Below are 60,948 nucleotides of genomic sequence, written 5' to 3'. Positions count from 1 at the left end.
ACAGGGGGGGAAATGGAACTATGGGGAGAACAGAGGACATCTAAACCACAATAACATAACTGTACATCACTAAAGCTTTTCTTAATATTCACACAACAGTTATCCCTTAATTGTGAGAGCCAATCAGCTCATTATCCATCTAGGACAGTCAGGTTTGTACAAGGCTCGCCTGGTGGAGCAGGGCACTGACCCAAACCCTCCATTCTGGGTTCTGAACCTCACTGGTGACTTCAGCATCCAACTGCCCTGAGAGCTGTGGGCCAGCTCTGCTGCCAGGACATTCATGGGTCTGGGGCAGCCCCAGCCCTGAGCTGGCAGCTGGAGCAACATCCAGGACCTCAAACTGTTCACAGCAACACACAACACCTCAACGTGCTCACCGTAACATCCAGGACGTCGAGGTGCTCCCACAACACCCAGCATCTCCACCTGCTCACAGCAGCACCCAGGCAGGAGCTGCAGGGCTCAGGGCAGCAGCCCAGCACAGCTGTGGGCCAGAAAGGGCTCTGCAGGCACACAGAGCTCAGCACCCAGCTGAGGGAGGGCATCCTGCTCTGCCCAGGTGAGACCCCACCTGCAGAGCTGCCCCCAGCTCGGGGCTCTCAGCACAGGGAGGAGCTGGAGCTACTGGAGAAGCCCAGAGGATCATCCCAACAGGATGACCAGAGGGATGGAGCAGCTCTGCTGGAAGGAAAGGCTGAGAAAATTGTGGAGCAGCTTCAGTTTGACCCAGCTGTGGCCTTTCAGTACATAATGGGGCTGACGAGAGAGATGGGGAGAGACTTTTCACAAGTGTCTGGGGTGACAGGACAAGGGAGAATGTCTTCAAACTGAGAAACAGTAGATTTAGGTTAGATATATGGAAGAAATTCTTCCCTGTGAGGGTGGGCAGGCCCTGGCACAGGGTGCCCAGAGCAGCTGGGGCTGCCCCTGAAAGTGTCCCAGACTGGGCAAGGCTTGGAGCAGCCTGGGACAGTGGAAGGTGTCCCTGTCCATGGCAGGGGTGGCACTGGGTGAGCTTTAAGGTCCCTTTCACCCAAACCATTCTGGGATTCTCTCTGTGTCACACAGGGTCACCTGCCTGTGTTTGTGCAGCAGAGAACTGACACTGGACACCAGCACAAAACACGTGGGCCCTGACTTTGGGGACAATCACTGCACACCCCTGTAGCCCCACATTTCTCTTCACAGAGAAAAGCAAGGCACAATTCTTCCCAAGAACATTTCTGCGTTTCCCATTCTCCGGACATCGGAGAAAGAAAACACAATTCTTATCTCATTTGCTGCTCCTGTGCTGTGCCAGAGTAGAATGCAAGGTGGAGATTGTTTACCCACAGTGATGGGGTTTTGTTTCCTTGGCCTGTCAGGGCCAGGTGTGTGTGTGTGTCAGGACTGTTGGGTGACAGTCACAAGATTCAGTGCAGTTGTGTGCAGAGTGCTTGGCACATTCAGTTTTAGATGTACAGAATAATATAGTATAATAAAGTAATTAATTGGCCTTCTGAGATCAATGGAGTTCTCCTCGCCATTCTCTCCCCTTGTCGGGGCCATCAGAGCATAGCAATACACAAACAAACCCAACAAACAGCTCAACCCTTCAGAGTGATCTCAGGGAGTTCATTTGGTCTTCTTTAAAAGGTGTGGCTGGGAATGAGTCATGAGGCACAGGGGATTAAAGGAAGGGGGAGTAAGAGGTTAATTGGATTCTGTTTGGAGAGGGATTTAGGTTGGCTGAGTTTTTTCAGTCAGCAGCGCATAGTGGAACATGTCACTTGTAATTGAGCTAATGAAACACCTCTGGAGATAAAAACCCACCAGCTAAATTCAGACTTGGCTGCAGAGACTTGGGGTTCATTCACCATGAGGTTATGCAGAGATGGAACTGCTTTGTTTGAGCATGGGGAGGTAAGAACAGGGCTGGGTTTGCTTTGCAAAATCTGCTTTTTGTCACTCAGGGCTGCTGGACCTCGGGCTGATTAAGCAGCCTGTTGTGTTGTGGACACTCTTCCAGGCCAGGAACCCACTCTGCCAACATGCTAATGCAATTTTCTGAGTCCAGCCTCTCTCCTGCGCTGTGCTATTCTATTTGTTTTCTATAAATAGGCATTTTGCTCCGTGGTTATTGCTGGGAACTCCACATGGCTGAGCTGAAAGGGGGCTGCCAGTACCTGCCCTTTTCCATGAACCTTTTGGTGACTCTCAGTGCAGTCCTTTTGGTTTTCTCAAGGGTAATTAAGGGTTTGTTTTTCAGCCCTCAAAACCGTGACAAAAGCACCTCTGTCCCAAAGCCAAACTGCCAAACATGACTTGAATGCAAGAAGGGCAGAGTTGCCTTCCTGAGCCTGCCCAAAGGCCAAGCCAGAGTCCTCTTTGTGAGAGATTTTAATGATCTGAAATTACCTTCCAAGACAAGAAGAAAACCTGTCAGAGGTTATGCCTTTCAGAGCAAGGTACAGCATGTTAAAAAATAAAAGAGAGACATTTTCCTGCTCAAAATAAATTTTTACAAAACCACCACCTCCATCTTTTCAGAATGAACCTGAATGAAAGTCACTTTCTAAATTAAAAAAGTTGCAGTGAAAATTAGTTTCCAATTTTGCAGGTTTCATATTCTTGCTTTGGGGATAATTAAATAATCCAGTAATTTCCTTTCCAAGACACTTTCAGAAAACTAAAACTCTCCACTTCTCCCTTCCCTCTGTCTCCCTTCAGGAATTTAAAGTTTTAATGAGCAAAGCGATTGTGCTTGACACCCCTGATAAAAGAAACCAAAACCAACACAGTAATGAATTTTATGCAGTTGTATAAAGAATATCAGGGGCACGAGGACCTCAGTTCCTCCTCCTGTGTGCCAATTTCAGAACACAGGAAACCCTGGAGTGATGTGGCTGCACTCTGTCAGAGAAAACCAGAACAGCACAAGGCAGGAAAAGGAGGAAACCCAGATTTAAACCCTGCACAGATCTAGAGGGCAGGGACAGGATGGGGCTGGGGTTATATCCACTTGTCCAGCAGGAATTGCCTCTTTCCCTTGGGTTTCTCCTGCCGTGGTTTGATTCTTCCTGCAGAGGTTTGGTGCCTCCCTCTCTGGCTTTAGGCAAGAAGGAAAGCAGCTGCCTGAGCTACCAGCAGTGCCTGGAAAATGGAATGGCTCAGGTAAATTAAGGGATCAAAACATCCAGGGTGCTGCAGGAGAGGAGAATGTGCCCTGGTCAGTGCTGCTGCAGCCTTTGTCCCTCCCGACACAGCACACACAGAGAGATTTGCTCAGAACAGGGTCCTGCAAAGCCACTCTGGGATGGGAATTCAGGGGCTCTGGCACCATCTCAGCAACAAAGACAAAATCCCTTCGTGCCAGTTACGCTCTGCAGCTGATCCAGGGAATTTGCACAAACAGCAGCTGATGGGGAAAGGCCCCATTGGCACCTGAGCTCAGCTCTGCAGGGAAAGGGATCCCATTCCCTCCCCCAGAGCTCCCACAGTGCTGAGACAAAGAGGGCCAAAGCAGTGGCCAAAAGCTCCTTAAGACATGGCAGAGAGGGCCAAGGACCATCTCCATGGAATGGTTTTATTGCAGCAAGGCTCCCCAGCCTCCCTTGATGAGAGCCATCCTTCAAAGGCAATCTGGCCTGGATTATAAACTCAGATATCTGAGGAGCCAAGAGCTTGAAGTTTCCCATTAAGTGGTATTAATTGCCCTGGTTATCGTGCTCTGCAGTTTGACCTAACCTGCTGATTCCCCTTCCTCTCCTGCTGCAGAGCATCCATCACTTTTTAAAGGGTTCCATAAAGCTCCAGGGAAGGCTCTGGTTTGTGTTAGCCTGATTGCTCTGGACTGTGACAAAGCACCCATCACAGCTGCCCAGCCACACCATAGATCAAGCTGCTCTAACCTTGCCATGTCCCAGAGGGGAAGGGCAGCAAAACCATCAGATTTAACCTCCAGGCCTTTATTTCTGGCTGGAGGATGTCAAAGGCCATGCAAGCTTTCACTTTTTCCATGTTCCCTTAGAACCCACAGCAACAGACAGGAGGAGGAAAGCAGCAAAGGCAAGGGAGAATATTGGTTTCTCTGGGTCTGGATTGAAGGCACTTGAGACAGTAATTCATGTTCAGACCCAGGTGTTTATTATTTCTTATCAGTAAAAGCCTCACAACCATGAGTTCTGCAGCCTTTCATCAGAAGGCACAAAATGGCCAACAATCTCTTGTTACAAGGTCTTTTAAGACTAAACTATCCAATTAAGAGCTGATACCTAGATTATTTTCCCTTTTAACCCAGTAATTAATCCCTTGAAGCATGCAATGTGGACTTTTCTGCCCGATTACAAAATGCCACCCAAACCCATGAAGAAGAAGGAAGAAGGTGAAGAGGAAGGAAGAAGAAGGTAAAGAAGAACAACCTGCCTCCACCCTAAAACCTCCATCTTCTTCATATTTATTTCTATATTCTAAAATCCCAAACTCTAAGTTTTCTACTCTGTGATATTGCACACCTCTAACCAACTCCACACCCACAATCCCAGTGCTATCACTCAATTTTGGAAGCCTTCTCCACAGCCTCAGGTCAAATGCAGTGTTCTCTTGTGGGTCTGTGCCTTTAGGCGCAGAAAGTTTAAAATTCTCAGGGGTTCCAGCAGGAAAACAACAGAAAGTGGACTTTTGATGCCACTGAGCAGCCAAGGCCACATCAGTGCTCAGTTTTCTGGCCCACACAAACACAGGTGGGAACAAGTGGCCTCTGGGAACTCAGCAGCCAAGGCTTTCCTGGAGATCAGCTTTTCTCCTGAGCAATGAGGCTGCTGGGGATGAAGCCACATGTCCAACACCTGCCTGTGGCAAGGCTGATGGGGAATCAGCACAAAAGTTCCTGGCATGGGTGGGTGGGTGGGTGGGTGGATGGATGGATGGATGGATGGATGGATGGATGGATGGATGGATGGATGGATGGATGGATGGCCAGTGTTTTCCATCTGGCAGTGTTTTCATCCTGACTGAACCCTGTGAATTCCCAGGGTGACTCACACTAACCAGCACATGGCAGTGGATGTGCAGCAAACCCATCCCCTGTAAGCTCCTCCAAAATCTGCTCCTCCTCTCCCTCTGGAAGCAAAAAGCTCTGGGCTCTTCTGCCTCCTCTCCTCAGGGTGAAGAAGGTGAGGAGGAGCAAAGAAACAATGGGTTTAATTCCTATTCCCCATGTCTCCTCTGGTGCTTTATTCCCTGAATCAACAGGAGAAATTCACAGAATCACAGAGTGTTTGGGTTGGAAGAGACCTTTGAGATCATCTGGTTCCAACACTCTGCACTGGGCAGGGAACCTTGCCCTGGACCAGTTCTGGAGAAACAGAAAATCCTCAGTGTTTCTTCAGCAAGAGACCCACCCTGGCATGGTTTGATACACCTGCCTGTGAATGGGAAATGAATTCCAGGGGTTTGGCTCATGTCTGCTGTCCTGGATTGCCAAGCACATTGTATTCTATTATCATCTGTATGGCAGTTGCCTTCTGTTCAGTGGGCAGTTCTCCTTATCTCTTCCACAGCTGGGGGGACATCTGCTGATAACAGCCATTGAATGTCCCTGCATGGCTGATAAGAACTACAGCATCCCATGGGGAGATGTGAACCCAGAGGGAGGAGCCAAGCATTCCTACCTGGATATAATCTGGAGATTCTGGAACACCAGCCAAGCATTCCTACCTGGATATAATCTGGAGATTCTGGAACACCAGCCAAGCATTCCTACCTGGATATAATCTGGAGATTCTGGAACACCAGCACAGCTTCTCCACTGGATTCCCAGAGGAACAGCAGCTGCCTCTCCTTTCACTGGATCTTCAGAGGCAGAGACTGCACCTTTCTCCAGGATCCCTGCTCCAGCAGAACCAGCCCTGACACTGCAGGAGGGCTGAGCCACAATTCCAATGGCACTGCCACCAACACCCTGACCCACAGGGTGTCAGGGTGGGTTCTGACTCTGTCAGTGTTGTTCTAGTGTACTGCATTGTTTATTTTATTTTTTATTTTCTTCCCTATTCAAGAACTGTTACTTCCCTGCTCCCATATTTATAGCAATTTGGAGCGGGGGGGTTTGCATTTTCCATTTCAGGGGAGGCTCCTGCCTTCCTCAGCAGACACCTGGCTTTTGAAACCAAGACATCTGCACAAACCATTGCTGCATGAGCAGTAAGTGCACCCTGCCTCAGCAGAGACATCACAGGGAAGGAGGCAGGAACAGCTCCTGTCAATGCAGGCCGGGCTCTGACTCAGGATTTTTGCAGTTAGACTCAGGATTTTCCCAGATTTTCTTTCCATGAATCCAAGCCCTCTCAAACAGTGTTCACCCACAGGATTCATTCCTGCCTGGGATGCCAGATGCTGCCTCCAGCTCCACTCCAAGATGCAGATGGAGAGTGGAGGGGATGATGTGGGTGCACACGTGAGCGTGGGCTTCTCCTCCAGTGAATCAGCCACAATCACAACAGCCAGGGATGCTCTGCTCAATGCTTTTAGAAAAGGACACTTAAAGGAACATGAGCAAAATTAAAATACTGAACTAGTCAGATTAAAAACCCATGAGCTGTAAACCTTAGAAGAGAAACACAATTTTGCCTCTAACACACACAAAGAGAATTTTTAAGAGCAATTCACTCTGTGTGTTCTTCAAGGAGCTTTTTCAGCCTGAGCTTATGCTCACTTTTTCAAAAGAGGCTGACCTGAACATTTTTTTATTTCTTTCAAGCACAACAATCCAACCCAAAGCCATTTCTTTTTGTCTGGCTCTGTATTAATTTCAATTCCATCAACGAGGCAGTTGCATAACTCTTGTTTGTAATTGCTGTCACGTCAACCCTGCAACTGATCACTGCAACACTGAAGTTATATAAAAGGTTTTGTTAGGATTTTTGTTATTTTTCTCGTTTAAATTGTGGGAAGATGAAGTCCTACCCTGGAGAGATGTTTTGGTTTTCTAAGCTCTGTTGTCTATTAGTCTTGTGTCTTTTCTCTCCAGTTTTGTTTTACACAGGGTCTGTTTATGCACAGAAACTCTCCAAAAAGTTCTGGGCACCCCACTAATACACAGGCTATAAAATAAACTCTGCTGAGTCAGAGAAGCCACTGGCAAAAGCAAAGTTCACAAAATGGGTTTGCTCTTAAGGAGCAATTTCAATTTCTGGCAAGGCAGACTATTTAAATGCTCCAGTGGCTGGAATTGTAATTTACCTTGTTCTTCCAGAACCAGTGGGCTGTTTCCATGCAATGATGGAGTATCAGACCCCATGGGATCCTTTCTCCTTGTGTCTCTTCACCCAAACACAAAAAATTGCTCCTGGAATTCAGAGTCAGCTCCTCCAAACTCCTCTTGGTGTCCTGCCCCTCCTGAGCACTCCTGATCATCCCCTTTGACCAGGGCTGTGCTCACCTGGCAGGGAGGCTTCTCCTGCCCCCAGAGAATTTAAATGATCCATTTTACCTCTCATTTTCTGTCCTGCTGGAGGCACAAATGCCAGGGCCATGCTCACAGATCAGATCCCCTAGGCCCAAGGTGTTCTGAAAGGCATTCAGCACTGCAGAAATGCTTCAAGCCACCAAATAATGAAGGACTTTATTTTGACATCAGTGAATTCTACCCAGTACTTACTCCACTTATGTTCCTTCATACTTAAAAGCAATCTGTTTGGAGCTGACATTGTTTTTTTTCTTTAAAATAGTCTAGACAATGTCAGATTCTGCAAGGGGAAAAAATGAAAAATACCAAAAATACCAAAGTACCACTATAATGAAGTATCAATGCTCCCTCCTAAAAAAAAAAAAAAAAAAAAAAAAAAAAAAAAAAGAAAAGAAAACCCTTCAAGACCAGAAAACATAAAATATATCTGCTTCTTACAGTATCTTGTCTGTAAGTCCTGCCTCCCTGGGGAGGAGAAGCTTGTTTAGAGATGGGCATGGGATGGCAGGAAAACACATCTCATTCCCAGTCCAAAATCAAGAGAAGCTTGTAAGGGCTAAACCAGAGCAAAGCAAGGTTCTTGCTGGAGGTCTGGGCTTTGAACCCATTTATTTCATCATTTCCCAGGAGCCAGCAGTACCAGCTGCTCCTGAGGGAAGCAGCAAGGAAGGAGTTGGTCAACTGCTGTTTTCACATGGTCATTGTTCAAAATTCCTTCTGGATTGTGTGTGCACCTTCAGGGGAGCAGGCAGCACTCTGTGAAGAAAAACTGTCACCTTCTGAGTGCTGGAGCTTTGCAAACCACAGATTTGGAGCACCTAGGGAGGCACGGGGAGCCTGGGAATGCAGTTTAGCCAGCTGCAGTGCATGCATTCCTGAAGACACTCCCACAGGAATCCAGTGGTGTTTGAAATGAGAGGGGTGTGTGGCAAAGCCAGGGCACAGCCACTCAACACTCAGTCACATTTAATTCATTAATTTCATAATTTGGATAGAAGAGATCAAACTTCAACAGGGAGGTAAAGGTTCAAGTGAGATACACAAATAGATGCCCTGTGAGTTCTTCTCTTATCTTCACCTGAGACCTTGTGAGTGAGACAAAGGCAGCTCATGCTCAAAGGCAATTAACTCAAGCCCTCAGAGTGGTTTTCAAACACACAGATCTCACTCGGGGTGTTTGTGGCCTATTTCTCAAGGATTTGTGAAAGGCAGCTAAGGAAATCAGGGCTCCTGGCAGTGACTCTGCTGTTCAAGCATGTTGGTGTGCCCTGAAAAGCTGCCAACAGACCCCAAACTCCACAGGACTGCACCCCAACCTCGGGGCTGTAAGAAAGGCTCTGCCACGGGCACACCTCCCTGCTCTGCATGCTCAGGGTCTCACAGAAACCTCAGCTCCCACAGGGGTGATGTTACCTCACTCCTCTGGAGATGCAGCTTGAGGAAAGCTAAGAAGAAATAAGAAAATGCATCCCAGAATTCAAAACCCTCTGATAACGTACTGAAAGAAATGGATGTTTTAGGTTTAATCCCAAGTGTAGTTTAAGGCAAGTTTTTTCTATTTTAGTTATCTCTCTTGCTCTGTTTGGAATCCAAGCACATGAGCAACAGAAATTGTTTTATGTTCTGTGTTTTTACATCTCTCTTGTGAAGAACACCAGCATTTCAAAGAACTGAACACTTCCAACAAGTTAGAGAGGAGAAATAAAAAGGTGTTTGGATTGAAACTGTATTCATGCACAACCCCAGCCAGGTTTCTCTCAGCAGCTTCATTTTCCTGGGGATATCACTGGGTAGGAATGGAGCAATCAGCCCTGGGAGAACTCTCATCCCTGCTCTGCCACATTCTCAGTAGCTGAGTTTGGTCTTAGCTCAGACACTCTCCTCTAAGCAAAAGAAATAATCCTTTATTACTGTCAGGAATAAAATGCTGAATGCTCTAAGGAAGCCACACAAAAAGCTTCAATAGTGTGCACTTGCTTTGTTAAGGGTGCCTAAAAGGTGTTTCACACAAAATATATGGTTGTGCTTTGGAAAATCCTGCTCCAGTCACCAGCCCAGGCCTTGCCATCCATCCAGGGGTGCCTGTCCAGCTCTGGGTGCTGTGAATTCACAGCTCCACCATCCACTCATGTCTGTAAAATTCTTTCTCCTGCCCAGCCGAGGTCTGCTCAGCAGGACAGCCCGAGGCATTCTGCCTGCCCCCAGGGCAGTGTCATCTTTTTATACTAAAAACTGCGTGTACAATGTTTACAATGACTTCCCAATACCTATCACCTATGTTAGACAGTGAGCTTCTACTCTAAACCAATCTCAAAGTGCCACCATCACAGCAGAAGATGGAGGCCAAGAAGAAGAAGAAGGAGAAAGGCTGGACGTGCCCAGATCCCTCCATCTTGCCCCCTGAACCTCCATTCTAAAAAACTCCCAAATCTACTTTTTCACCTCATGATAATTTCACTCTCATTCTACTTAATTTGTTTGTGGCTTGCAGATCTTCATCTGAGGTTGATAACTTGCTCCATGGGTCAGTCATAATCAAACCCACAGGGGCATTTTGGGCTCTGTGCCAGGGTCTCTGAGACCCCTGGTAGGGGTCTGGGCTGTTCAGGACAGCCAGAGGGATGTCCTGGGTCCTGCCCAGCTCTGGGGGCTGTGTCTGAATTTACAGCTCTACCATCCACACCCAGGGGTGACCTGCCCACCTCTGGGTGCTCTGTGTGAATTAACAACCAGCCAGAATTTACTGCAGACTCCAAATGTGACCTGGCTTCAACGAAATAAATTTCTGCTTTCATGGGAGACCCAAGCCTCTGTCACACTGCATCTCTCCAGGGCCCTCACCAGATGAACTCCCCTCTTCCAGTTATGCTCAGGTTCAGACCCCTGTCCCAATTCATGTTCCTCAAAGGAGAACTTGGGATTTAAAACTATCCAGCCCTACCCATGTTCATCATGGCTCCAGCTGCTCTGCACCAGGGAGAGCTTTTCCATTTTGTGCCTCACTCCTGTGTCAGACACTGAGCACAGTTTGGCAGCTGGTGTATAAATCACCCCAGCCTGCTTGTATTGAGCTCCTCAGCCAAGCACTTCCTGCCATTTTCCAAGTCATGTGTGGATCCAGGATTGCAGCTCACTCACAGGTGGGGCTGTAGAGGAAAGGGATTTTAATTGCCATGGTTGTAGAACAGCAGAGATGGATTTTGAGTCCCACACTCTGGGCTGTTTCAGGACTCCTCTGAAGCTCACAGCTGCCACTGCAGTGACTGCCTACTGTACTTTAAACCCCTTCTGCTTTGGCTGATTTGATGAGGCTCCCCCTTGGCTTTCCATCAACATCACCCCAAGGAAAGCTGGCCCCAGCACTTTTGCAGAATGAGGTCTAAAGAGAACGTGAACAGAAGGCAATCTAACAGACAAAGGAAAATGAAACAGAAATGTGTGCTGTATTCTTAATACTCTTCATGTAACTTCTCCATCCATCTATTAATGTTAATTTTGTTTTAAACTACCTTTCTCCCAGGGACAGCTTCAGCACCAGTGAGTTCTCCTCATATCAGCTCTTTTGGGACTGGTTAAAAGCAAAGCTTTGAGAGAATGTGGCTCAAGGGACAGGGCTGCACCTTCTCACTGAAGGTCCAGGTTACTCTGCTGCACTGCAAGGCAAACACTGCCAGAGTTAAATAACCACACAAAGCAAAGATATACTCCATAAAACATTAATATTTTAATGAAAAATCTTAGCTTCATATTTCTATCCAAAGACACTCAAAACTAGTTTTTCTCCCCCCTTAATTTTGACCTATAATGGGACCAGTTTGGAGATTTTTTTTTTTTTGTATTTTGGAACTTTTTTTTTAAAGATTAAACAACCAGGCTAGCAAAAAGGTACCCAATACATACTTTTCTTATATCAAACAAGCTAGTATTTCAATACAATGTAACTATACAGAATATATACATTACACATATGATCACAAAGCAAACACTACAGGCTCAGAACAGAGTTGAAAAAACATGATATTCACATTGATTACAATAACTCTAAAAATGATTGTAACGTTGAAACGGCACTTAGTTTACAAAAAAAGTCACAAAAATATATATAGCCACCAAGAACTATGGTTCCTGAAAAATACTAATAGCCAGATAGTATTATATAAAATGTGAAGTGTATTTAAACATCGTATACATTAAAAAACAAAACCAAAACCCAAAACCAATTCTGTTAGGTCAATAAACATGCCAAGTAATCTAGCTGTGGCCAGCATCAACAAGAGAAGCTGTACTGAGGATGAGATGATGACTGATATACGGCTGGTGACTGGAGACTGGCACAGTTAAGGGGGTTTCACTGTTACTAAAATGCACAAAGAAGCCCAACAATAATTTAATTCACATTTTTTTTTCCCTCTAGCTTCCACTTTTCCCTCTTTGGGGTTTCACCATGGGCAGCACCTCGAGTGAAGGCACTGCAGAACAGAGCAAGGAAGCTGTCCAAGGACTCGGTGTAGCCAGGGTTACAGGTCAGAATATCAAAAGCATGCACAGCTAAATGAATGGTGAAACAAAATCACTCTTCTGGGGACTTCAGCAACCCTCAGGAAGACTGTAGGTACAGTTGCCACACAGGCTGGCAGCACCAGATTCCATTTTTTTTTTTTTAGTGCAACCAGATTTGTAGCTGAGAGCTGTGGGACACGGAGTTACTGTGCTAGCACACGGAGTGAACGAAAATCCAGAGCAGTAAGTACTGTTGCACTAAAATAATTCACATTTGTTTCTTTTATGGTACATTTCCTCAAATACTTGGAACCCACTCTATTTACCAGGTACCTCTGGTGTGGTGAAGTACTGTCTTGAACCCTCTTACCTGCCATCATCACGATGCTATGGGATTTATTATGTCTACAGTTGGAGATGAGAACCCTCCAAAACAGGATTTCACCTTGTGAGCAAAACTGGAACGTGAGCGGCCTGAATGAAAATCAGCTGTTTGCCATTTTCTGATGGTGTGGAAGTTGCAATGGATGTGGGAGCAGCAGGTGCTCCTCCATCTGAATTCTCTCATCCCTGCAGGGTGCACAATGCTCCTGCTGGATTTGCATATAAAATGCTTCCTGGTTTGTCTCTGAGAGAGACCAGCACTCACCTCAGCCCTCCCACCCCAGGGCTGCACGGTGGAACCAGCGACCAAGAAGTGCCTGAAGCCCTCATATAAAACCTTAAACCATAGCTTAAAAACAATAAAACTCCATCCCACAGGGGACATATAGGGATCATAGTCTTATAAAATATATCTGACTGCATTGGCAGCTATTACTTTTTTAAAAAGTTTAAATTCACATCTTTTCGACTCAGAATCCATGTGAAGCCAGAACCATTTCCAATACCCGAGTCTACTGATCTCTCAGTATGAGAGACTTGGCCGTGGTCTCTGCGAGCCTGACAACTGAACTCCAGCTGTGGGGACACCACTTGGGCTCACTCTGCTTGCAGCAGGAGGGCTGAACCACATCAGCCCTGACCCTTGTCTAGCAGACACAGAAATGAATGCTAAATAATGGATTTTTTTGGGAGGGAGGGAAAAAAAGTGAAGAAGAAATAAGAAAATGCATCCCAGAATTCAAAACCCTCTGATAATGTGCTGAAAGAAATGGATACTTTAGGTTTAATCCCAAGTGTAGTTTAAGGCAAGTTTTTTTCTGTTTTAGTTCTCTCTCTTGCTCTGTTTGGAATCCAAGCACATGAGCAACAGAAATTGTTTTATGTCCTGTGTTTTTACATCTCTCTTGTGAAGAACACCAGCATTTCAAAGAACTGAACACTTCCAACAAGCTTTAGAGAGGAGGAATAAAAAGGTGTTTGCATTTAAACCGTATTCATTTCTATGGAGAAAAGAGATATTAACAAGAAACAATTACAGACAGGAAAATCAACAAGTAAACTCAACCCTAAAGCAACCAAACAAAATCCTGCAAGAACTCTATTCTTCCTCCAGTTGAACCAGATTGAAAAGTGAGAACTAAATTAAGATGTTACCCAGAAATTAGGAAGCTGAAAAGATAATGTGTAACACACAGTGCAATGAACAATGAACCCCAGGCCTTGCCTTGTACCTCGGTGTTAATGATCCTTATTTCTTTTCAAGGAAGAACAGATCAGAGTTGTAAAGTCTTTGTAACTTTCCCCTTTCTCTTTGGTATTCTGAAAGCAATTTGCCTTCTGACTCAAAATTTTAAGTCTTAAAATCCAATATCCAGGTATGTCTGTGGTGTATTTGTACCTTCTCACCAATGAACTCTTTAGTAAAATACTTCAGGGAGGGAAATGATCAGATTTTAATGATCAGATTATGTCTTCCAGCTCATCCCTGACCACCTTGGATTATTACATCTCTGCAGTCAGGAAATGTGGTTTGGGTGAAGCACTGTTCAGAGCATGACTCACAAAGGACTCTCATTTACCTGTGGAACATGTCAGGAAAAAGAGAAAACGCTGGGTTTGAGCTCAGTGTTGCAGCCCTCTAGGTCAGAACAAAGCTCAGCAAAAGGCTTTGTCTTGTCTCACTGGCTTCTCAAGTGGAAGGGAAATGGTCTCTAAATCCAGCTCATCAGCAGGCACTGGGCTATTTCACAGCCCAGAAAAAGCATTTCTCCTTCAAGCCCTTTTAAGAAGCCTCACAAAGGTAGATATAATCAAGACTGAATTGCAGCACAGAAGTTCTTTGCAGCATGTTTCTAAAACACCCTTTGGATCTGGTGGAGAAACCTCATTCCAGCAACCTGGAAAGTACTTAAATCCCAACTGTTTTCACTCTATTTAACTAAAATATGTGGGTTTAACCTAAAAAGAGAAAAATTGCTGAAGTCACTGAAACCCTTTAAACACTTTCCAAAGGTCAATAAACTTTTTTCCTTACAAAAGCTGGCTATTAATAGAAAGAACTCAGTCTCAGAGAGTATCAGAGCTGCCTAGGCTGACTGAATACAAATTGATGTGCAATATAATACGACTTTTGTGTCTTCTGTTTCTTCAGGAGCAACCTTTCTCTATTGGTTTCATTTCCTCCTCATGTTTGCATAAAACAAATCCGGAAAATAACAGAAAATAGCAATTTACACAAACAAGACTCAAAACTAAGGGAGTAAATCATGCCTTTGGAATACTGAGATCAAGGAATACCTACTCACTCAGCACATCATCTGTAGGCCGTGGGCATTTGGCATCAAACACTGAGTTAACTTCAGAAGCTGTAAGAAAAATCACAAATCTCCTAATGTACTTCCTAATTTAGGTTTCAAAGCAGTACTTGAGCCCAAACAGGCTCGACCAAACAAGACTCACTGCTCTGAAAATCCCACACCCTCCATTTGTAGCTTTTTCTAAATATGGAAAAATGAAATTGCAAATATTTCAGTTTATTGCTTGCTTGAGCTGTGTGTGTAGCTGGAGTAATGGCCTTTAATAAACCGAGTTGGCAAGGATTTAAAGTGTTTTGAAACAGGAACAATTCATCATTGCTCTATAGGCTTTTTGTAAACAGCCCCCTGTTGGTTAGAAAGTTGTCCTTAGAGAGAATAAATTGCTTGTTTTATCCAAAACAGGCTAGTAAAAATCTCTGAAACTATACATACATATGTATAAACAAAAAAAAAAAAGTGCAATAACGCACAAAAGAGCTTATTTTTTCCAATCTGTAAACTCCCTCTAGCTAAATCTCAGATTAGTAAAAACACAGTGTGTATGTGAGGGGGCAATGATCAGAACTGCAAATAATCTGGCCACGGTTTAAGAATTTCAGTTTGGGAAAACCTTCATTTTCCTTTGTGGCTCCCCATCTACAGACAGGTACAGTCAGGAGATATTTGTCAGGCTTGCATGGCTGAACACTTCTCCATCATTCCCAATTCCTGGTGCACCTTTAGACTTTCCATGCCCAGCCTCAGCAGAGCTGATGTGTTTAGGCTATTTGATCAAGCAGTTTCTAAAAGGACTGGAACAGAAGAAGTAGGAATACCTGGCATTCATCTGGGCTGGACAGGGATGTGTGTTTTGAAGAAGTGTGTGACTGTTCCTTTCAAAACCGCTCACCATTTCCAAGCACAGGGCACAGTAAGGGCTTTGAAAAACAGCAGGCACATATAGGAAGTGTCACTTCTTTATGCAGAAGATTAAAGCATCCACTCAAAACTAGTCAAAACTGTTCAATCATGGTTTCCAATGCATCCTTTTGTTTATCATTTGAAAAAGGTTTCCTCTGATTTCTTTCCCTTAACCAGAGGGCCTGCAGAAGCAAGAGAAACTTAATGAGCTGCTCTAACTGTGGAAGAAGGAATAGTTAAAGTGATCTGAATCAGTTGTTCTTCTTTAGAAGTATATCACAGCTTCCATGATGTTCTGAAAAGATCTTTTTTTGTGCAATCAGTCTTAAATATTTTCACAGAAGTGATCATTCAGTCATGAAAAATAACGTAACATCTGTCGCAGTTTTCAGTTTAAAGCGTAGCTTACAAAGTAAAAAGGGGAAAATCTCCCCACTTTTCGTTTAAAAAAATTAAATTAAAATGTACAGGACCAAACACAGGCACTTTCCAAAGAACAAAAATGAAACCAAACCATGAATTATTCGATAGTAATAGATGACAGCTCCGGTTTGGGAGGGTCACCCGCGGCTGCCTCAGCAGTGGTGTTAGTCTTTGGCTGCTCTGGCACATCTTCTTCCTTCTCTGCCAACCCACCCAGAGACCCCAAGGGGAAAGTGCTTTCACAATTCTGAGTAGATGACACCTGTGAAATGACAGGCATTTGGACAGAAGAGTTGCTCTCAAAGCCATGCTCCCCTAGCTCATACTGCCCGAGGGTCTCCTCTTGTTCCTGGTTTAAGTAGTCCGGTACTAGGAAGTCACTGCAGGAGGGGTAAAGGACAGAAGAGAAATGTCATTTCTCACACCATGGTAGCAGCTCCATCACACAAGCATTGACAGAGAACAAAGGAACTCATTTCACATTGGCCAAGATCATGGCACTGACATACCCCACTAAGCACCATCACCTGCTTCTCATTTCCACACACACAGAATTTATTCAGTGGCATCTATTTCACATCTGTATTTCCTACACAGCAACTTCTTATGATTAGATTGTATCACCTTGATGAGAATGAAAGTTAATGTCTGGAACACATTTGGCACTGCAAACCTCATTGAAAAAAAAAGGGAGCACTCAGGCTTTAAAAATAGAAACAAAAATGAGTTCAGCACTGGCAAAATGTGGCCCTTTCTATGTCTGAGGTACAACATCCCCCAGAGCAGCAGCAGGACTTCCCTGTGAGTGGGCAGGCTGGAACCAGGGGCACAGGTGGGGCAGCTGAAGGCAGAGGGAGCTGCCAGCTGCACTGGGGGTGTGATCCTGACACGTATCACACTCCTGAGAAAAGTATGGACTTGAATTTCCTTCCCCTTTTAATCCTTCCTGGACAACTCTTGTGCTATGCACTCTTAACAGCTGAGGGCTGAGTGGATCCAAAGAAAACCTATCAAATGCTCCAGTTGTACTTTCAGAGCATGAGGACATAATGGAAATAAATTTCTTTGCAAGTTTTCAGCACCACACATGAAGTTTGTCGTGAGACAAGTATATACATGTATTACATATATGCACATTTGTATGCTTGGGTTCACCTGGCAATGCCTCAGTTAAAAGAAATCCTTAAAGGACAGAAGCATTCACTGCTCCAACCCCAACTCTGCTAAACCTCATGATTGTCAAATCAGACTGAAGGAAGGGCTACAGGCAACTTAAATCACACCCTTTAGTGTGACTTTAATTTGCTGACAACAATGCAGTGCTTACCACAACCAGGGCATCACCCTCAGAGTGTTTGCTCCAGTTTTGGCACAAGAGCCAAGAACAAGAACTGTGTAAGCCCTCAGATATGAAGCACTTGTACTTTTAAACAATATTCTGCTGAAAGAACAGCAACTGGCTTTCCTGCTTTGTTTTTCAATCTTTTTCATCCTACATCACTTCTGAGTTAATCAAATAGAACAAAATACTCAAATGTTTTTATGGGAAGAAGAATAATGTCTGGAAATCAGGAGGGGTGGGATTGTGATGCTGTAACATTCAGAACATTGCATTTTTTGCATTGCTGAAGGCAGATGACGTACACACAGTAAGCTGCACTCTCTCTATGGATTTCTGGGCTGGAAGATCTTCCTGTCTTCAATTTCTCTCATCCAACTTTTGTATTTTCTATCTCAAATTCCAACAATTATATTTTTATCAATGAGAGAACACAGTGCTCGTCTGATACCTCAGAACTCTTTTAATAGTCTTTAGCAGTGCATTTGTGAGATATGCCAAGTCTTTGGTGCCCTGATAAAAAATATCCAAGTGGCCCTTACTATTTCCAAACCTATTAGTCTAACCATTTAGTAATGTTATCTAGAAAATGAGAAAGGAGAAGGTCTGGAGTCATGCAATCTTTCCACAGAAGTTGGAAGTCTGTGTCCTATGAAAGTGAACAGGCTACATACAAGATTTTGAAAAGCAAATCAATATAAAATCACCAATACTGTAGGACAGAACACTGTGGCTTCACACCATTGGCCTGGCCATAGGTACTAGTGAAAAGAGAAATTAAATAACCCAGAACCAGCCTCTGCATATCACTGGATTCTTCAGTAGCCTCCTATATAGCTCCCATGCTGCAAGACAGATCAGATACAACAGAGAGTGGAGCAGGAATCAATCTGACTGGAATTAGCTGGCAGCCTGATGAGAGGCACAGCAGGCTGCCCTGAAAGCAGGAAATGATGATCTAAGGAAAAAAAAAAAAAAAGGAAAAAAAAAAAGAAAAAAAAGAAAAAAGCAAGTTTCCCTGTTAGGTTTTTGCTGTGCACCTCACCTGCTCTGGAAGTAGTTTGCTAGCTCTGACGCTTCATGGTTCAAGCTCCTCAGGTGAACGATTAAATTTCCAGAGTTGGTGAACATGGCGCCGCATGTTTTGCACTCGTAAATCCGAGGCTTGCGGATAATGTGCCGGGAAACCCGCATGTGGTGTTTATATTCCCCGAAGGAAGTGAAAGTGGCACTACATATCTGGCACCGGAAACAGCGTTTACCTTCGTGCTTCAGGCGATGCATCTTGAGCGAGTAAGCGCGGGTGAACTTTTTCCCACAGCGGTCACACTGAAAGGGTTTAATGCCTGTGGGAGAGAGCACAAACACGTTCACCTGGGGAGCACAGGGCACAATCCTCCCCAGACAGCAGCTCTAGGTGCTCACAGCAAAGCCCTGCTTGAGGAAGAGATTCTCTGTTAACAATTAGAGCAGAGCTGTATTCCCTCAGAAACCATCTCCAGGAAATCTCAGGTGTAAGAGCCGAAATGGGGGATGTGGGACTTCAGGCAGCTCTCCAAAATGCAGTTTATTGTATCCAAAATGCAGTTTATTCCATCCAAAACGTTACAGCAGTCCAGGGTCGTGGGTGACAGAGCTGTGCCTACAGCTGTCAGCTCCAGCTGCAGGCAGGCCTGGAAACCTGCATCCCTCATTCAGGCTCTTACTAATGGTGCCCCACATTGGGCGCCACTGTAAGAGCTGAAATGAGAGATGTGGGACTTCAGGGGCTCTCCAAAATGCAGTTTATTGTATCCAAAATGCAGTTTATTGTATACAAAATCCAGTTTATTCCATCCAAAACGTTACAGCAGTCCAGGGTCGTGGGTGACAGAGCTGTGCCTACAGCTGTCAGCTCCAGCTGCAGGCAGGCCTGGAAACCTGCATCCCTCATTCAGGCTCTTACTGATGGTGCCCCACGTTGGGCGCCACTAAGAGCCGAAATGAGAGATGTGGGACTTCAGGAGCTCTCCAAAATGCAGTTTATTGTATCCTAAATGCAAATTATTGTATCCAAAATGCAGCTTATTGTATCCAAAATCCAGTTTATTCCATCCAAGACGTTACAGCAGTCCAGGGCCATGGGTGACAGAGCTGTGCCCACAGCTGTCAGCTCCAGCTGCAGGCAGGCCTGGAGACCCTTTGGTTTTGGTTACAATGCATTCTATACTTTTCTTTTGGTTACATTGCATTCTATACTTTTCTTTGCTGAGCATCTTAATACAGCAGAACCAATCTATACCTTAACTATTATCTATAGCCTATCATAACTACTGTAATTACCATATTCATGTTACTTGTCTCCAATCACTAAAAGTTAGTACATTACAGTTTAAGCTGGAAGTTGTATTTCAGTTTTCTTGCAGTGGAAAATTCTGAGACCTTTTTTCTACTTGCCACATTTGCTGACTTGTTTGTCTGTTCTATCTTTCTGCTTGGTAAAAACATCTTCTTGTTTGGGGTGGGTTTATCCTTTGCTCTAAGCCATAAAAACCCCTTCTAACCAACACACCCTTTGGCTCCTTGGTTATCCAGTAAGACTGGCTCAGCAATTCTTTTCTTCTATATCAAAACTTGCTTCCATCTCTATTCCTTCATTTTAAAATCTTTCTGTCAAGCACACATATCTGTGAGACTTTCTTGTCAAACTTTCATCCTTCCCATCACTCATGGCTGTGACCTGTCCTGAGCTCTTTCCCCACAGTTTAAATGAGCTCAAGCCCCCGTGGATTGGATTAAACGTCCCCAGGTGTGGGAATTCATAAAATCAAGGGTTTTGGGAAAGCTGCAAAAGGCAGGCTTCAGAGACAGCAGAACTGAGATTAGAGCTGATAGCATCTTCCCATTGCCATAACCCTGTAATGAAACTGATACTAAAAAATAAACCAGCCCAGAGCACGTTCCTCCTCAGTCCTGTCCCATTTGTGATTTGTACAGAGCCTCCAACCAGCAACACCCAGGCACAGCCACAAGGCCCTGATGCTGCAGCCATCTCCTGTGCCTTTGAACTCCTTTGATCTCGGCAGTTTCTTGTGCCAGACTGGTTCCCAACAATGCAATTATCAGCCTACCCTTAATTGCAATGTTTTTTTCTGGCTGCCTTTGGCCTCAGAGAAGTGTTCTGGCAAGGGGACTGTGCACAGGGACGCCCCTGTAATGCAGCAGGAATGGTGATAAAAGGGGCACTAGGAGCCTTTATATTGCGTGGGAACCTTGCTGCACAAGGATTTTCGGCAACTTTGCATGACAGACAGCTCTCTAAGACAGCAGAGCTTCATGCCTCTCATTTTTTCCTTGTATTAATTTAGAATTTTTTTTCTTGTATTAATTCTAGAAATTCAATTCCTAGTTAATTTTTCATTTCTTACCCTAAAACATGCGAGCTCTGCAACATGTTGGAGTGGCTGAGTGTTTAATCACACAAACAGTACTATTACAAGATAAAAGTCTGAGTCACCAAAACCTTAGGATTTAATAAAAAGTGTGAACTGCAGAAAGTGGGAAAATCCAAACATGAGGTTAAGAATCTGGAATATGGAGCTCTATTCATAATAGGGCTGTCAAGGAATAAAAAAGATTTTCTCAAAAGGCTGAATGTGCATCAGCCCTGGCTGTTAATTCCCCCAGTCTTTCACTCTGCTTTCCTTACTTTCAAAGCAGGAGGTGAACTTTTAATTGAGGGCTTTTAGACAGAGAAAGCTGTAGTTAAGGTTACACTGCAATGCCCTGTTAAGCATGTGAAAACAAGTTAATAAACTGGAATATGGTCTGATGGAGCTCAAACTTTTCATGCTTTCCTTGTGTCCAAGGGCACCTATTTCCTCTGGTAGCTTGAGGGAAATCTCTTTAGCCATTTTACTCATGTGAAAACACTTTCAACATTTACAAGCTTTGAGAGTTCTTTTGCATGTTAATTATTCTAAACCAGCTATTCAAAGCTCTCCCAGCTTTACCCACGGGTTGTCAGGTGGACCAGAGATGCTTTGCTGTCAGATTTTAACAACAGGCTTGGGATCATTTTGCACCTGATATGCCCACAGAATTTGCTTTTTCAAATATTAAACACATATCTGGCTATTTTGCTTGAAAGGATTTGACAAATAATTATTGACAGGGGAAAAATTACACTTTGTCAGTTGTCTGCCCTGTCCCAGAATGGTTCAGCCTCTGTGTACAGTAAGAGTCAGACTCAAACCAGGAGATGCTAAATCATGAGACTTAGTGGCCAAGTGCAAAACCCTTCAATATTCCCTTTATTCCCTCAAATGTCAATGTTATTGCCACATAATGCTGACAAGTCTTGAAAACACCAATAGCAAAGACATTGGGGAGTTCATGCTTGGTTAGAAATCAAAATTAATTTGGGGACCCAGGTCCAGAGGAGGCATTCCCATAAACCTTTGGCTGCCTGTGCTACCTGCAGGAGCTAAATTGATAATCAAACCAATTCAGTTGTCCTGCAATCCTTCCAAAAAGTCTGAGATCCAAAGGCATACAACCTCCTAAAATGCAAGGACACAGATAGATAATATTTTCTTATGCAGAAAGGAGACTTTATGCAAGTCTGCTCTGAAACACAGCAGGGAATTGCAATATGGCAGAGGAAGAATTTCAATCTATTTCTTTAGTGCAATACAAGGGCCAAGTATATTTTATTTCATCTCAGATCTTTTTCAGGAAAATTACTTATCCTGATGAGTTGCAGGCAATCAGGTTTTTTTCAGTCCACACAAATGCTGATTATCCACGAGCACAACTATCAGTCAGACTCCAGGGATCAAAACAACCATTCAACGACAACCTCTACCCAATCTTTCTGAAATCAACTCTCAAGCACTTGGCAGGTGAGTGAAAAAGCTGCATTATTACAAGGCTGTGAGTCAGGAATTGGGGGAGCAGGGCTGTTTCTCACCTGAGTGGATGAGCATGTGTTGTTTCAGGTTCTGGATGCGGGTGAAGCGCACCCCGCACGTGGGACACTGGAAGGGTCTGTCGGGACCGTTGGGGCTGGGCCTCTCTGTGCTGCTGGTGGAAGGAGCAATGTAGAGTTGGTAGGGGTACTGAACGTTCTCCAGACTACAAAGAAAAAAGGCATTCATTTATAAAACCAGCCAAGAAGCCTCCTCTGCAAAAATCGGAACCTTGAGGGCTTTTGTGGGAGAAGGAAGAGATTGGCACGTCACATTTCTGCTGAAATCTCATTTATTCTGGAAATCTCTGGGTCTGTAGCAATGTGTCTGATCTGCACCTGAAATCTTACAGTCACTGACTCTGCACATCTGAGCACACCCAGGGAATAAGCTCAGAATTCTGTTTCTCTGGGCCTGAGCACAACTGCAAGCTGAACTGAATGTTATTTTCCAGGCGTGGGCATTTTCTCCAGCACATCGATGACTTGCAATCACTAAACAGTCCCTGAGGAAGAGTTTATAGAGCTGAGCAAATGAAAAGCAAAGGAGTATTTTGCAGCTTCAGTGATATTTACAAATGAAATTAAAGCCAATTAATTTTTCATTTCAATCCAAGCTCCATCAACAAATACTAGCATCTACAATTGCATATTTCTTAGTTTAAAATATTAATCTAATGAAGCAATACTTGCTCCTTGTCTGATTCAAAGAGCTCCAGTGCTGTGTTTAAAGAACAGCACATGAACTGCAATGAGGAACAATTTAACTTTCAAAGTAATTTATTTAAAACTGACTAATTGCTCCTCCATAGCCTCCAGCTGCAAACTGTTTAAGGGAACTATAGTGCTCTAATCCAAGTCCTCTGGCAAGGAGCTTGCTAAAGGGCACAGTGAAATAGGAACAGATCTGCTGGTACAAACAGGGTTTGTATTACCTGGGGTTTCCCTTCCCTGAGCATTAAAATCTGTATTTTTGGTGAAATTGCCATTTCAGCTGCTCCCAGCCTGCTGAAAGATCAGCCATCAGTGGCAGCAGGGAACTGCTCTGACCCTGGTTGTTCACAACACATTGCAACCTGAGCTTTGCTAAAGTGAAATGTCTGAAATGCCCTGAGAAAAGAAAAGATGCAATGGTGCCTCCTCACAGTCAGAAAGTTTTCCTAACTGAGGAAATCCTTCTGCTGCTCTGCCTCCCCCTCAGGCCTAGAGGGCTGGGATCAGGGTAATGCTGGATTTGGGGGTTTCTAACACTCACACAAAATGAAACATGCACTTTGCACAAAGACATTTTCCTAGGCATCATACAAAAATTCACAAAGCAGCTCAGCACAGGAGGGGAAGAACCAGGATCATCTCTTTAAAATCAACACTTAAACTGTCTTTACTGTGGAAAAGGATGGAACTACAACTGTGAGGACAGGGGGGATCTGAATTCTGAGTGCAGAATTCTCAGCAGCCAAAGTTCCAGTTGTAAAATTTATCTGGAGAGAGAGCACCAGGTATCTCTTGATACACACAGGATTAAAGGGTTTCCTGTAGAGTTTAGTATCACTCAGTCTGTAAAACCCTAAGGATTTCTGACCTCACATGGCACTGGAGGAAGATTTGCACTAAAGAAGACATTTTCTTGTCCTTGACTTTTTATACACAGTAGGGTCCCAGAGCTGTGGAAAACAGAGATGTGACGGACTGGTGATCTGTGATAAAGGGAATATTTGCAAGAGCAAAGTCACTAGCTCCTGTCCTGGGCCTGGCAGAATGGAGTTCTCTGCCATTTTGGGGTCTAAAAAACATCAACTGAAGCTTTTTGAAATAAATGAGAGCATTTTAAACACAGGTTCTGATTTTTCTAACCAAATTCCTGACCAAGCCTGGCACTCTGCTTCCTTTTTTATACATGAAGTGCGCTCAAATAAGAATAACATTTGGGTTTTGTGACAACAAAGAATTTCATCTTCTGACAAGTTCCTTAGGTGCTGCCTCCCTCAGTGCTGTGGTAGGGGACTGTGAGGAGGCACAGGCACCTTGTGCTGCTGGAGCTTTCTCAGGAGACACCCAAAGTAGGGCAGCAGAGCTCTCCTTTTGTTTCCAGCTCAGGAGCCAGAGCTGAGCTCTCCTTTTGTTTCCAGCTCTCTTGGGCTCACTCACCCTCCATGCCTGTGCTGGTGCCACCTCATGCCCTGGAGAAGTGTTATGGGCACAGCTCCACAGAAGAAATTGAAATTAAAGCCTGGTTTTGTAATTCATCCATCTTTCATGGTGAGGAGGGCTGATTAAAGCAGATGCAGTGGGAATCAGAGGCTCCCCAGCTATCAGTGCCTGGCTTGTCTTTTCCCATGCTCACACTGCCAGCAGGGTGAAATACCTATTTGGTGACATAACTTAGCACCATGAAGAGATTCTATTTGAAACATTATTAGATTTTCTCTCCCCTGCTTCTTTTTCCCCTCACATTTACTTAATTTTTTTGCAATTTGTGATCAATATGGCATTTAACAGCTGAGATTTGTCTGACATCTCCAAGAACTTCTGCACATAGAGAGAGAGGTTTCAAGTGTTGTCACTGAAATATCCTACTTGCACTTTTTCTTTTCATCCTGAGATTATTTACATATTTAACTACGCAGAACTGAACTCTGACAAACATGAATTCCAGGTTCACTGGCATTTTGGTAATGTCCATTATTTGCAAATAACTGTTATTTTAGAGAAATGGAGATTCTCATTCTGTTGGATCAGAGAGACTTTTTATAACTTTTATAAATGAGCAATTCCTTTTGAAGTGCAGCCACAAACTGATACAGACACCAAGATTAGAAAAGTGTGTAACAATCCAAATGTGAAATACCAGAGAAGGAATAGATGAGACTTCACTGAACAATAATTTTAATACTTAACAGACTCCTGTGTGCCTATTAAGCTGACAACAATTACATGTGACCTACTGTTTATGAAACACTGATTATGCAGGAGGCCAAATTAATGATGTTAATTATTTAAGACAGAAACTCAAGAGATAAGACATCTTAGTTTTTGAAATGTTTATGATTCTTCCACAGTGACATGGATGAAATATTGAGAGGCTTTTAGAGGGACTGGGCTTTTGCTTTGTTTTAGAAATAGAAATGTAATATATTACATTTATTAATATAATAAATGCTTATTACAACATACATTTTTCAATATTAGTTTGCATTGGGCACACACAACTGATTTTGACATTTTGAGAATTTCTAGTGGTAAAGAAATGTACAACCTGGAGTTAAAGGTGCATGAAACATTCAGTTTGGGAAGGAAATTTTCTCCATCTGTACAATGTATTGATTGGGTTTTTCTAATTCAGCTAGAGAAACGTGTTTTACTTTACTCAGAATTTTTATGCACCCAAAACTCTGTGCCCAAATTGCTGCACAGTGGACAACAATCCATATTTATTGGCTGCTGTGTCCATCCCATGCTTGAAATGGGAATTTCAGTCATGCTTGAAGGGCTGTCCCAGTGTATTTGAAAGCACTGACAAGACAAATACAAACCCCTGAAAGGAAACTGCTCAGGTCTTGGAAGCACCATTTTAAACTTTTAGCTGGTTCTTGGAATCAGAACATTCTTGACACTTTCATTTGAATTTATAAAATAAATCACTTGGTAGAAAATTTTAGTTCTGGAGTCTGAAATCCCCTTGACTCTCAGTTCACTTGTAGCTATTGAAACAAGGTGCAAACTCTACTTCATTTTCCTGATACTTCTGTCACTCTGAGACTAATTATTCTCAAACTGGAGCATAAACTGTGGTAAATATTCTTTCCTTCTCTGCATGTAGGAGATATTTTAGTGGGAATTTTCAGTGTGTTTAAAGAATTTTTTATCTTTTGAGTTTTCTATGCAATTTGTGCTGAAGCTCTGCAGTTTTATAGGAAATTTCTGAAATAATCCACTGCTGAAAATATGTGTGCCACTTGACATCAGAATTACAGGTTTCAAAGCCTGGATTAGTTCAAGTGCAACATGTGTTCCTACTATTAATTCAACCCTTAAGTGCTGGGTGTTATTTTTATACTCAGGTTTGTTAGCAGATAGATAAAATCTTCCATGTCATCCAAAAAGTCTTATCTAAGCAGTTATTTTCCCTTTTTAAGGGAAGTGGGACAGATTTGAGATGGAAATGGCAGGAAATATTTTATGAGCTATGAAAATGCAGCTTTTGGTTATTATCCCTATAGGGAGCTTCTCTTGACACAATTTCTGCAACAACTTCCAAAGGTTCACACTTCTTCCTCAGATTTACTTGTCTTACAAACCCCAGTTTGGAAAAATGTGCTGAGAGAGGGGAGAGCTCAGCACTGGAAGTCAGAGGAGCTGAGAGCAGCCCTGTGTGCCATGCTGGGTACCTCACTTGGCTCTAACAGACAGAACCATGATGTCTCTTTGACCAAACAGACCCAGTTCAGTTTGGGTTTCTCTGCCAACCTTCCCTTATAAGGGATTCCCTTAATAAATCACTCAGCTCAGCACAGCAAAAGCCTGCTAAATATTTACAGCAAGTGCCACACAGCATCTTGGTAAGAACTACAGGCAGAAAGTTTGGGGGAAGAGATTTAAGGCTGCTCTGCCTCTCTTGTGGCTTGCAGTAGTGAGGTCTGTTGAAGTCAGGCCTTGTTTTCAGTTGTTTCACATAGAGGTTTAATTAAAATTTATTAACACAGAGCAATGATGACGAAACAGCAAGAACAGGAACATCTTTCTTCACCAGTGCTGCCTGGAAATAAACAGGAACCAAAAAGCAACGAGTAAGCAGATTGTGACTTTCATCACCTACATTCTCCTAAAGCATCTGCCCCTCCAGGCACTGATTGTACTTTGATCAACACACAGAACTCGATGTAGGAACAACTCAACATTGTGGGATTAAGGCTGGGGAGGTTCATTACAGCACCCACTGGGTGCAGAACACTTTGCACACCAGGTTGGTACATACCGATCATCATCGTCTGCGTGAGCGTTGGTGCCAGAGGTGCTCTGGAGTGTGGGCAGTCCCTCTGTAACCCCCTCATCTATGGAGCCTAGGCAAAGAAAAAAGGGCAATTTAATGTAAATAACTGCTCAGAAAGGGTTGGGGAGGCAGGTAAATACACATCAAGGTTGCTTTCTCAAATCTCTGATAGACACTGATAGCTGGGTGATAAGATAATAGAAGTGCCTTGGGAAAGTAATTTACAACACCCAGAAACAACTTGTTCCAAATCAGCTGCTCTCTGCACAGATTACCCAATAAATTGACAATTCAATAAGGGCACATATTTGGTACACCTAGAAAATGGAAATGTTAAATACAGCCAGTTTTCAAAACACATCCAGTACTAGCACTGAAAAGCAGAAATGTTATTCACCTAAAGGGACGATTTTGTCAATTTTTCAAGACTTCCTGAGCAATAAAGAGTTCAAACCTGCCACACTAAATGGCTTTTGTGGTCCAAATCATCCATAAATATATTAACTGATAATGTCTTCATTTATTGATAAGCAGCTGAGACAGGAAGAGCCCTCTGGGAAATCAGAAATGCAACACAAAAAAGACAAACCAGCTGTTTGTTAGAGAAATGTACAAACAAAACCACTCCAGAGCTCTGGGGCAAATGTGGCTCAAGGGGCCTGGGGAACAGAATCCAAGGAAACAGAGCACTAAAACAAACCCACACCTTCATTCACTGATGGCTCATCTGTCATCAGCTCCAGAGTTTGGTCAAGCAGCCCCTGGATGTCCCCACTAAATCCATGGGACATGAGGAAGGGAAGGAGATTTCTCCCCCTACATCGCCATCTCAAGGACAAGCAAAGTGCAGGACAGTGCCAAAAGCTGCTCTGGCTGCTGGGGTGAAATAATTCTGCTTTCTAAGAGAGGAGCAACCTGAATTTGGGGACCCTAAAGGGCACCAGAAACATCAAGTAGAATTAGGTGTACGCTGGCAAGTGTCAGAGAAAATGGAAAACCAAAGAGAAGGAACAAAGATGGGGAAGGTGAAGCAGAAAATGTGCATATTCTGTCAAAAAGAATGAGAGATCTTTCCCAAAGTGAGAGATTCCTGTCTTAATGTGATGCCATGTTATGGGGCCAGTGACAAGAGGAAAATTGCATCTCTGGCAGCTTCCCAATTAGTAAAATAAAATTATTTGATTTTGTTAAGAAGTGACAAACTATACTTGGGAAATTCATCAGCTAAGCAATCTATAAAGTACAAAAGTTAATCCCATTTTGATTTATCCTTCTTTCTCATGAAATACTTAAGTGACAGTCCACTAAAAATAAGCCCAACTGCTCTTAGGTTGAATTTCATGCCTCCACCTCTCAAATGCCAAAAGTGCTAATGAGTTATGAGAGTGTCTTCTCAGACACAGCTGTTTTGTAACAATAATGATTTATTTACCAAGTCCCTGCTCCATGTCTCCTTCCAAATATAATAAATTGCAAATGAACAATTCTTAAATTTCCCAAAGAGTGAATAAGAGCTTTTTGCAATATCAGAGAGAGGCAAGAATGCTTTTGTAAATGCACTATAAAACACTGAGATAAATATATGCAATTATATGTGGAAAATACATTCAGGGGAGAAAAAGCTGTACTTTAACATATCTTGCTGCCTCCATTTACTATTCTTACATTACTGCATAAAGTAATGCATTTTTGGGAGGTAAAAACTGCTTTCTAGCTACAAAGTGTGCTGTATCATAACTGGGCTAAAAAGCAAGAACACTGTTTCCCTTTATAGCAAAACATGAATAAAAACCATTCTGAGAATGGTTATTATGCCAAAACCACTAAATATTAATTCAAACACATTCAAAGACAAAGAGCAGATTTGTACTTTAAAGATTTTGCCCTGGCACATTTTTCTTCTCTCTGCAGCTGTTTTAAGGCAGGACATGCTGTACTAACAGCAATGACAGATATTTATTAAGTTTAAAAATTATAATCACTAAAGCCTGAGATTGTCTACCCCATGCACACAAAACTGCTCATCTGGGGCCTGGAGTTTACACCCAGTTTGTTCTTTAAGCTGCCTTGGTGTGATATTCATTTATATATTTATGATATATATCACTTGATATGCTATTTTTAACATTCCCTAATCATTACTGTTCCTTGTTCTATTTGTCTGTGATGATATAATTACTTTGATGAAATAATTTGCATCTCTTATCACATGGCCCTGGCAAAGTCTTTCAATTCTGACTGCAATGAGTTAAAACTGAATCAAACAAAACCTGCTTTTGAACAAGGACCTCTATTTCTGGTCACTCCCCAGCAAACAAATAGTTTCTTTTAGTTTTTAATTTGTGCAATATTTTGGCAAACTGCATTTAAAGGTTGAGAGTTAAACTAGAAGACATTAAGTCTGTTCCTCAGCAAAGGCAAACATCCTTGTCTCCAACAAAGAAAACATTTTCATTTGGAAAAAGCATTACAATCTAAAATATCAACAAGTGGAGAACAATCCAACAGCACAGGATGGCATAGATGGGAAATATTTTCATTTCTTTTTATGAATAGTTTGGCATTGAGTATGTGTCGCGGTTCTGCAGGGTCAGCCTGATCTCACTTTCTCCAGGGATGTCACAGTGTTGCACTGACCAAAGCAAACAAATAATGCAGATTACAAAGCTACAAATCTTCACTGTGCTGTAGTTTATTTAATTCCTTAATGGGGGCAGCCTTTCACATCCACATTATTTGAATGAAGCAGAGCAGTGCATTTGCCATTCTTCCAGCCTTCAAACAGAACAGGAGTTATTAAAAATGTTTCAGTAAACAAACTCTGCTGAGCACAGCTCAAGCCATTTGAGAGTGAAGGAGCTGACTTGGGCAAAATTTTGATAATTAAATTAGAAATATTGCAAAAGCTCTAGCTTCTGATTTACTAAAAGCCATTCAATGCATTCTGTGCAGAGGAAAAAAGGGATTGTTCCAGTAACCTTTAAGTATTAGCTCTTAATAAAGAACAGCCTGCTATAAGATCCCAAAACTGGTTTCAAATTGTCTTTCACGGAAAAAAGATTTCTCTCAGCAACCAAGCAGCATTTGAAGAAGCAACTTGAGAATCAAATCCCACAGAAATGGAAAGATTCTCAATATTATGACTGTGTGGTTTTATTTTTGTCTGGGGCATTAAGATGACAGTGTTTCACCACTTATTTTGCAAATCCTCTTACAAAGGCTCTCTGTCACGATTATATGAGATTTGATGTCTGATGCAAAGCACTATTCTAACCCTTTGTGGCTGCAGGCAGAAGCTTTGCAAATCTGATGCTGCAGCTCAGCTGAGATCGTGCCTTTTGGCACTCATGAAAGCAGAATTAAGTTTCCCCAGTCAGGCAACTAGAGGTAAAAAGGAGTTATCAACCCCTGCTGAATAAAGAGGGTTACCACAGGCTCACCATTCTCAGCTGCCTTCTGCAAAGTTAGTTAAAGAACTCCAAGATTATGTGCAATATTTCAAAAATCAGGAGGGGAAAAAAGGGACTTTCACAAGAGTAAAGCATGAAAACCCACAAGGCAGATTTCCTCCAATGAAATCCCCATGCTCCAATGAAATCCCCATGCTATATCTATAGGTGAAGACTGAGAGCTTCCTTCTGCAAAATTAATTAAAGAACTCCAAATTTATGTGCAATATTTCAAAAATCAGGGGAAAAAAGGGGAGTTTCACCAAAGTAAAGCATGAACACCCACGAGGTAGATTTCCTCCAATGAAATCTCCAGTGCTCAGATGCCAGGTGGGATATGGAACTGCAGAAATCCTACATAGGTGGGATATGTAACTGCAGAAATGGCTATATCTATAGGTGAAGACTGAGAGCTGCCTTCTGCAAAGTTATTTAAAAACTCCAAGTTTATGTGTAATATTTCAAAAACCAGGAGGAAAAAAGGGAGTTTCACCAAAGTAAAGCATGAAAACCCATGAGGCAGATTTCCTCCAATGAAATATCCAGGTGGGATATGTAACTGCAGATATGGCCATACCTGTAGATGAAGACTGAGGGCTGCCTTCTGCAAAGTTATTTTAAGAACTCCAAGATTATGTGTAATATTTCAAAAATCAGGGGGAAAAAGGGGAGTTTCACCAAAGTAAAGCATGAACACCCACGAGGTAGATTTCCTCCAATGAAATCCCCAGTGCTCAGATGCCAGGTGGGATATGGAACTGCAGAAATGGCTATATCTATAGGTGAAGACTGAGAGCTGCCTTCTGCAAAGTTATTTTAAGAACTCCAAGTTTATGTGTAATATTTCAAAAACCAGGGGGAAAAAGGGGAGTTTCAACAAAGTAAAGCATGAAAACCCATGAGGCAGATTTCCTCCAATGAAATATCCAGGTGGGACATGTAACTGCAGAAATGGCCATACCTATAGGTGAAGACTGAGGGCTGCCTTCTGCAAAGTTATTTTAAGAACTCCAAGTTTACGTGCAATATTTCAAAAATCAAGGGGGAAAAAGGGGAGTTTCACAAAAGTAAAGCATGAAAACCCACAAGGCGGATTTTCTCCAATGAAATCCCCAGTGCTCAGGTGCCATTTGGATGTGTAGCTGCAGAAATGGCCATACCTATAGGTGAAGACTGAGGGCTGTCTCCTGCAAAGTTATTTTAAGAACTCCAAGTTTACGTGCAATATTTCAAAAATCAAGGGGGAAAAAGGGGAGTTTCACAAAAGTAAAGCATGAAAACCCACAAGGCGGATTTTCTCCAATGAAATCCCCAGTGCTCAGGTGCCAGTTGGGATGTGTAGCTGCAGAAATGGCCATACCTATAGATGAAGACTGAGGGCTGATCAGGAGATCCTCCTGCACTTGCTCACTCCCTGGGACCATCTGCTGGTCGCTCAGGGAGCTCTGGGATGCGCTCACAGGCTGTGACACCTCCTCGTGAACCTCCTCGTCACTGAGCCTTTCCACCTTGACTCGCACGTCCTCCTCGATCACCAGGGGAGAGCTGCCCTTGGTGCTCTCACAAGTCACATAATCTGCCATCCTCCTGCTGGACTCGGAGGGCCCAGGCATTTCCAAAGTCCTAGAGTTCTCCGCCTGCTTCACCTTTTCTGACTGAAGCCTTCGATCAATTCCGAAAGGAAAAGTCCAGGGAAAGGCTAGGGACGAGTCCACGGGCTGATTTCTGGACTCTGGGTAGGAAGTGGAAGGATTGAGCACTTGGGGGGAGCTGGTTTGTGTGTTGCACTTGAGGGGGCTCTCAGGAGACATGACGATGTAGCTTTTGCGCTTCCTCCGCGACTCCCGGCACACGGGGATGGTTCTTTCCACCACGCTGCACTCGGAGGACACCGGGGACAGGCTGCCGTCCCGCGAGGTGAAATTGCAGTTTGCACCGCTCTCCTGTCCTGCATCCAGCACCTTCTCCTGCTGGCTGTTGGGTGTGTTCCACAAAATGCTGGATTTCATGAACTCCGAGCAGGTGCTGGCCACGCTGAACATCTGCATGTAGCTGGCGGCGGCCAGCACGTCGATGATGTTCTCGGTGTTGATGGACAGCGTGGCCGTGTACGCGTACTCCAGCAGGGGGATGAAGCCCGTCACCGTCACGTGGTGCAGGTCCAACACGCTCTTGCCCTCGTCCTCTGCTTGGCCAACGAGTTTGGAGCGGAAGAAGTCGCTGCAGGCTGCCAGAACCACCTTGTGTGCCCTGAAGATCTTGTCCTGCACGCGGATGGTGATGTCGCAGAAGTGGCCGTCGTTGCGGAGCATGTTGAGCTTCCCCAGCATCTCCTGACTGTGAGCAGGGGAGTTATGAGTGAATGTTTTAACACCCATTTTTAGATGGCTCTCTTAGCGTTCTTCCCACATATGACAGATCAAAGGTATCCTGAAATAAAGAGGAAAACTGTCATTTCCATCTCTGAAAGCAAAAGCCAAGTGCATTCGTGATTGTAAGACTCTGTACGAAGAAAATTCATCTGAATCCTTTAGGATCCAGACTGTGCAAGGGACTAACTCCACAGAAATGCAATTACTTGTAATTTTCATAATCACAGATTAAATTATTTGCAGTCTATCCCTACCATCTTCCATACATCTATGTATCTATATCTCCCTATGCCTACAGGGGTATCTCTCCCTCTCTCTCTCCACACTCCTGTTATTCCCACTCAAACCCAAATTCCCAACACAGTTCAAAAAAATGTTTGTGTAATACCAAAACCAAAGCATTTTAAAAACTGTGTAGAAACCTGTATTTTTATTTTCTGGGCCCAGAAAACCACTGTTCATAGTTGTTAAACTGACAGACTATTGAAGGTTTCTTTTAAACAAAAAAGTCAGGCTGAGTTAACAACAAGGGTGCAGGAGTAAGCAAATCTCCCAGGGAAGGTATTTAATACCAGAAAAGCTTGAGAGAAACTACAGCATGAATTTTCAGAGGCCAGAGTTCAAACAAATAAACATAAAACAACAGTTGCCAATAGCTCTGATTTCCTGCTGTAGTGCAGGTATTGATTACCTAAAGCTGCTTTTAATAGCTGTAAACTAGGCTCAGAGGTTATTGAAAATTCCTTCATAAACACAATGCAATATAAACCTCAAAGGAAAGTTTAAGTTTAAATCAAATAGACATAAACTGATTTTATGTATGTGATAAATAAAACAAGGAGGGCAACTTCTTTCTCCTGAAAAACACAAACTTGCCTTCTTGGGACCAGATCTCTCCACGTGGGAGCAAATGCATGTGTTTAGTGCAATGTCTGGATGAGAATGTTTGACCCCTGGATTTCCCCAAGAATTTCAGGAACATTTCACTGTGAAGGGAACATAAACCACAGTTTTTCACCTGCTTAAGCCCCTTCCAAGCCTCCATGGAAGCTTTTCTGTGCTGCACATGGCTGATACAATTAACACGAGACAGAATTATCTCACTGGTTAAACATCAACAGCATTATTGTGCTTGATTCATTCCTGGAGTCAGCCAGCTTCTGCACATCATCCTTCTTTCCCTTCCACACAAAAAAAACATTCCATGCTTGCAAATGGCTCACGTGGAGCTGCACAGAGCAACTGCAAGCGTGGAACAACTTACCCCAAATGTGACACATGGAAACAGCAGCTGTCACAGCCCACCTGGTTCTACAGACATTGACATTTGGCTGCTTCTTGTTCCTGGGTTTTCACTTTTGATACTCAAACCCTTGCAGACAGAGGAACTCTAACTGTTCAAGAGAACAGATTAACTAACACCTGATAATATATATAAAGTCTGGTGGAAACTCCAAGGGCCATTTGGGTTTAAAATGAAATTTCACACTGGTGCAGAGGAAGAAGTAAAGCACAAGCAAAACATTCCCTTCACTGAAAGAAAACAGATCGACCTCAAGAGGCATCTGAATATCCAGACTCTTTGTTCTCCAGCATGAATCAAATGAAAAACATATTTCATTGATCTCAGACCAACACACTACAGCAAAATCTTGTAACAGCATATTTAGAAATGGCCTTTGGATCCCCTTCCTTCTGAAATGCTGCTTGCTGCAGCTGTTCCTTGGCACATCACAAGTTCACAAGTACTTCTGTTCAGAATACAAGAACAACACATTCACAAGGACTAGCCATGGAATAATTTGGGATTTAGAAATAGTACCAATATATTGTTATGAAAAAGGAGAAAGATCTCAGAGCAACCCTCCCAGCTCCTACAGGCCCAAAAGACAAAGCCATTTTCCTCTCTGTGCTTCTAAACAGGGAATGCTCAGCCCTCCAGCCCCAGAGTGAGAGCTCAGTTCTGCTGCCCTGCTCTAAACCATTCTTGTCCTGCTGCCTCTCCCCTCTCCTGGCTTCCTTTCCCCTTCTCCTTTCATCTTTTTGCTTCCTTGACCTTGATCTGGTTACAGAATTGAAAATAAAATAGCGGAAGTCAGTGATGTGCAATAAATTGATTTAAATTTATTACAGGAGCAGTGTTCCTGCCACAACTGTGGGATATTGCTCTGTTAAATCATTTCTGGAAAATGACTTTCACCCTCACTGCTCTGACACCTCCACTCAAACAAGTGGCTCCCACCCAGGCCTCAGTGTGAACAAGGAGCACGCACAAATGCTATTTTCAGAAAAATCCAAAGGGCCAGGCTGAGGAGGGGGGAAAAAATATCAGTTCCTTACAGTTAATGATGTAGTAAAAACATCAAATATTTTTAGAAGGTAATTTAAACAGTATGAAAGCATTTTCCACATGAAAAGATGAGCGTGCTAAAGCACAGCCAGGTCACCCAATGTTTTTTAGGCAGGTTTTCCAGTCTTTCAGTGGCACAAGGCACTTTTATAGCTGCACTCAATTCCCAGTGACCTGAGAGGGTAAAGGGCTGCAACATCACAGCTTCAGCCCAAGTCCATCATCTGTGTATTATCACCGTTTGAAAATAGCACTTTGGCAGGTCTGATTTGCCAGTGCGAGTCCCTGACTGCAGCTCTTGGGTGCCACATCCAAGAACTAAATATACCCACGCCCTTGGGAGGGCTGGGGTGGGGACAGCAAGGTGCACACCTCAGCTGAGTGCTCAGTGGGCTGGAGCTGGAAAAGCTGTTAATTTTGGAGCCACAAACCATTCTCCAGGCAGGGAGCAGGGAGGGTATCACAGAGAGTGGGGCTCCTCCTCCCATTCCCCAGGCACACACTCACACCCTGGCCCACAACACATTTCCAGCCTCCAGAGAAACACAGAGAAATTCAAGGCACTTTCACAGGTTTTAAAAATATTCACAGTGGGACACTTCAGTCCATATTTAACTTTGACACAGACATTTACAGTTGGAGAGAATGGTTTTTCCAGCATGCATTTCTGCCCTGGAAACATGTGAGGAATCACCATCACAGCATTCATCCCTGAACAAGGTGAGAATTCAAATGTGAGCACTTCAGGGCTCCCAGAGCAAGGACAATTTTATCCACTGTTAGCCAAAAGCAGTCTGAAGGGAAGTGCTACTGTACCAAAGGATTTGTACAATTCATTTGAAAATTAGTTGGTTTTTTTTTTAACACCTAGGGGCACAAATGAAGACCTGACCTTTAAGTAGTTTGGAGTAACTCAGCTCATTCTCACTTTTCAAGGCTACTGAAATGCAAGTTTTAGCAACAGCTACCACAGCACATCCACTGCTCTGGGATTCAGCAGGTGTCAAGTTTCCGAGCTTAGAAACAGCAAAGATGAAACTGTACACTGTTAGTGTAATGTTATAATGTAATGAAACTGTGAATGGAAAAGAAACTATATTGGAATTCAAAAATATTGTTTATGTGACCTATTTACTTCCATGTGCACAAAATTTAGCTCCTTATTCACCTGCTGCCCAATGTGATTGGGTTTGAAACATGGTATCGACAAAAATATTTTAGAAGTTAGTGAAGCAAACTCAGGGAGCTGTCTGCATTCAGTTTCTCACTTAGTCACATCATTTCAAAACAAAAGTCATTTTTAGCACCACAAAACCACCACCCTACCTTTAACCTCCCTATCCTGATCCGTGGCAATTCACAGCATGAAAACAGCAGCTTTTCCTGAACACTGAAACCAACACACTTTATATCACTTTATAGCAATTAGCTCCTCAAAAGAAATAAGAAATTCCCACCCTGGTGCTCACCAAGCCCTCAGATACATTCATCAAACTGTGATGTGAGCCCATGGTGTAAATCAGATCTTAGGTTGTTTTTTTACATTATTATTTATTTTGAATACTGATCACTCCTTGGGCAGTGGTTAGAGCAGCATTCCATCAGCAGCAGTCCAGACACAGACAAATCTTCCACAGGGATAAACATGAGACCTGGAGCATTTTATCTCTGTCATCTCACTGCAGTACACAGGTACCAGCACCCCTCACTCCCTCAAATTAACTGGTTACTATAATTAAGTATAATTAAGTTCATAATTGAGTCAGAACAACTGCTTCAATCAGAATGAACTACAAGTCTGCTATTTCTATCTCCATCCAAACCCACATCTGTTTCCCCAACAGCAGCTGGCCTAATAAAAGGTGCTATCTCCATTATAAATCTTGTCCTGGTTCACTTCACAAAACTGCAGGCCAGAGCTCCCACACCATCCTAGTTTCAAATCAATCAACAGCACTTTTTAAACTTTATTTTAAATTGTATTTTAACTCAGGTCAGTGAACCTAGTTTGACCTCAAGCCAGCACTGCCAAACCTGAGAGAATTCATGTAAAAGAGGCAAACAGAGGTTTCTGTGCTCAAAATGACATCAGTGTGGAGCCTTCACTCTGGAGCTCTGGAATCCCTGGAATGCAAACCTGTAACCTTTGGCTGCAGTGGATGAGTGGAGCAGGGAAATGACCCATTCTGGGAAGTATTCTGGGCTTGAGAAGTTCAATTTCCTCCAGGACAGCAGATTGCTAACTGTGAGTGCACAAAGGAGCCAGTGTTCAGGAGCTGCTGCATAAACCCCGTTGTGCTCAACCTGAGAGATGCCAAGCTCCAGCCTGTGCTGAGTGAGGTGATGGCACAGCCTGCAAACAACTCAGGCAGCACTCAGTGCTGGGCCTGGCTCAGTCCTTGCTCTCTCAGACTCTGACTGTCCCTATGTCACTGAAATATCCCAGGACACTGCCCCTGTGTCCCTCTCCTCCCAGTTTTGGACAATGCTCAGGCACTTTCTGTTTGAAGGAGTTTGGAGGTGTTTTGTTCTTGGCCAGGGCTCCAGCTGCACACTGAACACTCACCTCCCTGGGAGGATCTGTCTGCCCACCAAGAGTGGCTGATGGCAGGTAAGGAACTCAGAGAGCTCCACTTGGGAGCTGGAATGGAAGAGCAATTTCACCTAAAAGCTGAAATACTACAACCCTTATTCATTGTGAGCAGCTAATACTCCCATCCACAGCAGAAGGCATCTCAAGAGTGTGTTGTGCTTTCCCAATGTACTCCAAAAACACTGCACTTCACAAGAGCACACATTCTGTAAAGATTGGGGATTTGGCAAACCACTATTGCCAAGTTCATGTGCCAGAGCTGCTGAGGCCACTGACTTCATGACCATTAGTGCTGCTCACAGAGAGCATTTGTTGGGTGCTCTGTACTCACCCCCAGCCTCTTCCTTTGTTTGACACTTAATTTTTCTTTTTTTTTTTTTTTTTTTTTTTTAATTTCCAAGGGTGGTAAATTGGTTCATAAGCAGTCACCTCTTCCTCTGGAAAACTTGCAATGAGACTTTCCGAATTCTAGAATTTAGATCTTCCTACATTTTAGGTACAGCCCAGCAGAAGCTGCTGCTGAAGAGTGGCAGGCAGCACTCCAGAACCAGCTCCATGGAAGGAGACTAAAACATTGTGAGGAAGCAGCCATGGTTCAAACTGATCCTGGTCAATATAAATAACCTATAAATAACAATTATCAGAGGCTCTGAATGTTTATCTCTTCCATAAGCTACTACTCACATTTCCCAATTTTAAATGGATTTGTAAACATTTAGGTAAGTTTCTCCTGAGGTTTACAAAGTCAACACAGCAAGGTTGCAGCTCTTCACAAAGAATTGCTGAGAAGATTTGCACATCTGGAAATGCTGAGCTGTGACAGGGCCCACCACCATTTTTGGTAGCAACCAAGGTAAACCTCTTCAGGGCAGGAAAGAGATAAAGGCAAAAGCACAGAATATTTCTTTATTCTAAGTCATCCAACAGACCAGGAACAGTGTTTATCTGCAAACAGCTGAAAAGAATCCAATGGCTCCTCTTCCAAAATAATTTTCCAACTCAGGAAAAAGGCAGGGTGTCCATAAAATACATGTTTTTCGTACTCCTAACAGATCTCTGCAGTTTCCCCCAAATTAAACCCTGCAATAACAGAAAACAAAAGCTTGGCCTGTACCATGGCACAAGGAGAAAGCAGATGTGTGCAGCCATGGCAGAGCCCCAGCTCACAGCTCCAGCTCTGACTCACACTGTCACTGCTATCAAAAACATTAATCTTTCATGGGGATAGGAAAAAACTGACTCAGATCATGGAAAAATGCATTTGCATGATGCAAATCTAGTAGGTGCATTTTAATTCTCAGGGCTGCTGAAGGCATTGAGACAAGTAGTGGGGTGCCAAACCCATCAATTTGCTCTACAAAATGGTTTTATTGTGAAGTGGAGATGGGATGTCAGCTGCAAACAGCACACTTCTGAAAGGATAAAATTAGAAAACATTTACATACACATTTTAAGGGAACAGCACCAACAGACTCCCCAAGCAGAAGAGCACAGATTATCTTAGGCTGGTTTGTATGAGTGGAACTTTAGCTGAGTGTTGGGTGCAGGAGCTGACACCCCTCCTGCTGGAGGTGCCAAGGCTCCCAGCCACTTCTCACCCCTGCAATTTATCACTCAGAACCAGCCTCTGCTTTTGGCAACAATGCCTTCATCACTGCTAGCTTCTTGAAAAAAGTTGATCTAATTAACTTCTTGCATACTCCTATAAAAGAGAGAGCAAACAATCCTCCTATTTTGACATTCTGTTTTAATTCTTACCAGCAGCAAGGGGTGAGGTATGGTCAGACACTGCACCATCCTTGCAATCCACTTCTACACCCTCCTGGCACTTGATTTTAACTTCCCTTGCCTAAAGATGGACAACCAACACCTTGTGTAAGGTGCACTTCCTGTTCCTCTGTGTGCACTTCCTGTTCCTCTATGATTTTGCAGATTTTTTTATTTTTACACCATGGATCTTAAGCACAATGGCTGCTGTTAAAGCAATATGGACCAAGAGCAAATCAGAAATATTTGCTTGATTCCAAATATCTCAGCTGTCCTCACTCAAAACTATAAAACTCCAAGAAAAGGTTTATAGCTTCCAGAGTGAGATGGCCAAAGTCTTCCTCATGTCACCAGACTGCCTGAGTAAAAATTTAAAAAAACCCCAAAACATCTACTGTGATGAAAAGAGATATGTGTCTGCTACTTTTATTTTAGAATATTAAAACCAACACAAACATATCACAGAGCTGCTCCTGTACTGTGAGGTCACAGCAAAGGAAAAGCTGAAAAGCATTAGTTAAAGCATCACTATTTCTCAGGAGTTGCTGTTTCTACATTGAAGGTGAAGCACAAGGTGTCTCAGGGATTTTTGTTTGTTTTCCTCACCAGTCATTTGCATGGGAATGAAGAAGTTGGCTGTAAAAATTCAGCAGTTGTGCTCTGACAGTGTGAGAGGAGAAATTACAGAGAGCCTGTGTGGGCTGATAGGAGCAGAATTGCAGCCTGCAGAGCAGAGCCCAGCACACAGCTCAGGATGGGGATGTGAGAATCCAAACCAAGCCAAACCTGCTGGTCAGAGTGATCCACAAACCTCCAAAAACTTCCCAGTGACAGAACAGAACAAGAACAGAACTTACCTATCTGGGCTGAAGCAGCTCCCAGAGTGTTTCTGCAGAGTGAATCTGTTTGAAACCCCCAGGCTTGTCCTGCAACTCAGAGTGGAGCTCTCCCATCTGGCAGAATTAAGCACTCATCTGCCTGACTGTAATAATTACAGATTCCAAGGCCACATTCATTAACTCCACCAGCAGCCACACACTTGCAGCAGATTCTCATGCAGCTCTGGCTTGTCATTTCCTCATGAAAGTGACACTTCTGGATTTATTCTTGTCCCTAATCAACCCTTCTGTATGGCCTACAGCAAGGGGCCTGCAAGACTTTCTGCTGTCTCTCTGGCAGGAGAGTTCAATTCTACTTCAATTCTCTCTTTTTAATTTTTATGGCAGGAATTGCACATCAGTTATGTCTCAGCAAATGAGAGTTGTGCTCTCTGCAGCTGATGGACTTAGAGCTGCCATGAGTCCTGAGTGCAAACCAACACACAGACAAATGGGGACATTAGGAACTGTCACAGAAATGTCACAGGGCTGCAAGTTAAGTTGTCCACAGTGAAGTTTCAACTGCTAAATGCTCCTGTTGGCTTCAGGGCAATGGAAATTTATCTGCCCAGCTCTGAAAATGGCCATGGCTGAGCACAGAGCCCCCTGAGTGATGGGAAAAGCTGGGAGCTGGCAAGAGTTTGTCATGCAAACGCTTGGGAATCCCTGAGAGCCGACCTGGGGCTCTGGAATCAGGCACTGAGTGTGCTGGATTAATGCTGCAAGATTAAAGCATAGCTACAACTGCTGGCACAGATAAAACCTGCAGATGAAATGTCATGTTGTAGGTGTGCAAAACATGTTGCCACTCCTTTCATTAGAAGCCAGTCTAAAAGTGTTTCCATCAGCCAGTGCTGTGATTAAATGGTGACACTTTAATTCCCAGGGAAAAGGTGTCAGGGCAGCAGGAGAGGCAGGACTGTTCAAAAAATGTCTCATTTTGTGGTGCACACCTGCAAATAAGCTTGGCAACATTAGCACTATGGTAATTTCATCTCTCAAATATTTAGTGTACAAGGGCTGATTATTAAAAAAATATAGAGATGTTTTCATCTCTCAAAGATACACGATTGCAGGTGTTTGTATACAAGTGAACAAATCCAGCCAAATGAAAACAAACTGGAGAAAAAAAGAATGAAGAACAAGAAAACAAACAGAAATTGGGATACCACCTGTGTTTACTGAAGTTAAAGTGTCTCAAGCTGAATTGAAAATGTATTTTTCAGAGAAAGAGGAAACACCAGCTATGATGAGAACTTCATTAAATGTTTGACTAACATGACAAAGAGAGCTGTTAGTGCAAACACACAGATGAACAGACAAACTGAAGGTAAAGAGCCACACACTTGCAGCAGATTCTCATGCAGCTCTGGCTTGTCATTTCCTCATGAAAGTGACACTTCTGGATTTATTCTTGTCCCTAATCAACCCCTATGTATGCATAATTCATGTACTTGGAGAACAGACTGAAGAATTCATCTATGGAGTGCCCCAAAAATTCATTTCAGCACAGATCTCCAAGACACTGGCTCAGGAAATGCTGATCAAAAGGTTAAGGTGTATCATCAGCACAACACACAAAAACAAAAGATTGAGAACTGGAATCCCAGGAACAGAATGAAATTCATGGGAAATCCAACAGAACTAATTTAATTTTTGGCATGGTACATTAGGGAGCTGTGAACTGGAAGCTAATGAGTTAAAAGTGACTTTGGAGTAAGATCTCCATACTGTTCCATGAAATGAACAGCTCAGTACAAGGCACACAGAACTGCTGCAGTGCCTGATTTCTTGCCAGCTATTTGCCAATATCTATTTTAACCTCCTGAAAGAGTCTCAAGAAGGAGTTTTGGTGTATTTTTCTTTGTGCAGCTGTCCCTTAACGTGTCTACAAAGCAAAGTGTGCTTAGATCTTAGAGCATCTTCCTCCACCAGGACACTGGGGCAGAAGTGACAGGGAACACATTGAGGGCACTGAGCAGCACAACAGCTCCTAATCTCAGCATCTAATTAAAAGCACAGATTACAATAATCAGGGCAGGACAGCAGTGCCTGCTGCTGGAACTGATCTGATGCCACAGACACATTTTTCTGCAACGCTAAGATGTTTTCTGAGATCATTTCCAGATAGAGAAAGAAGATCTATGTCCTTTTTTAAGCCTCTCTGCCTTTCTGCATAACTGAAGTTTGCTGGCTCCAACAAAACCCACGTCTCATGCAACAGTGATACACTGAAATAAGATTTATCTGGGGAGAATTGTCTTGTTTTCCTCAGCCATGACAGCTTTTGGAGTTTTGGTGTGATCATTTGAAGTCATCACTTCTGGAGAACAGAATGTTACTATTCACTACTTCAAAGGGCCCAGATTTAACTTGTTGCTTTTTTTGAAGCTGCAGTGTAGTGCACAAAGTTGATGTGCCCAATATAGCTTTCACATGGTTGAATAAGCAAACCAGATAAATGCCACCTTCCCCAGCCTCTGGTGCTTCAGCTCTGCACTGAAGGAATCTCACGTTAGCATTCCTTACAGCACTTTTCTGTGTGTGCAAAATAAAAGCAATTTTCTGACAGCCCTTAAAACTGAGGCTTGTTTAACAATATGAGCAGGAGCTGTGAAAAGTCTTGTTCCACACTGAATTACCTTCATTCTCATAATAAAAATTAATGTGTGAACTTCACTACACAGAGTGTTCTGGGATATCTCACAGCAGATTCACCACCCCGTACTTTTGGTTTTCACCAATTCCCCAAAAAACACATGATCAAACTACTAAATGTGCTATCAACATATGAAACAAATCTCCATTTTTTTGTTTTTTGGGGTTTTTTTGGTAGAATAAAAGCAACAAGTGAACTGAGTTCTCATCATGTCCTTATGCAGGGAAGTGCCTCAGAATGAAATCAGCTCCCAGTGAATGGGCTGATGTGTTACAGCCCCAAGGCACACATTCACATTTAACCACGCTTTCCGTGGCACTGCTCATGCAAAATTTTTATGGGATCTCAGGAACTTTTTTATCCTTTTGCTCCATGCAAATTCAGGTGAAGTTTTTCCCAAATTTCTTAGTGTAGAGAAGCTGTAAGATGACCATTTCCCACTCTGTGCAATAAAAAGCAAAGCTGCAGTTTTATAGTCCCTGCTCTTTAACAACAGTGCAAAAACCCCCAACTGAATATTAAATTTTCTAAGCACTGCAAATTGCCAAAAATGTCCATATATTACTTTCATTTGCACGTGGCAGCAACTGCAGCAACCTGCTAATTTAAACTAATTCCAGAAATCTATTTTTTCTTCTTTTACCATGGCTACCCACAGCATTTGAGCCTTCACTTTCAGAAGCTCTGCAAGCATATCAACAAGAAGTCAGGAAAAACATCCATGAAGAAAACTACTCAAGCCAGCCTCTCAAATTAGTCACAAAAACAAGAATTTCCAAGCCCTTCCTGGTGATGGCATGTGGAAGAAATCTCAGGAAAAATGGCACAGCAAAGCAGCATGGCTCAAGATTGTTTTGGTAGCACTACTCCCTGAAAGAGTCAAAAAGACAAAAAAAAACAAAAATAACAAAACTCTCCCATCTGTTGGTCCCCACACATTATTTTTTTCTTTTCCTCCAAGGCAAAATGAGAAAAGCAGCCAAAGTGCAGAGTGCCTCCTTTCAACTACCCCCCAAACCATGTGCTCCCCCCTATCCCTGGAAATCACTCCCTTATTTCTCTTTCTTATTTCTTATTTGACAGAAATAAGAGACTGGAGGGCACAGCACAAACAGAAGCTTTGTCACAACCAAATTTGGCTAAGTGCTAGTTTTTACTAGTTGAGCACAAAGCTTACCTGTCAGCTGACTGGTTGTTTGAAATATTCAGGTTTATTACACAAAATGACAGCTTTTCTCTCTCACTTTTATTGCAGGAAGCATTACACCCTCATGAAATCCACATTAACTCTAAGAAATGATATTTTTTTCTGAAAGGCAACGCATAGCTGAACTCTCCCTGAAGCACAGCAGCCCCATAAACACCCCCAGTGCTGGAAGCAACACTGAGGAAAGAGCTCAGCAAAGAGCAGAGGGGAGAGATCAAGGCAAAATCTCAGATGCTGAGAGATCCAAGGAGGGAACAGGCACTGCTGACCCAGCCAGCAGGGACAGTGCCAGCAGCCAGGGTGTCACAGACACATCAACAACAGCAGCACCTTCCAACGGAAGCAGCTACAAAAGAATCCTCAACAAGTTCAAGCAAGGCAGGAATGTGGTTGTGTCATCACCCTTTCAGCACTACGTGTACCTTTATTTTCCTAATGACTCATTTATGCAGATAAATGCCTCAAAGGAGTTCTTCTTGGCTCCAAAAGCTACAAGTGCTTGTATTTATCCACAAAGCACCTTATCAGGTGAGCAGCAACTCCACAGGCTGGAGCAGCCTGCCCTTGTATGGCCATATCCCCAGTCTGTGCTGGGTTTTGTGGGGTTTTTGTTAAACCTCCAGCATCTTCACAACATTTTACAGAAACTTCTCACAGTAGGCATTTCAAACCAGGGGTATTTATCTACTTAAAAAAAAAAAACAAAGCAAGACATTGAAAGAAAACTGCAGGAACCACAGAGCTTCAACACTGTCAATATCTGTCCCTAATAAAGGAGCAATGTGTCCCTTAACCCACCAGATATCCCAAAAGTCATTTCTGAGACTCTCAGCTCTCCACAGGACATGGCATCTTCATGCTTCCAGTGCCTTCCAACTCAACTCTGGCAAGAATCCACCACAAGTGTAGTTTTTTCCATACTGCTCTCTTGGTAATATCCAAATACAAAATGCCTTATCAAGGGCCATCTGTACTGTATTTATAAACTCAGATCTTCCTCAGTATCTGTATTTCCACTACAATATCTCTCACTCTGATTACTGTGTTCATTTGCACTTGGAATGTAAAACATTACACACAGTAAATGTTTATAATATTATCACAGAGGAGCTACAAAGTATCCCTTTATTAGACAGCACATCTCTCTTTATTCAGGCTTCTTGGGTAAAGCAAGCAAACAAATTGTGGCCAAATCACCTCAAAACAACAGCAGAGCTCAAAGGGAAAAACCCCAAGTGATGAAGAGCTGCCTCTGTACTAAACAGAATGGGACAATGCAGCTTGGGAAAGGAAAAGAACCCAAAGAGAGAAAACTGAGACTTGTAAAATTACAAATGAGGTGCTGATGCAAAAAAAAAAAAATACAAAAAGTATGAGGGATTCAATGAGATTAGTTTAAAAAGAAGCAAGAAAACTCCCCAGAAGCCAGGTATTATTTTTGTACAGGTTGAGAGTATTCACAGGGTATTGTGTGGAAGCTGCAGGTACAAAGTGTTGGAAATGTTTCAGCAATGCCCTCCAGGACAGGTCCAGCAGGCTCAGAGCACCTCAAACCCGAGCTGGGGCTGATGCCTGAGCTGCCTGGGGCTGCTGCTCCACTCTCCCCTAATGATTTCCTGCTGGCCACTGTCACAGACCACATGCTGAGCCCAACGCACTTTCTGCAGCACTTATTATCCCATTGTTCACATCCTCTGCTCAATGTGCTCCTGTGAAATGATGATTTCCCCAGCTCTGAAGTGGAAGGCGTTAAGAACACGTTATTTACAAATAAAGCACAGTTTAAGTCACTTCCTTCACTTGATTAAATGGAATGTAAGAATTGAATGAAACGCTGAGCGTTTCCATTTCCTGTCACCCCATTTCATCAGGCTTGCAGCTCATTTCCTACCACCACCATTTCATTTCAGCACCTTGCACAAAGCAGTCCCAGACACCTGCTTCCATCCAGTGAAACCATTCGGAGAATCAATTTGCTCTGCAAGGCAAGGACAGTGATGGACTCCTGTGTTTACTGAGCAATGAGCACACAACTCTTTAATTAGATCTGGATGCTGAAAACTGCAACACCACGGCCAGAGAACGAAGCATTTCAATTTGTTACATAAATCAATGTTTTCAGCAGGGTTTTTTTCTGCTTCCATATGGAAACAGTGTCACAGGTAGAGGCAGCTCTCCCACCCAGTTTGGCTCCCACGACACTTTTGGAAGAAACAAGCAATTAAGTTGCTGCCCCTTCTCAGCCACAGCGGTTCCAAGCTCGATGTCGGATTGCAAGCGCCAGACTGTGAACACGCTCTGCAACCGTGGCATTTCATTTCCAAGTCAGCACTTGACACATTGAAGTATTTGGAATTCCTGAAGTCTGGCTGTCTGCACAGTTGCATAATTTGAGCAGGGATAACCTACTTCTAACTGGGAGAGGGAGAAGAATGTCAACAGACAATCCCTTCTACGTCAGGGGACAGCTCCTTCCTCGTCACATGCCAGCAACAGCACCACTGCTTTCTCATAGCTTGATTTGCTTTCTCACAGGTTGATTTTCTTTTCTTTTCCTTTAAACAATCCCTAAAAGGAGTGAAGCTACATGTATCACTGTGGGATCTCAGCACCTCAGGACTGATGTGCAGAGTGACCGAGACCACCCTTGGGGGGCTCGGAGGTCCTGGAATGTTGCCAGAAGTGTCTGGTGGCTGGACTTTGATCCTGCACAGGGGACAACACCTGTATGAGGATGGGAGGATCTCACTGGGGTGAATGGTGAAGGGATGGGTTAATTAGAGTGTGAAACACAGGGTTTGGGATTTCTGTACAGGGGGGTCTAGAGAAGTAAGATGGAGGAATTGGGACGTGTCCTGTTCTTCTTCTTCTTGGCCTCCATCTTCTGTGGTGATGTTGGCACTTTGGGATTGGTTATTACTAAATGTGCACCGGTTAATAAGGGTAGAAGGTATTGGGGAAAATTGATAAATATTGTATACGTAATTTTGAGTATAAAGGTAAGTGACCGCCCCGGGGGCTCTCAGTGTGCTCATGGCTGGCTGCTGTGCAGACTCTGTCGGGCCGAGAGAAAATCTTGTAGATAAACAATTAATAAACACCGAGACCGAGAAAAGATCAGAAGTCTCTCCTCGTCCTTTGAAGCGCCGGGCTGTCCAAGGCCACGCTGGGCCTTTCCAGGCCACCTAAACAGCCGAGAAACCGACACATCACCAGATGTTCTCCTAGGAACACACTCAGATGTTCTCAAAGCTCCAGTTTAGCAGGTGGAATGGGTGAGGCCAGTGAAACACTGATGTGAAATACCCCACACAGGTGTGAAGGAGCCAAGGCTTGCTGCTGGCCGCACAAGCACCACTGGAGTAGAGAGATGTAAGTGTTTAGAAAATTTTGTGATGTTACGGAAAGTAGTAGGATTTTTTTTTTTTAATGTTTAGTGATAAGGGATTATTTAAGAATTTAATTAATTTTTTCTAATATTAGTAACTTTCGACTCCTTATTAACCAATTACAGTAAGGTAAGACTCTTTGACGTAGAGAAGAACATTCCTGAGTATGAAACCCGACGAGACAAAACAATAAAGGCCTTTAGACCGTGCCTGCGAGTGTTCTTAGCCCGAGTGACCCCAGAGAGTTTAAGTCGCCATGCCATTTCCTCAAAACCAAGTCGCCTTACCTTGCATCAGAAAACATCACACCACACATCCACGCACAGAAAGGCCATAAAGACACAAAATCTCCTTCCAGCAGGTCGTGGGGGACAACCAAACCCAACCAAACCCAACCAAACCCAAGCAAACCCAACACCTGGGGGGTTGCTCAGACTCAGCCAGGGGAAGCTGTTTTGCTGTAGATCCTCTGAGCAGCACAACTCTCCAGCAACGCCTCACAATGAAAGCACTCCTTTGGAAAGGGCCAGAGTTTATGATTAACCTCTCCTGTTGCAACAAACATGGCAAGGATTCAGTTTCATCCTCTGACTACTCTTAGATACTGTAGAAGGAATATGTAAGGACAGTGCTTCCCCTCAAAGCTCACAGTCGGAGGGGCAGGAATTCCCTCACCCTGTAAACAAAAGCTCCCAAGCATGAGGTTTTCCTCCCTCAGCATCCACCTGGGAGACTGAAGTGGGGCTGGAAATTCCCTTCCCATGCAAAGAGACTGCCTGGAGTGTCAGCACCAATTCCAGCTCTGGATTAAAAGCAGCTGTTTAAATAGGAGCAGTCCCAAGGGAGAGGCACTCAGAGCATTGTAACTGGCTCCTGGAGTAAACAGCTGGACATCAATGGAGGCATTTACACTGGAGAGCTGGGGGAGCTCCCAGGCTCAGCCACACCTCCTCAAAGAGCTGCAGTGAAAGCCAGGCAAGGTCTCCAGGCTGATCTCACCTGGGATCTGCACCACGTGCACACATCAGGCTGCAGCAGGAGAAAACACATTGAAATCCCAATCCCTGAGACTCCTGGGTGCTGCTCTGTGACAGGACTTGTCGCAGACATTTTTTCATAGAAATTCTTTCTTTGGGACTTGTTCATCTTCTGGGAAGCTGAAGCCCCAGAAAGAGAATGTAAACAATGGTTATCTGCTGCTGTAAAATGCAATAGGATGTACCTATGATTAGTTCATGTTCCATGTGTACAACTAAGGGCCAATCACAGGGCAAGCTCTCTAGAACACAGTGACAGAGAACTCTCTTGTTTTTAGATTCTTTTCTCTTCTATTCTTAGCTTAGCAGCCTCTGCAACTTCTCTCCTTATACTTTTTAGTATAGTCATAATGTATTATATATCATATATCAATAAATCCAGCCTTCTGATCATCAAACAAGATTCTCGTCCACCTCTCTCCCCCTGAGACCTCATCAAGTCGCTGTAACAGGACTCATTGCCACTCACATCACCCTGCAGGGCCCACAGAGCAGTGCCACATGTGACAAACAACCACCCCTCATCTGTGGAAACGTCCAGCTCAGAGCCAGGGACCAGCTCAGCTGAGTGACCTCTGCCTCAGGAAGAGCTGCCATGAGGATACCTGGTGGATACACCCCAAGAATAAATGAAATAAAAATTTTAAAAAGGGAAAGGAAAAGCTTCCTATGAGGCAGAAGCACAGAAATAAAGCAGGGGCAAAGGTGTGACTGAGAAACTCCCCACAGGGGTATGGCAAACCCAGAGGACAGCAATGATTCTAGAAACATCACAAAATGGTTTGGGTTGCAAGGGACCTTAAAGAGCACATCCAACTCCCCTGCCATGGGCAGGGACACCTTCCACTAGCCCAGGGGACACCTTCCAGTGTCCCAGGCTGCTCCAAGCCCTGTCCAACCTGGCCCAGAATGGTCCCAGGGATGGGGCAGCCCCAGCTGCTCTGGGCACCCTGTGCCAGGGCCTCACCTCCTTCACAGGGAACAATTCCCTCCCAATCTCCCATCCATCCCTGCCCTCTGTCATTTGAAGCCATTCCCCCTCATCCTGTCACTCCATGGCCTTGTCAAAAGTCACTTTCCTGCTTGCCTGGAAACTCTTCAGCCACTGGAATATATAAAATTATTTATGTGACCAGACAAAGAGAAAGTGATGGTATTTTAGAGCAATGGGATGTGCTGATACCTCGGAGGAACACACACTACTTGATTTTGCTCAGCAAAGGAAACCCCAAAGTCAAAGCAAAAACCAAGGTGGGCTTGAGCTGAGTCTCCCACTGCAGGATCAGCAGGGCCCAGGAAGGAAAAGGGAGAAGTTTCAGCCATGGAAGATGTAACAGGCAGCCAAGAAGAGAGCAGAGATGGGAACAGGGCTGACCTCTATGCCATGTGCAGGAGGTGATGGGAGCAAGCACAGGAATCTGTGGGAACACCCAAGGTGTGGAAGGACTCAGGGTGGAAACCTCCACATGCATGAGGGATCCTGCAGCAAACCCTGCACCTGCCCTGGGGGTGCACACACAGCCAGGACAGGATGCAGGCCCTGGCAGGAAATGGGTGGCGAGTGTGGAGGAGGGGACACACGGCCCTGCAGTGGGCACAGCACGAGAGGGGCTGCACGACTCATCCCTGGGGCTCTGGAGGAGGATGTGTGTTTGTGGGTGGGGAAAACCTCAGCGGCTTCTGCAGCCCCCTGAGGTGTGGGATTTACCAGGCTGTGCTGGACCCCATGGAAAGAGGTACAGCAGGGTTTGGGAGGCAACCTGGGTGTGTTACAGGAGACAACAGGCTTTTGGCAAGCAAGAAACACATGATACCCTCCCAGAATCTGCTGATTGTGTTTATATAGGAAAATGACTCTGGAGAGATGGAAGGAGAGCAGAAAAACACGAAGCAGTTCCTGGCAGATGAGCACTGTGCCACCCTCACGGTGCGGGGACACACAGGCAGCAGAGCAGACCCTGGCAGATGGACCCTGAGGAATGTGCAGAAGGGGCTGTTGTAGGGAAAAAACAAACAACAACAAAGGGACAGCAGCTCTGCCTCACGGCTAGTGGGAATCCCTCTATTTCCTCCCACGAGCCGGCACTGGAGGCAGCAGGTATCCCGTTGGGATGCAGGAAACAACACAAGTTCCCCCCACAGCCCTCGGAAGTGCAGGCTCCCGTGTGCACCCGCAGCTCCGGGGCCAGGGACACCCCTGGAGGGGAGAGAACCCCGAACACCGGGACACGAGGCACAGGACACCCCGAACAACGGAACGCGGGGCATCCCAGGGGGAGGCGGCACCCCCAAGCCCCGGCACAAGGGACAGGGACACCCCCGGAGAAAGGTGACACCCTCAGGAGACACCCCCGGCCGGGAACCCTCGGCGAGGCGCGGGGCTGACACGGCCCCGCGGGAGGGGGACACCGCGGCGGTGCACCGCGCAATGGGATCCCCCGGGGGGCGAGCGCAGCCCCGGGGCACGCACGGCAAACACGGGGGAAGGGACGGGCCGGGCCGGGTCTGAAAGGGAGGGAGAGGGGCCGGAGCCGGATCCCTCCCGCCCCCCGCCCCCCAGGGGCACCAGCGGCCGCCGCGCCACCGACCGGCCCCCTCCCGCTCCAGGCCCGGCCGCGCTCCCCGGTTACCTGCGGGCGGTCGGTGAGGCCGGGCCGCTATCTGGGGGCCATGACGGCGGGGCCGGGAGGCGGCGGGACGAGCGGGATGACCGGGATGGTGTGGGGGGGGCGGAGGCCGCCGCCTCCCCCTCAGGCGGCGCGCGGGAAACCAGGGGGAGGGGGGGGGCTGGGGGGGGGGGGGGGGGAAGAGCGGGGGGCGCGCGACCCCCCCGCGCGAGGGGGCGTGAGGGGCGCGCGCGCTGCGCGTGCACGCGGGGGAAGGGGGGGGCGCGGGGGGGGAGGGGGCAGCGCGCGCGCCTCCGTCCGAGCTCCCGCGCGCGCCGCCCGGGCACTTTGTTTGTGTCCCACAATGCACCGCGAGCGGCGGCGGGGGCGGGGCACCGCGCCTGCGCACTGAGAGCCCGGCGGCGGCAACGGCAGAGCCGGCACCCCGCGGGGAGAGAGAGAGAGAAACGGGGAAATAACGGGGAAATAACGGGGAAACTGCGGGAAAACGGGAACCCGGCACCCGGCACCCCGCGGGGAGAGAGAGAGAAACGGGGAAATAACGGGGAAATAACGGGGAAACCGGAACCCGGCACCCGGCACCCCGCGGGGAGAGAGAGAGAAACGGGGAAATAACGGGGAAATAACGGGGAAACGGGAACCCAGCACCCGGCACCCGGCACCCCGCGGGGAGAGAGAGAGAGAAACGGGGAAATAACGGGGAAATAAACGGGAAACTGCGGGAAAACGGGAACCCGGCACCCCGCGGGGAGAGAGAACGGGAACTAGAAACGGGGAGCGGCGAAGCAGCGGGGAGAGAGAGAGAGAGAAACGGGGAACGGGGAGAGAGAGACACGGAAAGGGGGAACCCGGCACCCCGCCCGGAGAGAGAGAGAACGGGAAACGGGGAGAAAGGGGGAAACAGCGGGGGAAGGGGGAAACGGAGAGAGAGAGAGAAACGGGGACGGGGAAACCCAGAAAGGAGAGAGGGAACGGGGAATGGGAACGGGGGAAACAACGGGGAGAGAGAGAGGAACGGGTAATGGGGAACGGGGAACTCCAGTGAGGAGAGAGAGCACCGGGAAAAGGGGAAACGGGGAACCCCAGCCCCGGGAATCTGGGGGACCCCGGCTCGAGGAGAAGCGGGGTTTTTGCTGCACCGCAACGTGGAGAAACGGGGTCCTGGTGAACCCCAGAGCAGGGAAATGGGGTCTTTCTGCATCCCAGCGGGGAGAAATGGGGTCCTGGTGCACCCATCGCGGGGAAAGGGGGGCCGAGTGAGCCCCGGCGGGGTCCTGCTGCACCCAGTGGGAGGAAACGGGGTTCTGCTGCACTGCAATGGGGAGAAACAGGGTCCTAGTGAACCCCAACGTGGGGAAATGGGGCCCTTGTGAACCCCAGCGGGGTCCTGCTGCATCCCAATGAGTGGAAACAGATGTTAGTGAATGCCAGTGGGGCCTTGCTCCATCCCAACAGGAGGAAATGGAAATGGGGTGCTGATGCATCCAGCTTGAGGAAATGGGGTTCCCAGTGGGGACAAATGGAGCCCTGCTGTATCCCAGCGAGAAGAAAGGGGGTCCTGGTGAACCCCATTGTGGTCCTGCTGTATGCAGGACCAGTGGGGGGAAAACATGGTTCTGGTGCACCGCAACGGGGAGAAACAGGATACCAGTGAACCCCAGCGGGGGAAAACAGGATCCTGCTGTGCCCAGCACGGGGAAATGGGGTTCTGGTGAACCCCAACGGGGACAAATGGGATCCTGCTGTATCCCAACAGGGGAAATGGCGTTCTGCTATACCACAACAGGGAGAAACGGGGTTCTAGTGTGTCCCGTTCTCGGCTGTTTTTGATGGCCTGAGAAGGCTCGGGGTGGCCTTGGACAGCCCACGCTCCAAAGGATGAAACGAGTCTTCAGGTTTTTTCTTGGTCTTCAGTGTTTATTAGTTTTTATCTACGAGATTTTCTCTCGGCCCGACAGAGGTCTGCACAGCAGCCAGCCATGAGCACACTGAGAGCCCCCGGGGCGGTCACTTATCTTTATACCCAAAACTACGTATAAGATATTTACCTATTTTCCCCAATACCTTTCACCCTTATTGACCAGTGCACTTTCAGTAAGAACCAATCCCAAAGTGCCACCATCACCACAGAAGATGGAGGCCAAGAAGAAGAAGAAGAAGGACAGGACATGCCCCAATTCCTCCATCTTACTTCTCCAGACCCCCCTGTACCGAAATTCTAAAACCTGTGTTTCACACTCTAATTAACCTATCCCTTCACCATTTATCCCAGTGTGATCCTCCCATCCTCATACAGGTGTCGTCTCCCATGCAGGATCAAAGTCCAGCCACCAGACACTTCTGGCAACATTCCAGGACTCCCGAGCCCCCCAAGGGTTATCTTGGTGACTCTGCACATCGGGACTGCTGTGCTGAGATCCCACACTAGTGAAGCCCAGTGGGGTCCTACTGCACCCATCAGGGCCCTGCTGTGCCCCAGTTGGGTTCTGGTGTCCCCCAGCACAGGAAGAACGGGGCCCCAGTGCCTCCCGATGGGGTAACGAGGTGTGAGTGCAGAGGCTGAACAGGGCCTGGATGGAGTGCTGGTGTGCCAGGAGCCGGGCAGAGAACGGGGCTCCAGTGATCCCCCCTTGTGCCATCAGGGCTCTGGGGAACGGGGGGCACGGGGAGAATGAGGGGCACAGGACATGCAGCCAGCAGGCACTAGGGAGTGTATGCCCCTGGCTGCACATCCCCCTGTTACAGATACACAGTGTAGTATTGGCTTTTCACAAAGATTAAAATGGATTCTGGATGTTTGTGGTGTTAAATTAACTTTGTTGTAAAGATATCATTTTTATTTCTGTTGTTTAATTAAGCTTAGACAGTAGTGAAATAGCTGCTTGTGTTAAAATGCCTGCTGGGATGGGATCACACCCAATGAACATCAGATAAAACACCTACTACAGATCTACCAACACTCTCCATCTGAAGACAATGTGGACCAAGACCCAGAAACTAGAAGTAATAAAAAAAGGACTAAAACCACAGCCAAGGAATACACATGCTCTAAAAAGGTGAAACCAAGGAGGAGCTATGCTAAACAGTTCTTAGAACATGTAAAGTAGCTTGAGAAAAAAGTTTACTATGCATAAGAGTCTATGAATATGAAACAGATTGTTATAGAGAAAAAAATATTTAAAGAATATCCCCAAAAGTGGTAGTGCAGGGTTAGCTGAGTGCCAAGATGCACTCGGCTGTAATAACCTTTACACTACAGTCCTTGTCTGCTGATATCCTTTATTAAACTTATTACATTTTCACAAGAGAGTAAATGAGTTTTTCACACCATCCCCCAGCACGGGCTGCCCCGGGGCACCGGGATGATCCGGCTGTGAATCCCCCGGGGTGTAGAACAGACCTGAGAGATCTCTGCAGCCAGGGCTGGAACTTGGGGTTTATTGCAAAGGGCCTGGGTGCAGGGCCCTGCTGGGAGCTGCCAGCCACAGCTCAGAGCAGGAATGAGAGAAGAGAGGGGGGGAGAGTGAGAGAGTAAAAAGGTAAGAGCATAAAAGGGTAAGAGAGCGAGGTTCCCGTTACAATACCAAAAATCTTCTTCTGTGTTGAATATTCTAATTCTCACTAACCAGTCTAGTACAAGATACAAATCCTACAGCATTTACATACAGCCTATAAGAATCATTACATTACCATACTGTGTTACATTTTAAACCCTAAAAACTCCTCTTTGGGCCCCTTCTGCCAAGCTGTAGGGTCTGCTCTGACCCCCGGGCCTGTCTGCAAGCAGAGGTTGTTGTTTCACACAGAATCACACAGAATCACAGAAGTTCAAGACTGGAAGAGACCTATAAGATCATCAAGTCCAGCCGATGTTCTAACTGTTCAACTAGATCATGGCAGCAAGTGCCACATCCAGTCTTTTTTTGAATTCTTCAAGGGATGATGACTCTACCACCTCACTGGGGTTTCATCAAAAGGGGATCACCTTCAGCCAGCCACACCATTGTTTTCCAGTTGTTCAGTAACTGAGGGATCTCAAAGCTTGCTTTCATTTCAATCTCGCTTATGGTTTCCATATTCTCAAAATCTTTTGCCAGACAATCATATTTGTAAGGCTTTCCTGTTTCATCTTCCCCAACACCAGGGCACTGGGATGCTCCAGCTGTGCCTCCCCCAGGCACTGAGATGCTCTGCTCCTGCATCCTCCATCTATGGGATGTCAGGGCATTCTGCCGTCCCCAAACATGAGGTACCCAGCTCCCAAAACCTCACAAACGTCCCACCAGTTTGCAGCCAATCACCTTTAATGAGTCTCTAATTAATTTGGTCCAAATCTGCACTAATTCGAGTAAACACAGCTTTAAAACAGGATGGACACAACCTCTTCCTCTGTGGATTTTTTTATGGCATGGTTTTTTGTTGCTTTGGGTTTGTTTTTGGTGATGAGCTCTCAGTAAATTGAAGCAGGAAACAGATTGAAGGCCACAGTCCAAAAGCGTTAATCAGCAGTAAAAAATTTAAAACCTGTGCCTGGAAAAGCCACGCTGCTCCATCAGCAAAAAGAAAAGGGGCCAAACTCCCCTTGTGCTGTTGTGAAAACTCAGGGATCCTTTCAGATCCTTTTAGATGCTTCCTTACACAGCTGCTGGGAGATCCAGAGCAGAGATTTGGGCTCTGCTAATTCTCATTTCACTTCCCCTTACTGGTTTTGAGTTCCCAGGGATCTCTTGCAACCCTGACACATGCAGCCTCCCCTTGCAATCTACCCCTGTGTAAAGCAGGAGTAAAATTGCACCAATTTCAGCTCGTTACGTGTCTGCAGGTGCTGTTTGCGCTTTAATGAGACATAACTTTCAAGGAAATCTGCTGCTGGCTACCCATGGTAACTCCTGAATCACAGAGGATTATGGAAAAAACCTCAGGCTGCCATCCTTAGCTTCAAAAAGCTCTGAAAATTCTCCACCAGGGGCTTTTTGATGGTGAAATTGCAGAATGAGTGATTTTAGTCAACTGAGAGCCAGTGCTGGTTCCTGCAGATGCAGAATCTGATCTGTCTTTTCTTGCTGACTTCCCTAGATGTGTTGTTGCAACTTTAAAATTGCCTTAAAATGCCGATTTGTAACAATCTCATGAATAAAGAGTCAGGTGAGCCCAGCAGAGCCTCTCAGTGCTGTGGGTTGTCACACGTGCTTTATCCAGCTTGAAACTTGCTCTGAGCAGGTGATGGGCTTTGCACAGGAGGGAAAATGGGTCTAAACTGCACAAATTTGTTAATTAAAATTAAGTAAAATTGAAGTAAAATTTAGTAAAATTAAGCAAAATTAAAATTAAGTAAAGGTAAAATAAGGCATGGTCTGTGTCCTCACTGTCAAAACCAACAGTCTTTAAACCTGCTCCATGTGACCTGGAAATAAGCCATAAAATTCTAAAATAAAGAACTGCCTTAGCTTTCTTTTGAAAGAATTAATTCAGTAATTAACTAGTCATTCCTGTGTGCAGGAAGCTAAGAGTAGACACTAATAGCATCCAACTGGTAAGTTTTATTCATGAAACCTTTCCTACATGTTGCACATAAAGTTGGGGAAAATAAACCAAATAATTTTTCAGAGACAGTACCAGGTTCCAGAACACCATATTTATAAAAGTTTCTCTCCTTTTTTCCATGTTAAAATCTGGTAAAAGTGACATAGGTAGGAAGAGAACTGTTTCAATCCTTTCATTCATAGCTTTTATAAAAGCACTATGAAATTTGTTTGCTTTCAGTTTCTAGTGCTGTGTATGCAAGATGAACTGACTTGATTGAAAAACCAACCTGCCTCAACCCTCAGCTTCTTCTCCCTTATTAACAACATTTTATCAGCCCTGGATACCTGCAGAGGTCCTCCAGTGATTTCCAGAGCCAGGGAGGAGAAAAACCAGAGGAGGAGCTGTGTTGATTAATTTCCTCAGTGACTGGGTTGTCCTTTATTAATATGAGTTCTCAGGGGTCTCTGTGGTCATGGCTGACCCCAAGATGTGGCAGAGAATCTCTTTTCCCAGCCCAGCAAGCAAAGAAGGAGTCAGGATTCTTCTGTTCTGGTTTTCAAAGTTGTTTATTTTCTGTTATTTTTAACATTCTTTCCCTGGCCTGCTGAGGTCCGTTCAGCGAGTCAGTCTGAGGCACACTGGTGTTATCTTTTTATACTAAAAACTACATGTACTTTATTTACAATAATTTCCCAATACCTATCACCTATGTTAGACAGTGAACTTCTACTCTAAACCAATCTAAAAATGTTATCACAGCAGAAGATGGAGGCCAAGAAGAAGAAAGAAGAAGGACAAGGTACGTCCAAATTCCTCCATCTTGGCACCTCAAGCCCTCATTCGAAAAACCCCAAAATTGCACTTTTCACCTTGTGACAAACTAACTATCATTCTGCTTAAACTTTCATGGCTTGCAGATCCTCATATAGGGTTGATAATTTTTTCCATGGGTCAAAATCAAAGGCACAGGGGGCTTGGGCTCTGTGCCAAGGTCTCTGAGCCCCCTGGCAGGGGCTGGAGCCATCCAGGGCAGCCAGAGGGATGTCCTGGGTCCCAACACTGCCTTTTCCATCGAGTTGCAGCTTCCCAGTGAGAGGCTGAGAAACGCCAAATCCTGATTCCTGGTGTTTGCCCAGTGATGGGATTTGCTCTTGCATGCATTGTACAATATTCTGGGATTGAATTGTGGATGTAGATGGAGCAACACCAACATAAACCCTGAGTGAAATTATGATAAAACTGCTCTGTGCATCTTCTGCTCTCTTATAGGGACATAGAGGGATCTCAGGAGTTCCTGGGCTGAACCTCCTGGAATTTGATGGGTATAAAACAGCTTTCAATAAAATTCCTGTCTGCAGCATGAGGAGAGTGCCTGGAGGTTGTGCCATGCCCTTAAAGCCTCCTTTATCCTTCTAAACAGAATTTCTGCTTTCCCATACATTCAGTAAACAGCCAGGTGTACCTCCCATCCCTCCCTGGGATCTGCCCCTTTCTTTAATCCTTGAATCTCTCCCTTGCTTACCTCATCCAAGCACCCAGAATGTGCCATTTCTGGCTGGAAGCTGCTTCACCCTGGTTTTGCAGCCTGTGGGATGTGTTTTCCTGTGCTTCAGCAGCTCTTGGAGCAGACTCTGCAGTGCCAGCAGCTCCTGGCAGGATTCCTCATTAACAACCACAGCAAGTGCCACCTTCCCTGCACAGCCTTGCTCTCATCTCCCTGACCCAGCAGCTCCTGAGGGAAAACAGCTTTGCTCCCACACTCAGGGACTTGTTGCCTGCTCCTGAATTTACCATCAGGGTGCAGGAGCTGTTTCCTCTCCATCCTCCTGCCTGTTGTGGTCTCCAGGGCTGTTAATCTGCTTTAACTCCACCCTGCTGACTTCTCTCTTTGGAAACTCCTGATTTTCTCCTGATATGGGGAGGATTTGGGGTTTATGCCCTCCCCAGACCTGGAATTGCTTTTCCTTTTCCTCAGTGAATGTAGTGCTGAGGGTTAAAGCATCCTAATTGGCTGGAGAGGAAGCTGAAGCAAGAATTTAGGAGGGAAACCTTTCTAAAAAGCTCTGAATTGCAACAGCCCCTCAAAAATGTCATTGCCAAGGAACCACAGAGTTGCTTGAGAGTCTATGTCCTCCCCAGACCTGGAGTTGCTTTTTCTTTCCCTCAGTGAGTGTGGTGCTGAGGGTTAAAGCATCCTAATTGTCAGGAGAAGAGGCTGAAGCAGGAATTTAGGAGGGAAACCTTTCTAAAAAGCTCTGAATTGCAACAGCCCCTCAGAAATGCCATTGCCAAGGAACCACAGAGTTCTTGGGCACGTGAGGATGGATTTATCAGGTGTTTGTGTGGGGAAAGAGGGATCTAACAGAGCAGAGGGGTTGTAGGACCAAGATGGATGAGTTGAGCAGAGGATAGGGGCAGAAAATGGATGTTATGGCTCTAGGACAGGGCAGGAAGGATGATTCCATCAGGAATAAGGATGGATTTGTGGCTGGAGCAGCAGGTGCTGGTGTGACCTTGCTGGGACACTGTGATCCTTCTGTCCAGGGATGATAAATTCAGCCCAGGGCTGAGGAGGGTGTTTTACGAGGTGAGCCTTGCAGAGTTTAGCAAAGCAAGGCTGGAATGGGTCTGACTGCTGTCCACAGACACATGGGGAGGGAGGGATGGACCCAGGAGAGAGGAAAATCATTGAAATAAAGAAGTTTTAGCACAAGGATAAGGGGGAGCAGCTCTCCAGCAATGGCTGGGGCTGGAGATCAGGAGAGCCCAGTCCCTGGATGGAGAAACTCTTGGGATCAAGGAGCAAAGGACCATTTCAACACAGAGCTGGAAATGTTCATGCCCGGGGGAAGCCTGTGCCATCCTACAGCCTCTACAAGTGCATTTCAAGAGGAAATATGCCCATAAAACATAATTACCCTGATGGAGGAGCAGCATTATGGGCAGCACAGGCTGGGGAGGTTCAGCCAAGGGTTGACCCCAAAGATTTCCCCTGGTGGGGCTACAGAGACCCATCTGTGCCTGGTGGTTGCCACTGTCTGTATGGTCCCATCATGGATGCAGTGTAAGAAATGTTCCCCGAGGTTTACTTCTTACCCCACGGTTCATTTTCTTATCCCACTAATTTTTTTTTAAAGCTAAATTGTGATGGTAACACTGATATCCTTAATTAAGGACTTTTCCCCTACTGGTAATATCACAAAGCCTTGGGACATTATCCAATATCCCAAAGCCTTTGCATTGTTGAAATTATTCAACTCAAACCCAGCGATGGCTACAAAACAAGGAAGTAAAAAGGTGGGGAAAAGCCAGGGCAGGCTGTCACCTTAATGAGCTGCTGTCACCTTAATGAGCTGCAAGGCAGGGCCTGTCCCTGTGCCAGGGAAGTCACACATATCTATATGTAATATATAGATATATATACACACATATATATGTAAAATTCAGTATATATATTGTATATTTTAATAATGTAAAATTATATATAATATATAATATATATTATATATATGCATAATATATATTATCTAATGTCTATTACAATATATATTGTATATATGCATAATATATATTATCTAATGTATAATATATTGCAATAATGTATAATGTATATGTATTGCATATTATAATAATGGCATAATGTAATGGTTATAATAGAAATAATACTAACTGTGAATATAAATATAATATACAATATAATATGATATGATATAAATATACTATACTACAATACTACAATACTATAATATACTATATTATAATAATGTAACGTAATGTAATGTAATGTAATGTAATATAATATAATATTAAATATAATATAATATAATATAATATAATATAAT

General features: G+C 44.7%; 1 protein-coding gene across 4 annotated transcripts; it reads right to left on the bottom strand.

Moving 5' to 3' along the window:
• Positions 1-11,152: 11,152 nt before the first annotated feature.
• On the bottom strand, positions 11,153-51,682 carry ZBTB44 (zinc finger and BTB domain containing 44). Of its 4 annotated transcripts, XM_063178574.1 has the most exons (6): positions 51,584-51,682; positions 32,062-33,131; positions 27,238-27,322; positions 22,266-22,429; positions 18,360-18,660; positions 11,153-16,355 (listed from the first exon to the last, which is right to left on the bottom strand). In XM_063178574.1, the coding sequence occupies exons 2-6, from the start codon at positions 33,077-33,079 to the stop codon at positions 16,073-16,075; spliced, it is 1,851 nt and encodes a 616-aa protein (XP_063034644.1). In that variant the 5' UTR covers positions 33,080-33,131; positions 51,584-51,682; the 3' UTR covers positions 11,153-16,072. The 4 variants fall into 4 exon arrangements, with proteins under 4 accessions (XP_063034644.1, XP_063034645.1, XP_063034646.1 ...); XM_063178575.1 differs by lacking the exon at positions 51,584-51,682 and having other exon boundaries at positions 22,266-22,378; XM_063178576.1 differs by lacking the exon at positions 51,584-51,682 and having other exon boundaries at positions 22,266-22,375.
• Positions 51,683-60,948: the final 9,266 nt, after the last annotated feature.

The sequence above is a fragment of the Melospiza melodia genome, chromosome 29 (assembly GCF_035770615.1).
Source record: "Melospiza melodia melodia isolate bMelMel2 chromosome 29, bMelMel2.pri, whole genome shotgun sequence".
Lineage (NCBI taxonomy): Eukaryota > Metazoa > Chordata > Aves > Passeriformes > Passerellidae > Melospiza > Melospiza melodia.
The sequence above is the reverse complement of the archived record's forward strand: the minus strand, read 5'-3'. Positions and strand labels throughout refer to the sequence as shown.

Bases quoted from the DNA above. Each gene is read 5' to 3' on its own strand.
- ZBTB44 (XM_063178574.1), bottom strand. From the start codon at position 33,079: ATGGGTGTTAAAACATTCACTCATAACTCCCCTGCTCACAGTCAGGAG. The intron at 18,661-22,265 runs GTGAGAAACAGC...TCTCTCCCACAG, and splicing joins ACACATGCTCATCCACTCAG to GCATTAAACCCTTTCAGTGT. The intron at 16,356-18,359 runs GTGAGGTGCACA...CCCCTCCTGCAG, and splicing joins GCAAACTACTTCCAGAGCAG to TGACTTCCTAGTACCGGACT.